The sequence below is a fragment of the Coenobita brevimanus genome, chromosome 67 (genome assembly GCF_032717465.1).
Source record: "Coenobita brevimanus isolate Jiangsu-jjx chromosome 67, ASM3271746v2, whole genome shotgun sequence".
In the NCBI taxonomy this organism is placed as follows: Eukaryota; Metazoa; Arthropoda; class Malacostraca; order Decapoda; family Coenobitidae; genus Coenobita; species Coenobita brevimanus.
The window spans coordinates 9895261-9967349 of NC_137020.1; the positions used below are offsets into that span (position 1 = coordinate 9895261).

Here is a 72089-nt window from a genome sequence, read left to right on the forward strand (position 1 = left end):
CATTGATAATACAGGTGGTACATCGACTTAGTCTCCCCTCCGTGGTTAATAGAAAAAAAAAAATTCACTTCAATAAAACAAATGGGGGAAGGGGGTGGTGTTTTGACTTGGTATGGTAGATGATAATTGTTTAAGAAAATTTTGGTAGCGTTTGTAGTTTTTGGCCGAGTCTAGATTCAGTACCACGTGGTGGTCGTCGTTCCCTCAGCGAAGGAATCTTGAATTGGAAGGGGAGTGAATTAGGCATGAGGACTTAATTCCCTTGATTAGGTACACCAAGAAAGAAAAATGATATATACTTTACTCTACTGTACTTTAATAGCTTTATGCTGGTTTTCACAAAACATTTTTATTTACATGACCTTTTGTCATATGAAAGAAGGTTGTACATTGAAACCATGGTTTGGGTGATCATTCTTACAACATTGTCATCAGGCGAAAACAATTTGGTACATACAAGCGATTTCTGAGGTCATTGTACCTTATTTTCTCTTGTCAGCTATTCTTGGGCTCGACAATAGCCTCAAGACAGTGACCTATTTACGAGCTTGGGTTGTCTTTTCGTGCTGGCATAGCCTCGAACCAATAAAAATAATTACTCGTGTTCTATTTCGTCCGTATAATATACTCTCATCATGTAATTCTCTAAAATCCACAAACACTATCAATTCAGAATTATTAATAGTTCATAATCGTCATTACTACATAATCACCAAAAATGCATAATCACTCGGGCTTGTTTAGCCTCGAGGTACAATTCAAAAATTACATTATTGCTCACAACCACTAAGTTCCCTTCCACGCTCCTAATTTTCTAACATTAATTTAAGAGAAAGAAAACGGTTAATGGATTTGAATTACGCCTTTCCGTTACCTGATCACTTTTAAATTTCTAATCCTTATCTGCAAACAAAATTCACTTGATAGATCAATGATACTAGTTCAGTTACATTTGGTTTATAAAATAATTCATGGGTAGTGTACGTGTGTATGTTCAAGTCTATGGACAATACCACGGGAAGGCCTCGTGCTCACACTGACATCGCCTGTGTCTGGGGACTGAACCAACGTCCATTATACACGACGTCTGGGCCTCAAGTCTACGTTAAGCTTTCAACAATATTACTTCATATGGTCCATGCCAAGTAAGGATTAAACAAAGAAAAAAGGGGGGGGGGAAGGAGAAATGTGGACAGCTCACCTGAACCAACGTCCGTTAAACACGACATCTGGGCCTCAAGTGCTGCTTCCTGGGTACGCCAGAGATGCCACTGCTAGGTCAAATGAGGTGGTGTTTTTGAAATATGGTGGGTTTCAATTCTCTTCACAATTTATTTAGCAGTGTACACATGACACCAGGACTTTGGATTGGATTGGGGAAAATTTGGGATTCAATCCTTACTTAATTTAGATACTGAATTTACCACTATCCCGATTTGAATTTGGGGACGGCTTATGCCATCTAGTGACGGTTAAGGTAAACGGGACTATTAAATCCTCACAAATGACATTATTTAGGCCTTTTTGACTGTTAATCTTACATATTTGGGTTCTAGCAGCTTCATTAGTAAGCATTTCACAACTAGAATACGGAAAGAATTGTATACTCATCATTACTCTGTTTAAGGTTTAAACTTGGCGCCCAACAACGACAAGGAGAAAAGCTGTGCGCATCTGTTATTCATTACTCGACCACACGGAGGAATTCCCATAGCTCAACATCCACAACTACATCACCCAATGCATAGATATAGAGATGCATACATATAAAAATAAAGTTAACCCTACATTAATCATTAGCATATGAATTACTACTTAGGATAGGAATTTATAGACTAGTATTCAGGTTACACCCTATCTAACTTAAAAATTACAGTACCTCTAAACACATACATGAATATTAAATTTGTGGCACTACACTGCATCATCGGCATACAACATATTTGAGATATTCCATCCATCACCATTCATTACCAGTGCCATACCCCTCTCCATTACTCGTGTTTCTATTTCTCTCATCACTCCCTCCATATACTGAGCAACCACGGGGACATCACACAACCTTGTCGCATGCCCACACCGATCGTGAACCATTCACTTAGATGACCATTAACCCTTACACATGCTTCACTGCCATCATAAAAACCAGGGGCGCACCCAGGAATTTTCTAAGGGGGGGGGGCCCGTAGTGAGGTGAGGTCAGGTAATTCGATAATTACTTTTTTTTTTTTTTTTTATGTGTCCGACTCTGGGCATAGGCTTCACAGCCTGCTCTCAAGGCCCAGCAGTCCTCCTACACACCATACACCTCTACATGTCACCACTTCGGCGCTAACACCCACCGTCCATATTGAATACATGCTAGGGCTGTCTCATACAGGACTGGTGTATTGGTATTAGCGGGGGTATTTTTACGACATGTCGGCGGGTCTTCTGGTAGATCAGTAAAGCCTGATTTAATGAAATTCAAATCCTTAAACTGTTCCCTGCCCCAGCCGGGATTCGAACCTGGGTCCGTTAGGACTGCAGGCCACCTCTCTACCGATTGAGCCACCGCCTTGGAGGTCATATGCAGGTTTAGAGTCAGAGAGCTGCTGGCTCATGTGTTACTCTTTGTTTGTACTTGCCAGTTTTTCATGTTTTGCTGTTATCGAAATAAATATATATAAATTTTTAAAGGACCCAGAGAGCTAAGGGGGGGCCCGGCCCCCCCCCCCGGGTGCGCCCCTGATAAAAACTGTTGATGGCACCTAACAGCTTACCATCTTACACCGTAGATGCGCAAAACTTTCCACAATCCTTCTCTGTCCACTTTGTCGTATACTTTTTCCAGATCTATGAATGCCATAAACACCTTATGGTCCTTCTCACAAGCCTTCTCTGCTATCTGTCTCATTGCAAATATTTGATCCACACAACCTCTGCCACTCCTAAAGCCACTCTGTTCATCACTCACTAGGACTTCTGATATCTCTCTTACTTTCTCTACAATAATTCATCCATATACCTTCCCTGCCACACTCAATAAACTTATGCCACGATAATTCTCGCACTCACTTCGCTCACCTTTACAGTATTTTTGTACAGGGTACAATCACAGCCTTTTTCCACTATGCAGGCACAGTTTCACTCATCCATGCCTTCTTACATATCTCCAGCAAGCACTTCATTCCACTCTCTCTACTACACTTAAGCATCTCTGCATACACCTCATCAACTCCAGCTGCTTTCCCAATTTTCAGCCGCTTCACAGCACTCTTCACCTGTGCGAGTGTCACGTCTCCTGGCACTACATTCCTTCTCTGCACATCCACAGAACCAATCATGTTTACAGCCGCTCTGCTCTCTCAATTCCCATTCATCAGGCTTTCAAAATATTCTTTCCATCTGGCCCTTACTTCATCCCCATGGGTTAATAATCTACCACCTACATCCTTCACACCATCACATTTCTTTCCGCTTTCGCTTCTACATTTCCTCACCGCTTTCCAGAATAACTTCCTATTTTCAGAGTAGTTCGCATTCATTTTTCTTCCTAGATCATCATTTACCTCCTTTTTCCTTTTCACTAGCCTCTTTACGTGCTTCTTGCTCGCAATATATTCAGTTCTTATTTCAACCTACCCCCTGTCCTGTAACCACTTTAGCCACTTCTTCCTCTTTTCCTCCATTGCTCTCTTAACCTTCTCATCCCACCATGCCGTACCTTTCTTCTTAGTGGTTACTCCACTTTAGCATTCCTAAGTAAGCAGTCCCTATATGCATTCCACAGGCTTTCCAGATCCATTTCACTCCAATTCACTGATTCTAACCCCTCCTCTACTTTGGTCCTGTAATCATCTGCCATTTCTTTGATCCTCAGCTTCTCAACTTTCAGTCTTTCTCCCTGACTACTCCTCTCTCTCCTGATCCACCTCACTCCTCTCAGCTTGGTCTTGCATACCACAATCATATGATCTGACAGACCTCCACATCGTCCTCTCACGGCCCTCATATCAGCAACCATTCTCATCATCGACCTCTCTACGAATATATAATAAATCATGCTTCTTTCAACATGATCTCCGTTCCCTCTATACCATGTATTTTTATGTGCATCTTTGTGTTTGAAATACGAGTTACAAATGCACAACCTCCTCTCCAGACACATATCCTTTAGGTGCTTCCCATTATCATTTTCTCGTGCAACTCCATAACAACCCATTATGTCATCCTCAGGACCAGTGCCTACTCTTCCATTCATATCCCTCATTACGATCACTTTATAGCTCCTGGGCATTTCTCCCACTATTTCATCCAGTTCATCCCCAAACCTGTCTTTCCCTCTCCCACTCCTGTCCTCACACGGTGCAAATGCTACAATCACCGCCACTTTCACCTTCTCAAACTTGTACTTGACATACATACACCTTGAGCTGACACATTTGTAGTCTCTCATTCCACTCTGCCACACCTCAGTCATCAACAAAGCAATTCCTTCCTTGCATCTTCCTCGCCCATTCATTCCCGATCTTACACATTTCACACCCTCCCACTCCTCCACTTCACACCTTTCATCTTCGTTTCACACAATGCCATTACGGCACATCTTGCACTCTTGAACACATGGCCCAAGCTCCTCGCCACCCACACCCGTCCTCACCACCACCACTACCAGATCTGGCTGTCTCTCTCGCCCACCAGCAAGGTACACACCCACACCTTCACCCACACCCCCAACACCTCCAACACCACCCAGACCATCCACCTCCAGCTCCCCCACACCAAACACCTCCCCCATAATCCTAAAAATACATCAGGCAAGATGGAAAATTCCTGTGGCCAAGCCCACCAGGGCGATTAATGTGGGTCCCCTGCGACCTCCTAAAACCCAGGTCACCTCATCCATCTCCAGCATTCAGCCCAGAGTCACTGGCCAGTCACTGCACTCCGTGCCTCCAGAAATGAAGGTCAAACGTGCACTCTGGACCCCTGCCTAGGGGAAGAAACACTGCCTCCGAGGGACACCACAATTTCTGCATCTCCTGAGAAGAACTACACAGACCTCCACCCTCGAGATAGTATACCAGCCACACCAGGAGCTAAACGTACCCACGCAGCACTGGACCTCACTCCACCACCTCACACCAATGCACCAGACTGCTACATCCGACATCTACCACCTCCAGCCACAGGGACCTGACTTTTCCTGCCATGATGGTGGTGAAATACCAGCTCCAAGGGAAGACCACAGAGAGGCACGGAAAGGGCCCAAGCAAGCCGTGCATATGTCCCCTGACACCATGCGTCCCTCTTCCCCTCAGTGGAGCCTGCAGGAGGTACGCCACTCTGCTGCACTACTCTCTACCCAGACCAGCACTCGCCAGGATCAGGGCGGGACTCGTGTAACCAGCACTCGCCAGGATCAGGGTGGGACTCGTGTGACCAGCACTCGCCAGGATCAGGGTGGCTCAATCGGTAGAGAGGTGGCCTGTAGTCCTAACGGACCCAGGTTCGAATCCCGGCTGGGGCAGGGAACAGTTTAAGGATTTGAATTTCATTAAATCAGGCTTTACTGATCTACCAGAAGACCCGCCGACATGTCGTAAAAATACCCCCGCTAATACCAATACACCAGTCCTGTATGAGACAGCCCTAGCATGTATTCAATATGGACGGTGGGTGTTAGCGCCGAAGTGGTGACATGTAGAGGTGTATGGTATGTAGGAGGACTGCTGGGCCTTGACAGCAGGCTGTGAAGCCTATGCCCAGAGTCGGACACATAAAAAAAAAAAAAAAACAGCACTCGCCAGGATCAGGGTGGAACTCGTGTAACCAGCACTTGCCAGGATCAGGGTGGAACTCGTGTAACCAGCACTTGCCAGGATCAGGGTGGGACTCGTGTAACCAGCACTCGCCAGGATCAGGGTGGGACTCGTGTAACCAGCACTTGCCAGGATCAGGGTGGAACTCGTGTAACCACAGTCTCAAGTAGAACTGTGAAGATGCCCACCGTGCTCATCAGGGAGGGAACGTCCACCATATTTCCCTCACCTACAGTCCCAAGCAGGACCACGACGACACCCACCATGCTCATCAGGGAGGGAACGTCCACCATACTTCCCTTGCCTGCAGCCCCCGCTGGGAGCAGGACCGCAGCAACGCCCACCGTGCTCGCCGGGGAGAGGATGGCTACAGTATTCCTCTCATCTGTCTTCCCAGGGCAAGGCAGAACCATGGTGGCGCCCACCATTCCCGTTGGGGAGGGAACGTTCACCGTACTTCTCTCCTCTGCAGCCCCACAGGGACCAGCACCACGGCAATGCCCACCGTGCTCACTGGGGAGAGGACGGCCACTGACCCTGGGACTGCAGGTGAGACACCTGCAGTCCCAGGGTCTAGTGGAACCACGGCAGTGCCCACCTTGCCCACCGGGGAGGGAACACCCACCATACTTTCCTCGTCTGCTACCCATGTGACACCCACCAAGGGCAATGCCCCTTCCTCGCCTCACTCCTCCAGAAGCTGAGTGGAACGCCCCTCTTGCTCTCCCCACACCCCAAAGGGCGGAGCTAGCTCCCCAGCAAAGTCGCAGTTGGAGAGGGTCTGGAGCAGCCCCATAGTGAGCCTGGGGATACGCTCATTGCAGCCAGCACCCCTATGTCATCCTTTGCTGCCAGACTCCCAGAGGAAGAGATGCCACAGGCAGTCCCTGACGGCCTCTCGACAAAGACGAGGCCGCAGCCCTCAGTCACCGAGGGACTCCCCTAGAACTCCTGGCTGAGACCTTCCCAGACCAGCCGGTGAGCCACCCTCCACCAAGGGTAGTCGCAAGGCAGCATGCCTACTTGCCCTGTTCGGCCCCAGTCCCAAGGGCCGACATACCGAGGCCCCTCCAGGGAAAGACCTCCCTCTGTGCCAGCCCGCAGCCTACACCGGACGATCCATCCGGCGGATCGTCCGGTGTAGGCTGTCATAGGACGGATTCCGTCCTACGACAATGGTCCCGCACCCCTTCAGGGAGTGCACACCTGACAGGACTCCTCCCACACCTGGCCGACATCTGCAGCTCCACTGTCATCTGTAGTCACAACTCTTGTCCTTTGTGTCCACTATAGTGTGCATAATCTGCCCATCTGTATTGAGTCCAGTACTGTATGTTTGTATGACAATATACTTGTAAAATTGGTTGGCCTGTGTTTTGACCCCTGTTCCTCTGGTTGCATGCTTTAGACCCAGTCTTGAAAAGAACCCCATCAGCTCCTCGTACTCAGGGAGCAAGAGATTGAACCTTGAGTACGCAGCATATATATATATATATATATATATATATATATATATATATATATATATATATATATATATATATATATATCACTGGGTAGTAATAGTTGATATTTTTAGTGCCTGCAGTTGGTAAGCTACTGTCAAGGTCCTCAAGGACGAACTCAGGGTAATCGGTGGGTGAGGGGAGGACATTATATATAGACCTTGGGCTGTGGAAGGCCTATTTTCGACATCATAGGTTGGGCTATTTTTGGCTCTTTACGGGTCGCATTGGGCGGGAGAAGATTGCATCCCCCTCCCCGCCCCAGTACCTGACTGGCAACGCTGTTTGTTGTTGTTGTGGCTCAGCTGATCAGTGGTCGGCCACCCAAACATTTGGTGTCTGCACAAGATAGTCTGTACAGCGTTATCAAGGAAGACTTATTCTCTGTGTGTTAGTGGGTTGCCAAGACATTCCATCCTTGTTTAGGTAAATATAAAGTTTTTCCCTTCGTTATGTATGGCATGGCAACAATTTGTGACCAACGCCTCCGGGATTCAGGCGTCAGGGAATAGATAGGGCCAAGGTATTAGTTATTATTAATTCTTTTTTATACAGGAACCCAGGTCATTCAGAGTACTAACAGCCATTATATGTAGTGTTCTACCACCAGTAAAACATTGGAGACTGTCTGTGAAGGAAAATGTGTTATTTGAAAATAGCCAAATTGATGAATGGCTAATGATTTGTGAATGTTTGCTGTTCCACATGTTTATGTTGTAGGATTTTCCAGCATTTTTCCTTAGAGTGGATCTGATATTATTTTGCTTTTAATGTGTCCTTACAATTCTCATCCAAAAAAGGAATGAAAATGGCAGAAGTAAGCCAGGAAGAATTATTCAGTAAAAAGGCAAAACTGAAGGAGAGCTCTCATTCCTTTAACTTACGGTATTATTTTACAAGTGGACAATATGCAGTTTTGGAATTTTAGCACCATTAATGTATAGTATAGTCCCTAAGGATCACAAAGAACCCCCATTACTCCATTTGGAAATTGATATTTTCAGAGATAATGAATTTAATTTAAAATTCCCAAATAAACCTACTTTGGATCTTCACTCGGCCACTCTGGGTAAAAAATGCGTGTGTTCGTACGTTTGTTTCTCTTCCCCTCGACTGCGCATGCGTCTCGTGGGTTTGTATCATCCACTTATATACCTACTTTAGGTCAGGTGATGGAATTTGGCCAAAGATTTTAAATTGCACTTTTTGATTCAATGTGGATGGAAAATTCAAATCCTTCTCGCTATGGCCTCTGAAGAAGAAAGACGTGCTGTGTGTCTCTGGTGTGATATTGATTATTTACGAGTGATAAAGTGTTTCCACTCTAAATCTGAGGACACGGTGTATTACTTTAGGAAGTTTATTGCCCAGACTGTCAGGAACCTTGTAAATTTTGAAAAGACAGACATCAGTCGTACTGTGGTTGGTACAAAAAGTACGCAAAAACCAAGAAATGGGTACAGTGTAGCTTTTGTTTCTAACTGCAAAGGAACTTTTCTGGACAACACACACCTTCTGGCTTGAAAAATTATATTGTTCATAAACCACTGGATTCAAAGGTTCTGGAACCACGACGTTATTGCCAGACGACCCTCGTCCTGGACAATCGTATCTCAAGGGTAAGGATTCCCCTAGGATAGGTTAGGTATATTGGGGTAGGCTTGGTTAGGTTTACTGTGTTTGGTGAGGTTACATAATGCATTCCCCTAGGATAGGTTAGGTTGGTTGGGGTAGGTTTAGTTAGGTTGGTTGGGGTAGGTTTGGTTAGGTTGTGTTGGGTGAGGTTACGTTATGTTTTCTCCTAGGATAGGTTAGGTATGTTGGGGTAGGTTTGGTTAGGTTTAGTGTGTTGGGTGAGGTTACATAGGATAGGTTAGGTATGCTGGGTTACGTTTTGTTAGGTTTAGTGCATTTGGTGAGGTTACGTTACGTCTGTTTGGTTAGGATTCGTCTGTTCCATTATGTTACCCGGTGGTGCAGTATATTTTTCTGGTGGATTTTGATGCGATTTGAGTTGTTTTTTACTTCATTTTTTTCGGGAAATGCTTGATTTCACCTACGGTACTTGTCCAATCAAAGTTCATGATTGGAAAAGAGGGGTAATGAGGCATTTCCGACAAAAATGAAGGTATAAAACATTCGAATCGCATCAAAAACTACCAGAAAAATATATTGCACTACCTGCGAGGTGTATTGCCCACTTGTAAAAATTTACCTAACTTACTTTCTTTTCAATAAACTATAACTAGAGTATTGAAGAGATATATACTTTTAAAATGTTGTGGCATTGTATAATTTTGAAAATAATTATACTTAAAGAGTTGTACACACAAATCATGCAAAGAACAGCCTGCCGTCTTGGACTTGAAGTTTTGGTCCAAGGTCAGTTCATCTCTACCGGGTACACTTTTTACTCTAACATGGCCTAAACTTGCCATCTCTGTCTTGAATGACGAGCATTAACCCTGGAATATGATGCTAGTCATGAAGAAGTGATGTGAACAGGATGTACAGCTGTAGCAATGTCATTTTCTGCCACCTATCTGTGTGAAATAAGCTGCAGGATGAAACTCTGAGCCAGGTTAAGATAAAAGACCTGTAGTTGTTTCATCGCTACTAACCTAATCTGACCCTACCTAATGTAGTGACCTAACCTGAGTACGGTAACTGGAACAATTTGGAGACGGGTTTTGGCTCCGAATCTACCTATTTCCCGCTGCAGGCTGCCATCACTGGTGGTGACGAATCTGACTTTTGTGCCTTACTGTCATGTGTTATTGTCATAGAGTTTATGTTTATAAATGACTTGAACAATTATGAAATTTAATCCTTGGAAAATTAACATAATTGGTTAGTGGAAGTTCACCTTCAGTTTGTCAAATAAACAAATAGCATTTTTCTCCAGTCGAGACATAATCTCCATACCTAACACCTGTGAACTAAGAAAGGTGGGGGAAGTAAAAATTGCTTACAGTACACACATTATAACTGAAAGAAAATGCTATTGAAAACAACGAAGATATGAAACAAAGACAGTTGGAAAAACTGTAATAAGAACCGATACCATAATTATATGAAAGTGAATTGGAATAGTGTAGAAAATGTTATGCATCAATCTATCTATCTATCTATCTATATACCTAGGCTGCTTCCCCCAAGGAAAGGGAGGTAGCTGAGACAGGATGACACACTCCCCATTAACTCATCCATTCAAACACATTCATTCGCATCTTAGCCCCAAAGGGGAGAACGGACAGATCATCACCGCTCCACACCGCACAAGGGTCAACTGCGCAATGCAATCAGTGACATCTGCAGCAGGGCCCGACAGCAGAACTGGTTTACCCCTGCCACATCATAACAGACCCATCCCCTTACCCGCACCTGACCTGACTAGCTGATCAGGTCAGGTGCGGGTAAGGGGATGGGTCTGTTATGATGTGGCAGGGGTAAACCAGTTCTGCTGTCCGGCCCTGCTGCGGATGTCACTGATTGCATTGCGCAGTTGACCCTTGTGTGGTGTGCATCAATATTTTTTAATAAAACCAACACAACTACTGTAAACTGGGATGAATTCGGACTCGGGGCGAATTCGGATATTAGTACAATAAAAAGTTATTTAAATTAATAATTAATGAATAAACATATTAGAAATCTGTTTCCACCCATTTATTTGTAATTCTTTACTGTACTTGAAAGTTGAAAGTTAGAATACAAATGTGGGCGATTGTGTGTGTGTATGCGCCAACGCAAGATCGTGCTAGAAGAGTGAGAGAAGAGTTCTGGACAAATGTGGAAGTGTGCATGGAAAAGTTTGGAAGGAATGAGAGAGTGTTTTTGATTGGTGATATGAATGGTAAAGTTGGTAATGTGAAGGTGGATGGAATAGTTGGTGAGTGGGGTGTGCCTGCTGAGATAGATGAGAATGGGAGTGCGTTAGTGGACATTTGTGCTGGGAGGGGGTTGGTGATAGCCAATACCCTCTTCAGGCATAAAATGATCCACAGGTATACATGGTGAGTGATGAGAAGGGTGGGTGGTGAACTGAATGAAAGGAAGGCAATGATTGATTATGTGTGTGTGGATGAAAGGATGCGAAGATGTGTAAAGGATGCAAGAGTGTATAGAGGTTGGGGGAGTGGACTTTCTGACCACTACTTGGTGGTGGCCAGAATTTGGATGCAAGTGAGATGGAGGAATAGAAGAAGGGAAAGACGAGAGGAAGGAGTAGTTGCAAGGAGAGTGGAAAGGTTACAAGAGGATGAGAAAAAGGCAGAGTATAAGAGAGAAGTGGAGGAACGATTGGGCAAATATGAATTGGAGCAGATGGGAGACTGGAAGGTGTGTGTAAGATATTTACAGAAGAAATATGTGCAGCATGTGATGTGGTGTGTGGAAGGAAGAGAAGGCGGAGGGGGGTGCAAGGAACAGCGTGGTGGACTGAAGAGGTGAAACAGGCTGTGGCACAAAAGAAGAAAGCTTACAATGAATGGGTGAGAAATAGGGGCGTGGAAGAAGTTGAGAGGCGGAAGAGAGAGTTATATGTGGAAAGGAAGAGAGAGGTGAAAAGATTAGTAAGAGAGAGTAAGAAGAGAGTGGATGAGGAATTTGGAAGGAATATGAGTGTAAAATGGAGGGACTGTAAGAAAATGTTCTGGAGAGAAGTGAAAAGAGTAAGACAGGGTGGAAGTGAAGTTAACAGGGGAGTGAAAGATAAAAATGGTAGATTACTAGTGGAGAAGGGAGAAAAAGTGAGCAGATGGAGAGAACACTTTAAGGAATTGTTGAACGTAGAGGATGGAAGTAATGCGAGTATAAGTGGCTGGGGAATGGCTGGGAGAAGGAGGGAGGTGAGAAGACAGGAAGAAATCAGTAGGATAGAAGTTGTGGAAGCAATGAAGAAAGTTAAATCGGGCAAAGCCCCAGGAATTGATGGAGTGTGTGGTGAAATGCTGAAGCATGGGGGAGAGATAGTAGTAGAATGGATGTGGAAGATGTGCAGATTGGCCTGGGAGGAAGGTAGAGTCCCGGAGGATTGGAAGTCAGGTATAATTATTCCCTTGTACAAAGGAAAAGGGGAAAAAGAAGTGTGTGGTAATCATAGGGGCATTTGCCTTCTTAGTATAATAGGAAAAGTGTATGGTAGGATACTTATAGACAGAGTTAGAGAAAGAACAGAGAAATTAGTTGGAGAAGAACAGGGAGGCTTTAGGAAGGGAAGAGGTTGTGTAGATCAGATATTCATTCTTAGATCTTTAGTGGAAAAGTTTCTAGAGAAGGGAAAGAAGTTGTATGCGGCTTTCATGGATTTGGAGAAAGTATATGACAGGGTGGATAGACAAGGATTGTGGAAAGTGTTAAGAATATATGGAGTAGATGGGAAGTTGTTGAATGCTGTGAAGAGTATGTACGATGGTGCGAAGGCTGCAGTGCGTGTGGATGGTGAACTAAGTAAATTTTTCTCTTTGAAAGTTGGGTTGAAACAGGGATGTGTCATGTCTCCATGGTTGTTCAATCTGTACATGGATGGGGTAATAAAAGAGGTACAAGGTAGGGTAGTGGATGTTGGAGTGGCCCTGGTGAGAGAGGATAGTGTTTGGAAACTCCCTGTACTGTTGTTTGCAGATGATACTGTGTTGTTGAGTGAAGACGAAGGGGAGCTGCAAGGCTTGGTGGATGAGTTTGAGAGAGTGTGTAAGAAACGGAATCTAAAGGTGAATGTAGGGAAGAGTAAAGTGATGGTCTTTGAGAGAGGTGAAGTTAGTGAATGTACAGCGAGGTTAGATGGTGAGGAATTGGAAAATGTGAGTACGTTTAAGTATTTGGGTAGTGTGATGAGTAAGGATGGAGGTTTGGAGGGTGAAGTGCTTGAAAGGGTACAGCAGGGAAGAAGGGTTGCTGGTTCCTTGAAAGCAGTGATAAGAAACAGGGAAGTGAGCATGGAAGTGAAAAAGTTACTACATGACAGTATTGTGATACCAACTCTAACGTACGGAAGTGAAGCTTGGACACTGTTGGAAGGACACAAGTCAAGAGTGAGAGCAGTGGAAATGAGTTATTTAAGAGGAGCCTGTGGAGTCACGTGGAGAGACAGGCTGACGAATGAGGATATAAAGGAGCGTTGTGGTGTGGATGTGGATGTGATAGGAAGCGTTATGAGGAACACACTGAGGTGGTTTGGCCATGTGGAGAGGATGGAGGGTGAAAGACTGACGAAGAGAGTGTATGTGAGTGAGGTGGAGGGGGGAAGAGGGAGGGGGAGGCCGAGGATGAGATGGAGGGATGGGGTGGAGAGGTATATGAGAGAGGGGGGTGTGAGTTGGGAGCAGGGCAGTGAAATGGCGGGGGACAGGGCGACTTGGAGGCGATTTGTTTGTGGCCACCCCAAACGGGATTGAGGCGTCTGGCAATAGATAGATAGACTTTACTGTACTTTTGTGTATAAGATCTTTACTGTCCTTTTGTTTATAAATATCTTTAATATATCACACGACACATACCAAATATACCGGTATATAAAAAGAATATAATTCGTAACATTGGCAAACTTTCTTTGGCAGTAATGTTGATGAATAGATGCGGGAAAATCTTTGGTGCCCAGATGTACTTTCATGCATGGTGTGAAAGTGCAAAGTAAGTAATTGGCATTATCTTTTAAATTCTCTTAATTGGGCATTTAATTAATTTTTTAAAAAATTTTATGCAAATTGGAGTCAATTTGGACATTGGGGTGAATTCGGACAGGGGGAATATGAAAAAAACAAAACATTTTTTTACAACGTACTATTGCCTGTACAGTAATTTGCCGGACGTGGATATTGTGTGTAAATGGGTTCGTATGTGTCATTTACAGGTATAGTCTTGAGCTTGTATGGTACTGCATGTTTAAGCAAAGTCACCCAATGACTCGAACATATAAGAAAAGAACTGGTGAAGATCAAGGTCCTTGTTGTAGTGAAAAAAAAAAAAAATAAACTAGCAAAAGATTGGTAAAGCTGAATAATCATGTTAAATATTGCCTTTAACGAATTTTCCATTAGTCATCCAAAAAAGCCTATTAGTCAGAAATGATTGTTAAGTATATACAGTACAGTACTAAGGTTTGTAGCTAGATTTATACTATTTACATGTGGTCTGATATGTTATATTTAAACCAAGGAAAAAATTAAAATTGCTGTCATGTTCATATATCATTAAAGTAATTAGCTTATTTTGTCAGGGAGTGACATTATTCTTGTACTGAAGAACATTTTTTTTTTTTTTTTTAAGCCCCAAAATGTCCAAAGTGGCCCCACATACGGCCGAGACTAAACTGGGAACGCAGGGTAGTCATCTGCATTCATTTTCTATTTATGTATGAATTTATACAGTGTGTCCGAATTCACCAAAGTCTGAGTACAAATTCGGACACTCATTACTCTGTTTGCTATAATTGTATATGAAACATTTTTAATTTTTTACTGCTGTGATTTGATATCCTAGTGGACCAGACCCACATACAATACTTAAGATCTTGGATTGAGTTAAAAACTAGATTAAATGTACAAAAAAATGAAAAAATCATCCGAATTCACCCCAGTTTACGGTATGCACAGAATTAAGTGCCTAATTGAAACTGAACATGCTCACATTTAGTTACAGCAGTTCCTCATTTTTCGATGCATTTTACTTCGACGCCTCATTTTTCGCGCAAGAAAAAAGTTTCTAAGTTGTCCCTACATTTCGCTGCTCCCAGCCAGCAGACGATGCTTACCAATGCTCAGTCTAGGGCCTGTACCTACGAAATTACTAAGGCTGGTAGTATTAAACAACCTCTTCCCCTTCTCGCGAAGCATCTTTGTGAAGAGGCTCTTCCCAGTTTGGTACCTTTAAACGCCAGCTGAACAGCCTCTTCCCAGAAGGAGACTACGGCAGGGTTGGTATGCTGCGGGGGTGCTCTCTGGGAGAGAAATTGTTAGATTGGTACGCCGGAGGAACGCATGTTTGCCGTCATCTGTTTTATGTTTACTCCCTCGTGTGATATATTGCGAAAATAATATGCTAAATCTGATAAACAATGTCTCCGAATCAGTCCAATGGTAGGAAATAGTTTTAATACTTGATACTTTAATACTTGAAAGGAGGTCCAATGGTGGCTATGATTATGGCAACTAGAATTTAGCAGTTTTGTTTGGTGGTTCAGTTAGGTTAGAAATAGGTTAGTTCAGATCAGGTCAGGTTATCTAACAGACTTGTACACCAATCCACTTTTCATTACTGTCTTCAGAAAGGTAAGCACGTGGTATAATTTAAGGCAGTGATTAGGATTACGGCAGTTAGAATTTAGTGCCGACTTCCGTAATCCTAACCACGGTTAGGATTGCGGCAGCTAGAATTAAGTTGTTTGGTTTGGTGGTTCAGTTAAGTTAGAAATAGGTTAGGTTAGGTCTGGTCAGGTCAGTTTTAGGTAGGTTAGGCTAATACTGCTACAGTTCAGCTTCAAACGCTAGAATTTAGCGGTCATGTTTGTTTTTTTCTGCTGTGTTAAAAATATGTTAGGTTAGGTTATTTAGGTTAAATTATGGCTACCGTAAAAAGGAAGTGATTAGGATTACGGCAGCTAGAATTTAGCGGCGATGGCAGTAACCTAACCACGGCCTTAAATATACCACGTGCTTGTCTTTCTGAAGACAGTAGTGCAAAGTGGAATGGTTTACAAGTCTGTTACATAAAGTTTCATTCATTCATTCATTGCCAGACGCCACGTATCCCAAACGGGGTGGCCAAGGGCTTAGAGTTAATTGTTTTACAGGGAGGGGCACCAATCCTCCACCAACCCCACTTGACACGTAGGGATGCCAACAGCATCTGGTGTTCCCAGGCGGTCACCCATCCAAGTACTAACCAGACCCAACGTTGCGATGGCAGTAACCTAACCACGGCCTTAAATATACCACGTGCTTGTCTTTCTGAAGACAGTAGTGCAAAGTGGAATGGTTTACAAGTCTGTTACATAAAGTGCTCTCGGAAATAAGCTGTGAAGTTGCTTGGATCACCACTGTATGAGACACAGGTAACTTGAGAATGATAGAAGTCAACAACTGGGCTGTGCGCATGTAGCAGTCACTGAGCTGATCGTAAATTGGTAGCACCAGTCTCCTAAAAATCTATTAGTAAAGTTAGTATCACACACAAAAAAATGATAACAAACTTTTTAAAAAATTGCAAATGCATTTCGTGAATGTAAAGGTACTAACTTGTTACATGCATATGATATCAGTATAAAAAAAGATACGAAGATATTTGGGAAGAGGCGGGTGATGCTCCTGCTTCATATTCCAGTACTTTTAACCCTGAGATACCTTTTCGCGCGCCGTACGAGGAACCTCTTCGCTTTAAAATTACGGCTGGCGCGACAAAGAGCTTGCTCGTGCGAAGAGGTGGTTTAATACAACCAGCCTAAGTATTTAGTTTTGACTTCTACTTAAGTCACAGGCTGGAGTACTTTACTGAGTGGACTACTTAAGTGCTACCATTGATACTGCTTAGCGTTCCACTCAGCAAAGTAAAGTACAAGACTCCTAAGTGGAGGAAATCTGGATGAAAAGCAGTGCACCGCAAAATTCTTGTGAATAAAACAATGAATTATTTCAGACACAGTGCATGGCCAATCGAGATTTTGTTACTAATATTACAAGTAGGAGGTACTACCATTTTTTTTGTGTCCAGTGCAGAGTGAAATTTGAATTTCTTGGTAGTATTTTCCGTCATCCACGTTACGTCGTTACCCTTTTGATTTATGCCGTCTGTAGTCGTTTCCCAGTAAAAACCTAGACATTTGTGTGTGATGTATGTTTTAAGACGTTTTCCTGGTATTTTGTATGTACTGTATGTACTTTATTGAATGCATATGATAAATAATGGTTACCACGCGAAACAGCAAGTGCCGAATATAGTGACAAAATTCGTAGGAATCCTTCACTTCACATCGACGAGTCTTTCAGTCAGTCATTTCCCCATCAAAACTGGTTAGGTAAGGTAAGATTTTCGTCAGTTCCCCATTCTTCATGCTTGCAAGACATTTCCCTGTAATTTTCTTCATATACTTAGCCTAAATGTCTACATGATTATTGGCAAAGAATTATTACCATGGAACACGGACATAACTGAATTTAGGACAATCGTGAATCGCTTGCATGACTTTGGCTGGTCATTTCCCTGTCATAGACTGGTTTGGTTAGGTTAAGGACGATACTCTTTAGATACACTTTCTTGTTGTTTTCTGTTATTCTACACATGTATGCTAATTTGCTGTATGAATATATTACCAGATTATTACCGTGAGGCACATGTATAGCTTGGTTTTGGAAAAATTCATTGATGATTGCCTGCATAACATACAGTAACCTCAACGTGTCCCGCATTTCCCCATCAAAACATGTGACCTACTATTCTTTGATTGTTATTTCTTCTGCAAAACAGCCACAACATTCGCAGCAATATGACTCAAGCCTTGTTGTATTTCACTGATAAATAAGTTGTAGATGAACAAGGAAAAAAGGTCATAGGGGAAGTAGATACACATAAGTTTGTTGTTGTGATCGTAACGTAGCGTACGTACGATCTTCAGTCGTGTCGTGCTATTATTTCTTAACGAAGAATCGTTACATGTTTCTCATAACTCTATTTATGTTGGTTTTGATGGACAAATACATGAAATGGATGTAAAATAAAGCTTATCGATATTTAAGGAAGGAAAGAATAATAACCATCCCACGACCGAGTTGGTAGACTCAGCCCACCAATTTTTTATTCTATTTGACTATTATTATTTGGCTATGTGGAGAGGATGGAGGGTGAAAGACTGACGAAGAGAGTGTATGTGAGTGAGGTGGAGGGGGGAAGAGAGAGGGGGAGGCCGAGGATGAGATGGAGGGATCAGGTGGAGAGGTATATGAGAGAGGGCTGTGTGAGTTGGGAGCAGGGCAGTGAAATGGCGGGGGACAGGGCGACTTGGAGGCGATTTGTTTGTGGCCACCCCAGACGGGATTGAGGCGTCTGGCAATAGATAGATAGACTATTATTACAGCCTCTCTTCCTTGTAGCAGTGAGTAAAATAATGTTATAATTTCTCCCTTCCTTTTAGTGACAAAGAGGGCACATAAAATTACCGTGGGTTAGTTTACAGACTTTGATGTTGAAAATTAAATAATCTGGTGAAGAGTGGCATTTTTTTCTTCTTTAGTGACATCGGAAGTTGTGGCTCTCACTTCCCACATGATAAAGATATTCGAGAAGATACTAAGGGACAAGATCATTATGTATTTGAAGAGCAATGGTCTGACAGATGCTCAGCATGGGAACCAGCCTATCCACCCACAGCAGTAAACACACCTTCTCTTGCGACTCAAGCCAGTCTTCAATTCATTTCTGGTAAGGATTTTTGGTGTTGCAACTCTTTATAACAGTTTTAATGTCTTTTCAGGTACATGTTTATTGTGTTATGATGTTTTAGCACTAGTAAGCACTCTTCATTTAATTTTGGGTAGGGCTTGTTTCATGTTACAGTTCTTTCTGTTGATGTTATGATGCTTTCTGATAGGGTAGGTACGTGTCCCACCGGAATGCTCCTCAATTTTTCCCATTGATTCTTAATTTCACATTTCGCGCAGTTTGGCGGAACAGCCAAGCAGTGAAAAATGAGGAACCACTGTACTGTGCATTTTTTTGTGGATCCAATACCATCTTTTTTTTTTTTTTTTTTTTTTTTTTTTTTTTTTTTTTACCTACTTATGGGAGGTCTTCTAATTGGCTTTTCAGTTCCAAATAATATGCATCATTTAGTACTTTGTAAATAAAGAAGAAGATGAGGGGATTCTCCAGTTCCTAGCTCTGTGTGCAAGACCTGTCATATGTACAGTACATTAACCCCTCAGTGGCTGAAGGCCTGGAATTTTCTGTGCTCACCAGGCCGATGCCGGGACCATTTTTTGAAGTTTCGAAAATTGCTTTTTTTTTCTTGCCATATTGAAGAGAAAGTTCAGATGCACCTAACAGTGCAAATCCCAGCTTCCTAGATGCATTTTATGGCTTGCAATGGAGCGCGGAAGTTGCAGAAATATTGGTAACCGATATTGCCGCCCAGGGGCGCTGCCGCAACGCAACTGGGCAGGTGTTCTTATTTTTTTTTTTACCTCCGAAAACAATACGAATGGTGCTGAAATGTTGTGCATATATGAGATATGATGATATCGAATGATTTCAATACGTAATCTGTTAGGAATGGCTGGAAAAAAATTGTTATAAATATTTTTTCACCTTTTTGATATAAAATATGTTTATGGTAATTTCGACTTATTTTTTACGTTATCGTTGTGCTCATGCTTGGAAATGGGAGCGAAAGAGTTGAATTTTCGGTCCTAAATGAGAAAACTGCATGTCCTCCAAGGTTAGTCTCTGCCACAGGAGAATGAAGTGAAGGGTTAGTTCCGATTAGCAATGCGGAAGTTGAGTCGCAACTTCGAGCTCCCACATCACGAGCATGGCTAAAAATAGAATCGTAATGCAGTTTCAGAAGTCTAATTATTACGAATACAGATACTAAGCCGAAATAAATAAGTTTTTCAGACGACGGAAAACGTATTTTTTCCGTAATAAATTTTACATTCATCTTTATCATTTTACTGTGTTATTTTTGCAATATATATTGCTGTCTCATAAACAGGGTGGTTGTGTGTGTTTTGCAAGGGAGGAAAAAGATTGTATTTTCTGTCTGGGTTGAGATAATGGGTGTAACTACTCGTTTTTAGGCATGGCCACTAGCGAAAAAATCGTACATCCACTCGTCATGACAGCAGGTGGTGAACTGACATGATATGTGAGAGGGTGAAGTCAAGGTCAGTCTCATGTCCCAGATTTTCGTTCACTTCCCGAAGGTTTTCACAGTTTTCTACAAGTTGCACTCCATCAAATGATCCAAACCATTACAACAAACCTGAGCAAATAGGAAAAGATATCAAGACAAAAATGTATTTTTTCACTTATTATCATGTCTTTTTTGTATGTGCCTGTATTACTTCATAATCGTAAGCAGGTGGTTGTGTGTGTTTTGTAAGAGAAGACAAAGATGATATGTTCTGCCTGGGTCGAGATAATGGGTGAAGTTGTGCTTGTTTAGGCATGGCTAGGAGTGAAAAAATAAAAAATCCACTCATCACTACAGCAGGCTTTGAACTGCTTGATCAGGTGTAGGGGAGTGTAGTGTAGGTCAGTGTGAAGATGTTCAGAACGTTCGTTCACTTCCCAAAAATTTTTGCAGTTTTTTATAGGCCGCGCTCAAATGATGCCTGCAGCCATTGATCGGCTAAACGTCATTTGACGCCGGCGGCCACGGAGGGGTTAAAGTTAGATTAGGTTGAGTTAGGTTACCAAAATTAGGTTAGGTCAGGTATGGTTAGGTTGCTGTAGGTTTAAGTAAGTTAGATTAGGCTAAGGAAAACAAACATTGCTAGTACTGTGCCAGGAATCAAACCTGGGACTCTCGAGAGAAAGCCAGGCAGTTTCCAGCATACCACAACCAGGTAAATGTTGTCTCTCCATGTCACATTCTAGTAACCAAGGTACCCTCACCTCAGATGTGCCATGGGTGTGATTAACAGCTTGTATTTGCCTAAGTGCCAGAGGGTTTCTCTTCCCTTTCAGGCCTGCAGTGGGGGGCAGGGGTACCTTGGTTACAAGTATGTGACAAGGTGAGACAACTTTCACCTGTTTATGATGCAGTGGAAAGTAACTTTATTCTCATCTGAGAGTCGCAGGTTCAATTCCTGGCACATTATGGTATTTTTTATTTATTTATTTTTAGTTTTACGCCATGTCCCCTTTTTTTGAAAAGGGCTAAGGCGTTGCCCCTGGGTAGAGGACTTTTGGTTTTGGAGTGTGTAGCACTTTATGACCAGATGCCCTTCATGATGTCTGGTAATGACCCTTGCGTGGACTCGAACCTCCGACCCTTTGGTCAGAGCTCTCAAACCCTCTGAACCATGACTACTACAACCTGCTAGGTGACAGGAGAATGCAACCTCTCCCGGCAAGGCAGCTTACCCGGGCGTGGCATGTACTCACGACTCTTAGGTCTCAAGTCAGGTGCTTTACTACAGGGCCACCATGCCCCCTGATAATTGATTTTTCCCGTACTAATACTAGTTTATTTCCTCATTAGCTAGGTTAAGAAAGTTAGGTTGGTTTATTATTGGTATATGAGGGAGGGGGGATGAGTTGGGGGGAGGGTAGTCAAATGGTGGGTGACAGAGCGACTTGGAGGCGTTTTGTCTGCGGCCACCCTTTTTGGGATTAGGGCGTCGGGCTATAGATAGATAGATAGATACTGTATGGTAGCTGATGGAGCTGGAGAATCCCCCCTCCCCATTTCTCCTTTTACTAAATTCTGACTCAAACACATCCAACAGGCAGTCATAGAGAAGATCCCTTTTATTTCAGCCAGATAATGTAAAAAAATAGGAGGGAGTTGTTGTTGCTTATTCCCAGTTTGCGTGACCTCCAGTCTTTTATACGCAGTGTGTCCAGGGGAGTGGACTTTCTGACCACTACTTGGTGGTGGCCAGAATTAGGATCCAAGAAAGATGGAGGAATAGAAGAAGGGAAAGACGAGAGGAAGGAGTAGTTGCAAGGAGAGTGGAAAGGTTACAAGAGGATGAGAAAAAGGCAGAGTACAAGAGAGAAGTGGAGGAACGATTGGGGAAATATGAATTGGAGCAGATGGGGGACGTGGAAAGTGTGTGCAGGATATTTACAGAAGAAATATGTGCAGCATGTGATGTGGTGTGTGGAAGGAAGAGAAGACGGAGGGGGGGTGCAAGGAACAGCGTGGTGGACTGAAGAGGTGCAACAGGCTGTGGCACAAAAGGAGAAAGCATACAATGAATGAATGAGAAATAGGGGCTTGGAAGAAGTTTAGAGGTGGAAGAGAGAGTTATATGTAGAAAGAAAGAGAGAGGTGAAAAGATTAGTAAGAGAGAGTAAGAAGAGAGTGGATGAGGAATTTGGAAGGAATTTGAGTGTAAAGTGGAGGGTCTGTAAGAAAATGTTCTGGAAAGAAGTGAAGAGAGTATGACAGGATGGAAGTGAGGTTAGCAGGGGAGTGAAAGATAAAAATGGTAGATTACTAGCGGAGAAGGGAGAAAAAGTGACCAGATGGAGAGAACACTTTAAGGAATTGTTGAACATACAGGATGGAAGTAATGCGAGTATAAGTGGCTGGGGAATGGCTGGGAGAAGGAGGGAGGTGAGAAGACAGGAAGAAATCAGTAGGATAGAAGTTGTGGAAGCAATGAAGAAAGTTAAATTGGGGAAAGCCCCAGGAATTGATGGAGTATGTGGTGAAATGCTGAAGCACGGGGGAGAGATAGTAGTAGAATGGATGTGGAAGATGTGCAGATTGGCCTGGGAGGAAGGTAGAGTCCTGGAGGATTGGAAGTCAGGTATAATTATTCCCTTGTACAAAGGAAAAGAGGAAAAAGAAGTGTGTGGTAATCATAGGGGCATTTGTCTTCTTAGTATAATAGGAAAAGTGTATGGTAGGATACTTACTGACAGAGTTAGAGAAAGAACAGAGGAATTAGTTGGAGAAGAACAAGGAGGCTTTAAGAAGGGAAGAGGTTGTGTAGATCAGATATTCATTCTTAGATCTTTAGTGGAAAAGTTTCTAGAGAAGGAAAAGAAGTTGTCTGCGGCTTTCATGGATTTGGAGAAAGCATATGACAGGGTGGATAGACAAAGATTGTGGAATGTATTAAGAATATACGGAGTAGATGGGAAGTTGTTGAATGCTGTGAAGATTATGTATGATGGTGCTAAGGCTGCAGTGCGTGTGGATGGTGAACTGAGTGAATTTTTCTCTTTGAAGGTTGGGTTGAAACAGGGATGTGTTATGTCTCCATGGTTGTTCAATCTGTACATGGATGGGGTAATAAAAGAGGTATAAGGTAGGGTAGTGGATGTTGGAGTGGCCCTGGTGAGAGAGGATAATGTTTGGAAACTCCCTGTACTGTTGTTTGCAGATGATACAGTGTTGTTGAGTGAAGACGAAGGGGAGCTGCAGGGCTTGGTGGATGAGTTTGGGAGAGTGTGTAAGAAACGGAATCTAAAGGTGAATGTAGGGAAGAGTAAAGTGATGGTCTTTGAGAGAGGTGAAGTCAGTGAATGTACAGCGAGGTTGGATGGTGAGGAATTGGAAAATGTGAGTACATTTAAGTACTTGGGTAGTGTGATGAGTAAGGATGGAGGTTTGGACGGTGAAGTGCTTGAAAGGGTACAGCAGAGAAGAAAGGTTGCGGGTTCTTTGAAAGCAGTGATAAGAAACAGGGAAGTGAGCATGTAAGTGAAAAAGTTACTAGATGACACTATTGTGATACCAACTCTAACATATGGAAGTGAAGCTTGGACGCTATTGGAAGGACACAAGTCAAGAGTGAGAGCAGTGGAAATGAGTTATTTAAGAGGAGCCTATGGAGTCACATGGAGAGACAGGCTGACGAATGAAGATATAAAGGAGCATTGTGGTGTGGATGTGGGTGTGATAGGAAGCGTTATGAGGATCATACTGAGGTGGTTTGGCCATGTGGAGAGGATGGAGGGTGAGAGACTGACGAAGAGAGTGCAGATGAGTGAGGTTGAGGGAGGAAGAGGGAGGGGGAGGCCGAGGATGAGATGGAGGGATGGGGTGGGGAGGTATATGAGAGAGGGGGGTGTGAGTTGGGAGCAGGGCAGTGAAATGGCGGGGGACAGGGCGACTTGGAGGTGATTTGTTTGTGGCCACCCCAAACGGGATTGAGGCGTCTTGCAATAGATAGATAGAGTGTCCAGGCGTCTCAAGATTGATGGATCTTGAACTGAGCTGTTATTTTGTTTTTACCTTTTCTTGGAAGGAACAATGTTGTGGACTTCTGGTGTTTGGTTTCTTCTTCCTTTAAAAAAATATGTAAATAAATAATAAGCAGGCCCATTGCCCACTGATGAACAACTGCCCATATAGAACTTTCTCACAGGTTCCCTAGGCTATTAGCGTTATGTCCGCATCTTAGTGTAGTGTCATGTTCTGTGCAGTGCTCCTTTGAGTGTGTGATGTCATGTGAGCCTAGTCTACAGACTGGACATACACTGTTGGTGACCCCACCAAACCCAAATATAAAGTGACAGCTTAGGATGTCTGGGTGGTGTCCATATCTAAGCCTAGCTAGTTGAACTTAGTCAGCTCAGTTTAAAGACACATATATCTAGTGGGTGGATGTCAGGGGGGGGAGGCTTACAGCCTCAGTTTTCTGACTGAGGTGATGTATTGGCTCACATTTGATGTGGGTGAGTTAGTGTGGGAATGTCTGCAGGTGGCATGTTCAAGAGAGTCTAATAATGTTTGTGGGGATGAGAGTGTTTGAAGCTGCAGAGTTACCTGTAATTTTGTCAGAAGACTTACCCAGTTCCTAGCTTTACCAGATTAGGCTACAATATGGTGGAAAAAAATTCTGATTAAACATGAAAAAATGTCTGCTGCAGTTTTTTAATTTAAAATAAAATTATTTAGAAACTTATGTAGATAATTCCTTCTGCTCACAGAGACAGTTTCATCAGATGGCAGTTATATGTATTGTTCTTAGTGTTTATGAAGACTCCAACATACTTGCACATGTTGGCCTTGGTCACCTAATGGCAGATCACCACACAGCACAACCTGTGGCGGCATCCATATTCAGTCCCTTATCCATGAGGGCACACTGTGTGACCATGCCCTAGGTCTTTATTGGTTTCCCTCTCACAACCCCACCCTTTACATTCAGACTTTTCACTTTTTGAACCCGGTTGTTATTTATTGTCAGTTATTCACCTGTGAAATTTAAGTCTGTGGAAATAGCCGAGTGTTGTATTGCAGACATCAAAATTATTATTTATGTTGATATGTTAAAGTTTTAGGCACAATACCTACTTACAGTCCTTTGTAGACAAAAAACTTTCTCTCCCGTCTTGTGAGTATTTGGCTCAGTTTCATTCCTTCTGATGAGGCATTGTGTCCATTCTGTCAAAGGCAAACACTCATGTTCATTTTGACAAAGGCAGTGGCTCATTGAGGCATAAGTAACATCATCCTTGTCTCTCCTTGGCATTTTCTTGCCCTTGAGCCCATGACATGTCCAATGGTGGGAAGAATATTGCCCCAGCTCCTTCCTTTTCCCTTGAGCATCACACACTATAATTGGCTCTGACTCAGGCTCTGTGTTGGAACTCTATTTCCATTCCAGTGAGGGTAACTACATACTGAATTTGCTCTGCTCTCCATTGCAGTGTCTGGCCATGATCCCTTGTATAATTGTATGTGATGACTTGGTAATAGTGGTCTTTAGAGACATGTCCATCTTTCTTGTGCCTTGTGACTGAACACTGTGTTCTTTTGAAAACAAAGGCTTGCTGAAGACGTCTTACTTTTCTGTGTGGCCCCAATCTTCCATGGTGTCCCAAGCAGCATGATATAGAGTCATCTGACATCTTGGTGTAGTCTCATTGGTTTCTCGGGTGTTTCTGAAGACAAATGTGTGTGTGGTACATGCTTTAGAAACATGTTTGATTTCGTGCTGTACACTTTTCTGCCCTGAACATGGCAGCATCAATATTGGTGTGTTGGGCATGTCTTTCTTGGGTCAGTATGGTGTATTTTGGACTTGGTATAATAATCACTTGAATATCGTGGGGGTTAAGTTACCAAACATCCCCTCAAAAGCTAAAACTGTAATTACATATCATGGGTAAGGAATATGCTCTTACCAGAGTTGATTTTCATTGACTGTTTTCTGGTAACTGTATGGAAACCATTTGGCGTCTTTACAGTAGCTAATCTTATTATATATCTATTTAATTTTTATTTTGTATACTGACATTAATCTGCCAACGGCCATACCACGTTGAGTACACCGCTTCCCGTCCGATCAGCGAAGTTAAGCAACGTTGGGTCTGGTTAGTACTTGGATGGGTGACCGCCTGGGAACACCAGATACTGTTGGCATCCCTACGTGTCAAGTGGGGTTGGTGGAGGATTAGTGCCCCTCCCTGTAAAACAATTAACTCTAAGCCGTTGGCCACCCCGTTTGGGATACATGGCGTCTGGCAATGAATGAAAATGAATGAAACATTAATCTATCTATCTACCTATCTATCTATCTATTGCCAGATTCCTTAATCCCATAAGGGGTGGCTACAAACAAATTGCCCCCATGTTGCCCTGTCCTCTGCCATTTCACTGCCCTGCTCCCAACTCACACCCTCCTCCCTCATATACCTCTCCACTCCATCCTCCATCTCATCCTTGGCCTCCCCCTCCCCCTCCGCTCCTCCATCTCACATACATACTCCTTGTCAGTCACTCGCTCTCCATCCTCTCCAAGTGGCCAAACCACCACAGTGTGTTTCTCCTAACGTTTCCTGTCACATCCACATCCACACCACATTGCTCCTTCACTTCCTCATTTGTCAGTCTCTCTCTCTCTCCCTGTAACTCCACATGCTCCTCTCAAATAACTCATTTCCACTTATGTCCCTCCATCTAGATCCAAGCTTCACTTCCATTCGTCAAGAGTTGGTATCACAGTACTGTCATGCAGTGACTTTTTTACTTCCATGTTCACTTCCTTGTTGCACATTTTCGAGCTCTTCACCCTCTGAACTTCCATCCTCTCTCATCACACCACCCATGTACTTAATTGGATTCACATTTTCTATTTCCTCCTCATCCAACCTCATTGTACATTCATTGACTTCACTTCTCTCAAAGACATTAACACAAAGCTAATTTACGCTGCTCTTGCGCTGTATCATCGCTATTTTTTTTAACATTTAAGTTGTCACTTTATATTTTATCTTGCAATATAGGTACCGTACAGTATATTACAGTACAGTCAAGTTACCTAAGGCGCGGCTAATTGGTTCTGGACCACACCTGTGCCATAGAAAACTGCACCATACAAATAACTAAACCTATGGGAAAAATGAATTTGGTTCTGGACGTTCACCCAGAGTCCCCCTTTTCACCCCACTTTTCTCCATTTTTTTTCCCTACTTTACACACGCACACAATCAAACAATCAGTCAGTGCATGTAATACACTTAGCAATAGCCACAAAAAACCTGAGGGTGATTGGCCCTGTGTCTACTTGGGCAATACCACGTGCTGCAGATCGAGCGCAAAAAAGCTCGGTCAAGTAGACACAGATCAGCACACCGACCAAAACATTAAAGATGGTGGAGGCTGCCTGGTCAAACAGTGATTGAAGAAGTTTATTTGATTAAGTTTGTATGCTCAAGTGTCAACAAAACTCACATTTAACACATTAATTATCATTCGTATATACAGTACACGATGATGATGGTGATGGGAGGCATTATATTTCATCTTAGCTCAAAGGTAGGTGCTTTGTCACCAACCAGTTCATATCAGTTTTATGAACAAACCTATAAACTAGTTGCAATACCCAAGAATCTTTAACCCCTACAGCGTGGTGATGTTTTTGCGCTCCTTGTGCGTCCCGCGAGGATATTCGCGCTCTGACTGACTTTTTAAAAATATTTGCCAAAAATCAGTTATTAGTCCAAGAATATTATAATTACATGTGCTTATGGCACATGCCTTCAGCTTTCACCTGGGATGTTTGTTGAGCCTTCGTTGAATACCGTAGGACTTGAGGAGACTTCTGAATTTGGGTAACGAATTCTCCACTTTACACTTCCTGACACCCCATAATATGATTACCACAGCCTGATATTATCACTGGAAACAATATTCTATGATTTTCAAGTAGTTTGGAATCCATACACCAAAAAAAAAAAACCCACTCTGAAAGCAATGAAAATTACGAACGCATATGAGCTTTCCACTTGCGCTCGTTCCCTGCTGGTATTCTGTCATTTATTATTCACAAACACACTCACACTTTATATTCCTATTATTTTATTACATATATATATATATATATATATATATATATATATATATATATGGCCATACCACGTTGAGTACACCGCGTCCCGTCCGATCAGCGAAGTTAAGCAACGTTGGGTCTGGTTAGTACTTGGATGGGTGACCGCCTGGGAACACCAGATGCTGTTGGCATCCCTACGTGTCAAGTGGGGTTGGTGGAGGATTAGTGCCTCTCCCTGTAAAACAATTAATTCTAAGTCGTTGGCCACCCCGTTTGGGATACATGGCGTCTGGCAATGAATGAAATGAATATATATATACAGTATTTATCCATAAGTTTCCTTCAGTAATAGTAGTTTATTTTCACTCCAGGCATTAACTTTCTTGTTCAGTAAACTAGCGTAGAGAGCAAAGCTTTGACTGTCATTACTCCAAGTATTTGTACTCATATTCTTATATTAGTAATTATTTACATTTCTATTTTATTTACACTATTTTATACACTGTCACTTCCATTAAATAAGGGCTCCATTCCGTTGGAGCCAGGATGACACTGAAGCACTCATAGTTTATCACCATTTCCTCCACTGGCTCATCACACGATTCACCAGAAAGATTGTAGTCAATGTCCATCATTATCTTGGATAAATTAGCCAGTTCATGCTCCACAGCAGAGTCATTTAGTCCTTTACCCCTTCCCACACGAGGTTTAGTAGGGGTGGAGGTCACAGGGCCCTCTAGAAGCGGCAGAAATGGAGGGGTGCGAGTGCTACGTGCTTTCATCTCAAGAAACAACACTGAACTAAATGACGAGGCGGATATGGGCCGCCAAGGGTTGACAACGTCAGCGAGGTGACAGCTGCTAATATATTTGCTGTGAAATGATTGGCTGGAAATTAGGTAGTTCCAGGTGAATGTAAATATCACTTAGGCTTCTCCCTTCCTTTCTTATATATATTTTTATTATGGGAATAGATTATACGGCATATTCTATCTATCAAGGGGAAATTACCAGGGAAAATTAGTGAACAAGTGTACATGGGGTGTTGCCAGGTGATAATTAGCCAACTCCAGGTGTATGGCACTATCAGTAATGTTATTTTTTTTTGGTATACTGTATATTGTTTTGTATAAGAATAGGGCATAGGGCTTATTTCAATGGATGAAATCAGTGGAAAATTCCGGGGAAGATTTGCTTAGCGCAGCGGGGCCAGGCAGGCGAGAGGAGAGGGTAATGGAGGGGAGGTAGGGAGTGGTAAATATTGATTAACAATAATAGTTACTTTATGTTTGTATTTTTATATATTCTGCGATTGTCAGTGCGCTTTTGTTTTGATTCAATGATGTTTAGATAGCAAGGATGGAGGGGAAGGCGTGAGGCTGGCTGTATGGGCGGTCGCTTGAATGAAGAGTTCCTGTAGTCTACATGAGTCTGCTTATCCTCTATGCTTACTAGATCTACTGTTTAACAATTGGTAGCAGAGCGTAGTTGTAAGCATAGAGTCGATTAACCCTTGTAACCTGTCGGCGAGTGATGACTAGGAGACTGGCTAACGAGTGGTGAGACGGCGTCGCTGCAGAGTTAAGTTTTCAGATTTTCAAAGTTCAGCAGAGCTGAGGGTCATGGCTTCCAGTGACAAGGAGACAGAAGTAAGGGGTCCTCCAATTTGGGATTCGAATGTATTATCCTACGATGACTGGAAATTCGAGGTGGAGTTGTGGGATGAGTGGACCAACACCCCAAAGAAGAGGAGGGGGGGCATGGTTATGGTGATGCTTTCCATAAGTGACCCCACTGGAGCCAGAGAAAAAGTAAGACTTGCCATACAGAATAAAGAAGTTAACATAAATAGTGATACAGGTGTTGAAGAAATTCTGAAGGTATTAGATAAAAGCTACCAAAAAGATGACCTAGGTGCTGTATGCGAGGCCTATTTTGATTTTGTAGGATTTTCCAGGAACTCTTGCCAAGATATATCTGCATATGTAACAGAATTTGACAGAAAAGTTAGCCAACTTAAGAGACAGAAAATTTGAATTCCAGAGATTGCTCTTGCAATGCAGCTTTTGTATGGTGCAGGTTTAAATTCTAATGACAGGAAAATTGTCTTGACAGCTGTTGACTTTGAGAAGAAAGATGATTTGTTGTTTCAAATGAAATGTGTCCTGAAGAAATATTTTGGTAAGGAAATGACACCTACATCTAAAATCTGCACAGAGGTGACAAAGATTAGTATTAAGCCTGAACCGGTAGAAATGGTAGTAGATGTAAATGCGGTGAGGAATTCTCATATATCTTGGAAACCTAAGAAAAGTGGAAATGTGTCACAAAGTGCTGGTACTGGTAGTTTTTATAAACCTCAGTCATCAAATTGGAGGCAAGATAATGCTGCAGCTGTAGGGCCTAGGAGAAGTAATCCTCTATATAGAGATGGTAATCCTACAAGGTGTAGAATTTGTGATTCAGTTATCCACTATGCCTCCAGTTGTCCTCACAGAAAGAAACTTGCTCAAGACAGGAAACAATCAAGACATGTAAATGTGACTGAGGGTGAATGCAGAGAGGATGTGGAAGATATTGTGTTCATAGTGGATAATGGTATGAAAGATGATAAAATGAGAGCTTTGGTAATTGAATCTTTCAACTGTGCAGTACGCGACTCTGCTTGTACGTCTACTGTATGTGGTAAAGACTGGATAGATTGTTATTTAAGCTTGCCAAATGTAAACAGCTTAAAGAAAGTCAAAGAATCTAGCAGTAGTACAGTATTTAAATTTGGTGATGGAGAGAAAGTAACTTCACTCAAGAAGATTCAGTTTCCATGCACAATTGCTGGTAAGAGTGTCAATATTTTATCAGATGTTGTTGATAAAGACATTCCTTTACTGTTGGAAAAGCCATCCATGATGAAAGCAAAAATCAAGTTAGATTTTGGTAATAACTCTGCTGAGATTTTTGGAAAAAATGTGATGTTGAATTGTACACCTTGTGGTCATTACTGTGTCCCTTTGATTGACACCACCTCTAAAGTAAATGTTAACCAAATAATGATGACAGAAAAAGTTGACACATCAGAGAACAAAAGAAAGAATGTAAAGAAACTGCACCACCAGTTTGGTCACCCAACTGCTAGGAGGTTAAAACTTCTTTTGAATGATACTGGTATTCAAGATGAGGAGTATTTAAAATTAGTAGACATTATTTCTGAGAAATGTGATATTTGTAAGAAATATAAAAGAACTCCATCTAAGCCAGTAGCAAGTCAACCTCTTGCTCTGGATTTTAATGAATGTGTAGCAATGGATTTGAAGGAGTGGAAGAAAGGCCAGATTTATTTTTTGCACCTTATTGATGTTGCCACAAGGTTTAGTAAAGCAGGTGTTCTGTACTGTAAAGATAAGAAGACCATTATTGATGAGGTTATAAGGTTGTGGATTGGGACTGGTTTAGGTTGTCCTCAGAAATTTTTGACAGACAATGGTGGAGAATTTGCAAATCAAGAGTTCAAAGATATGTGTGAGAACCTTAATATTAAAGTAGTAAATACTGCAGGTTACAGTCCTTTTAGTAATGGGCTGTGTGAAAGGAATCATGCAGTAGTTGATGATATGGTAAGGAAAATCATAGCAGATGAGCCTGATTGTGAATAGTTACAGCCCTCTTCTGGGCTATCCATGCCAAGATTGTTTACAGATGTGTAGTGGTTTCAGTCCTTATCAGTTAGTATATGGTAGAAACCCAAAGTTGCCATGTGTATTAGATGATGATCCACCAGCTCTAGAAGGTATAACAATCAGGGACACTTTTGGAAAACATTGAAATGCTTTGCACTCTGCCAGAAGAGCTTTTGTGATGTCTGAGACTTCTGAAAAAGTAAAATGTGCACTAAGACATCTAGTAAGATCATCAGGAAAGATATTTTCTAATGGTGAATATGTGTACTATAAGAGAGATGAGGACAGTGAGTGGAAGGGCCCTGGGGTTGTCATAGGCCAAAAAGTAAAGTAGTATCCATAATGCATGGCAACTTCTTGCCTAGGGTTCATGCTTCAAAAGTGATTGAAAGTGACTACATGATTCAGGATGACAATATAGTAAATGAAGATGTAGATGCAGATAAACTGAGTAACAAAGTAACTAATGCCAAACCTAATGGGAATGTAGGCATAGATTATATGAATGATGAAAGTGAGGCTGACTTTGATGAAAGAAATTTAGATCTAATAAGTGGTACAGATGAATTCAATACCAATAGTGAAGGAATGATAGAGAGAAACTGAATATCCTTACCCAAACCTGGTGAAAGAGTGACTTACCTACCCACTAGTTCTTCAGAGTGGAAGTCAGGGACTGTCATAAATTATGCAGGAAAATGGTCAACTGATAAGAAGTACTGGTTTAACTTTCAACCTGATGATGGTGATCCTTATTCTCTAGATTGGGCTAGGTCAGTAGATGACTGGACCTCTATACCATGTGATGCTAATATTGTCCAAAAGGAGGCTTTGAGTGAAAGAGAATGTATGATAACTTCTAATGATTGTAATGAGAGAAGAATCGCAGAGGCCAAGGAGAGAGAATTAGAAAACTGGAAAAATTTTGATGTTTATGAAGAAGTTCCTAATACAGGACAAAGTAGTGTGTCTGTAAGGTGGGTGTGTACTGAAAAACAAGACTGTCATGGTAAACCTGTAACTAAAGCCAGGTTAGTTGCAAGAGAATTTGAAGGTTTTGGGTGCATTAGAACCGATTCTCCCACAGTTAGTAAAGAGGTTCTAAGGATATTCTTAGCAATTATGGCATCTAATCACAGTGGCAATGTAATTCCATTGATGTGAAGGCAGCTTTTTTGCAGAGTAAAGATTTGCATCGTAAGGTGTATTTAAAACTGCCTAAAGAAGTAGACTCATCAGGCCAGATTTTATGGAAATTAAAGAAATGTGTTTATGGTCTGAATGATGCCTCGAGAGAGTGGTATCTTACTGTAAAAAAGTTGCTTCACACTCTGGGTTGTGTTCAAGTCAAGGCTGACCCTGCAGGTTTTTACTGGTATGATAACAATAAACTATCTGGTCTCCTACTTATCCATGTGGATGATTTTATCTGGGGAGGAACACAATTATTTGAGAATGTTGTGATCAACAGAATCAAGGAAAGGTTCAAGATAGGACAGCAGTCAGTGAAGGCTTTCAGGTACATTGGACTAGACTTAAACAAAGTGAACAGGGCATTTCTCTTGACCAGAAGGTTTATATGAATGAAGTAAAGCCAATTACAGCTAAAGGTGGCAACAGGAATGACAGTTTAAATGAAACTGAAACAGAGGAACTAAGAAGTCTGATAGATAAACTTGGTTGGATGAGTAATTAGACCAGACCTGATATTAGCTATGAAGTCTTAGAGCTTAGCTGTAATATGAAGCATCCTAAAGTTGAAGATGTAGTGAAAGCTAATAAGTGTGTTAAAAAACTGAATAATGAAGACTGTAACTTACTTTTTCCAGCTTTAGGCAACTTGAAGAATTGTAAACTTGTAACATACATTGATGCCTCTCATGCAAACCTACCTGATAGGTCATCTAGTGCAGGGGGCTATGTAGTATTTTTTGTGGGAGAAAATGGGAGAACCTGTGTCTTATCATGGGAGTCCAAAAAGATCAAAAGAGTGGTGAAAAGCTCATTAGCAGCAGAGACTCTTGCTGCTAATGAAGCTGTTGATGCAAGCTACTATCTTGGTCAAATACTTTCTGATATTTTGTATAATGGGAGCCTTGTGAATAAGTTTCCAATAATTTGTAATGTTGACAACAAATCACTGTATGACAATGTACACTCCACAAAAAATGTGGCAGAGAAGAGGTTGAGAATAGATTTGGCCATAATCAAACAAATGATTCACCAAGAAGAAATGTGTATGAATTGGTTAGAATCTAGCTCTCAAATTTCAGATAGTTTGACCAAGAGAGGAGCCAATGTTAAGCCTTTGATACAAGCTGTGTCGAGAGGTTTGTTGTAGGCTAATATGTACCAGTGTATGTACATACTGTGTACATATTTTACCTTATTTTTTTTTTTAATGACAGGGAATGTGTTAAATATTGATTAACAATAATAGTTACTTTATGTTTGTATTTTTATACATTCCGTGATTGTCAGTGCGCTTTTGTTTTGATTCAATGATGTTTAGATAGCAAGGATGGAGGGGAAGGCGTGAGGCTGGCCGTATGGGCGGACGCTTGAATGAAGAGTTCCTGTAGTCTACATGAGTCTGCTTATCCTCTTTGCCTACTAGATCTACTGTTTAACAGGGAGGGGAGTCAAGAACAGGGATAAATGGTTAAATTGTCAACAATAGATGGGAGTACAGATGACATTAACAGTGCTGACTATTGTTGGACACTGGCAGTACTGATAGATGATCCAAGCCACCACTTGCAAGCCCAGGAGAATTCAAAATAACACAGAATCGCAAAAGTGACGTCCCGCGGTATGATCCATTGCGCCCGAGCGTCACGAAAGTGACGCCCTGCTGTTAAGGGGTTAATGTTTCATTACTTAACACAGTGAATTTAGTGAAGTTTAACCTCCTCATAAGAGAGAAGAAAGTCCACAGTTGGAGCACTTCTAGTATGGAGGTGAAGTGGTCGCCATCTTCTTTGTTTACAAACAGGTTGCCCGGGCATTTCAAACCTTGCCGTGCCGCCGTGCCATAGATATTTTATAAGTGTGGTTCGTTTTTTTTGGTTCTGGCATCTTGCCATGTCATAGAAAACTGCGGCATGGAAGTCTGTGTCATAGGCGACTTGCCTGTACCAAACTGACAAATACAGAGGCTTGATTGTATTAACGGCTTTTGGGGAGATTTAATGCAATAAGAGATTTTACTAGGTGATTGCAATGTTCACCACCACCTTTACTTCTCCTCCTCTTTCACTGATCCACCTGGTGAACAAGCCTACATCTTTTCAATTCTTAATGACCTAGAACAGCATGTACGGCACCCTACCAGTATCACTGGCCGCTCTGGAGAGAGCTCCAACATACTTGACCTCATCCATACAACTAAAACTTCTGCTTACGCTGTTAATCGTCTCTCCATTGGGCTCCTCCGATCACAACCTTATGACCTTAACCTGTCCTATTACTTCAGTAAAGCTTGCGGACCCTCCCAGGAAGTGTCAGTTGTGACACTTTGGAGCTGCTTATTGGGAGGCCTTCAGGCATTACTTCTTTGATTTTCCTTAGAATGATTATTGCTTCCTTGACCGGGAACCATCTGAGTGTGCTTTTCACTTTGCAGAGGTTATTCTCTCGGTCATGGAAACATACATTCCTTTCTCATATCCTGTGACTAATGCAAAAAGACCTTGGTTTAATCACGCTTGTTCTAATGCAATCTACAGCAAGGAGAAGGCCTATAAAGATACCAGAGCCAGCCCACTGCTGAATCTCATGTCTTTTATGTTTCTACCCTTAGTCGTGCTAAGTCTGTTCTTCGCTCTGCTAAAAAAAAATTTCATCCGTAATAAATGCTCTCAACTCTCCAACTCAAATTCTTCCCACTCCTTCTGGCACCTTGCCAAAAACCTTTTTAACAACTTTACCTCATCATCCTTCCCTCCTCTTTTCTACTCTGATGCTCTGTAGCTATTTCTTCCACTGATAAAGCAGATATCTTTGCACAGACTTTCTCTTCCAATTCCACTTTAGATGATTCCGGTGCTGTTACTCCATCATTTCCTCCCTCTGACTTCCTCATGGCTGACATTAAAATTTCATCAGCTGATGTATTTTCTGACGTCACTGGCCTCAATACTAACAAGGGATATGGGCCTGATGGGGTCCCTCCTGTTGTCCTCAAGAACTGTGCTTCTGTGCTTACACCCTGCCTAGGTAAACTCTTTCACCTATGTCTATCAACTTGTACCTTTCCTTCTTGCTGGAAGTTTGCTCTCATTCAGCCAATCCCAAAGAAGGGTGACCATTCCCAACCCTCTAACTATCACCCAATTGCTTTAACATCCTGTGTCTCAAAAGTTTTTGAGTCTTCTTAACAGAAAAATTTTAAAGCATCTTTCCTGTCAGAACCTTCTTTCAGATCATCAGTATGGGTTCTGCCAGGGACGCTTCACTGGCGATCTTCTCACCTACCTTTCAGACTCCTGGTCATCCTCCTTTCGGGACTTTGGCAAAAGCTTTGCCATTGCACTTGACATCTCAAAGGCTTTCGGTCGAGTTTGGCATAAATCTTCAGATTCCTATTTGCCCTCTTATACAGGGTTTTTGTTCTTCTATCTATACTTTCATCCCTAGCTTCTTTTTGGGTCGTTCTGTAGCTGCAGTTGTAGTCGGCCACCGTTCTTCACCTAGAGCAATCAGTGTGTTCCTCAGGGCTCTGTCCTGTCATCAACTTTCTTCCTTTTATTCATCAATGACCTTTTAAGCTGTACACATAACCCCATCCATTCATACGCTAATGACTCCACCCTTCACCTTCCCATTCCCGCAATGTCCATCTCAGCAGTCACTTCAGTAAATAAGGGATGAGGCTGTGGCACACCTAATATCTGACTTGGCTCATATCTCTGATTGGGGTAAACGTAATCTTGTTTATAATGCATCTAAAACTCAGTTTTTACATCTTTCAACCCAACAGTATGTTCTGCAGGAGTATCCTCTAATTTTTAACAATATCCAACTCAGCCATGCACCATCTTTAACCCTTGGATTGCACAGTTACCTGTTTTTATCCCTCCTGTGGTGTGCAAAAAATGAAAAAAAAAAAACTTTATTTTTTTTAGTTTTTGTTTAATATAAACTTGAAAATAAACATCCAGGGCATCACATTGAAAAAAAAAAAAAAACTCTCTCTCTCTCTCTCTCTGTCTCTTCGTCTTTGCATAGGGCCATGCGTAAATTTGCGCTGGGGTGTAGTGAAAAAATGATTTTTTTTTTTTTTTTTAAATTTATTATAAACTTGAAGATAAACATCCAGGGCATCAGCTGGTGAAAAAAAAAATCTCTCTCTCTATCCGTCTTGGCTTAGCACCATGCGTAAGTTTGCATAAGGGTGGAGTAGTTAACAATGATGCACGGCCAGCACAGCCTGAGCTGTGGCTTGCAATGCAACGCTTCCCAGTCTGATCTGTGGCCTGCAATCCACAGGTTAAACGTACTTGGGGTTTTGTTCTTGCAGGATTTATCTTGGAAAGATCATATAACATGTAAATTGTGCATCCAAGAGATCAGGTGTGCTAAGCACATTCCATACCTTCTTTATGCCTGCACAGTTGGTGACTTGATACACAGGTTTTATTCGCCCCTTGTTGAGTACAGGTCTAATGTGTGGGTAGGCTCTGCATATACAGCTTTTCTCAGCAAGGTGGAGTCATAGGCATATTGTCTTAGCTCTCCTTTTCTTACTGGCTCCCTTCAACCTCTGTCTCCTCACCACACTGTTGCATCTTTATCTCTTCTGTCGCTACTTCAATGGTCACTGCTCCTCTGAACTGTCTGCTTGCATCCACCACCACTACAGCTGGCACGTGGCACCCATCTAGCAGCAGGCTTTCATCCCTTTTCTGTCCAGCTCTATAATGCAAGAGTTAGCTGTTACTCCCAGTCCTTCATGTATGCAACAGGTCAACTCTGGAACTGTCTCCCTCTGTCTGTATTTTGTACTGTCTGTGATGTCCAATCTTTCAAACACAGTGTATCCAGGCATATTGAAATATACAGATCTTGAATTTGGCTCTCTGTTGTCTTTTTTTTGTTTCTTGGAGGGAACAATCTGTGGCTTCCTGGCCTTTGGTTCCTCCTTTCCTACATATTAAAAAAAAGGCAAAAAAAAAAAAAAAAAAAAAGAGTGCATTTAAGTACTTAGGTAGTGTGTTGAGTAAGGATGGAAGTTTAGAGGGTGAAGTGCTTGAAAGGGTACAGCAAGGAAGAAAGGTTGCTGGTTCTTTGAAAGCAGTGATAAGAAATAGGGAAGTGAGCAGGGGAAAAAAAAAAGTCATTGCATGATAGTATTGTGATACCAACTCTAATGTGTGGAAGTGAACCTTGGACCTTGCTGGAAGAACGCAGGTCAGGAGTGAGAGCAGTGGAAATGAGTAATTTGTGAGGAGCATGTGGAGTTACATGGAGAGACAGACTGGCAAATGAGGAAGCGAAGGAGTGTTGTGGTGTGGATCTGGATGTAAAAGGAAGCGTTAGGAGATATACATTGATGTGGTTTGGCCATGTGGAGAGGATAGATAACGAGAGACTAACACAGAGAATATCGGCTATGTGAGTGAGGTGGAGAGGGGGGAGAGGGAGAGAGAGGCTGAGACTGAGGTAGGTTGAGGGATGGAGTGGAGAGGTATATAAGAGAGGGAGGGTGAGCTAGGGGGAGGGCAGGAAAATGGCAGGGGACAGGGCAACATAGAGGTGATTTGTCTGTGGACACCTCTTACAAGATTAAAGTGTTTGGTAATACAGTAAACCCTTCTTAAGTCGAACTACTGGTACAGTCTGTCTTTGTCGAACATGGATAATTGCTTCCACACCCCTACCGTGTTAGAGAAATTTTGTGTTTCAGGGACTCTTGAAACCCCCTATCTCCTTCTGCACCCCTGCATCTACTTTTTGCCCTCTTGTGGTGCAATATTTTTTTTATACCCCCCAATTTTAACCTTCTTGGAAGCATTAATATGGTTTAAAAAATTGTAAAAGAGTATTATTACAGTTAAAAGCCACTTTTTATTTACCTCATGGGAGAATAAGAGGAGACACACTATGCTAGAGAGGAGGTAGAGGGAAGAACACTGGTTAAGATCCTTCAGAATCAATAGCACTTAACACTTCTCAGCAGGCAGACTTGGGGAGCTAGGTGGAAGCAAGGAGTGTACTGATTGGCTGGGTAGGTCAAAAGTGAGAATGCTTAAGTGTGATTGGTTGGGAGGTAGATGACGCCCATTGGCAAGGCAATGTTCCTATGATTCATCTCGTCACTGCCCGCCTGGTTAAAAAATCCTTGTTAACTTCATCAACGGCCGTGTTAGAAGTGATAGTGCGTCCGGAAAATTGTACCGTGTTAAACCATTTTCACGTAAAGGAAAGCCGTGTTAGACGAGGATAGGCTGTACCTTTACATTGTTTGTTATTTATTTTTTAGTACAGTAGTCCCTCATTTATCCAGCCCTCAGTATCCAGACGTGTTCATTATCCGGACACTGGACCTTGGCTCTATTAAACCATTATCTGAATTTACTTGCTATTACGCGGACGTACAAGTCCCCGAGAACTTCGGCCAGCCAGCCGATATGTTAAAAAGCATTCGGTATTGTGGCCGCTGGGCTCGAGACGTGAGCGGGAAGTAGTGCGTAATCCATAACCAGAGCTAAAATGTCCGTCTGCCCCTGTACTGAGTGGTCAATACTGAGTGGTCAAAGTCAGCACTTGTCTGATCACTCCCAACGAACCTCCAGCACCTGAATAATACAACTGTAACCCGCAAGTGGTGTCAAAACGTCTGTATGCATCCCCACCGAATGTCCAGTGTCGTTTGGCCACCGGGCTAAGTCTTTCCCAACCGCCACCTCCATCGAACACAGAACACAAGCCACGAGTACATGTTTGGTGACAGCAACCATCCGCCTCTCTACTGAACATCCAATGTCGCCTGGTCACTGGGAGACACACACACACACACACACACACACACACACACACACACACACACACACACACACACACACGCAATGCAAGCAGAAATAATGAACAAACGTTTCCAGTCAGTTTTCACTAAAGAAAAGGAGCTTGTGGAAGGGGAGGGAGTGATTAGAAATGTTCCGGTGATAAAAGATATAAAAGTGGAGGTACAGGAAGTGTATAAATTACTGGAAACTCAAGATGTAAGGAAAGCCCCAGGACCTGATGGAATTTCTAATTGGGTACTGAAGGAATGCAGAGAACAACTGGCAGATAAAATTCACAGTTTAACCTTATGCTCACTGGAAGAGGGGAAAGTGCCACAAGAATGGAAGAGGGCAAATGTGATACCAATTTACAAGGGAGGAAACAGGGAAGAACCCCTGAATTATAGACCAGTGTCTCTAACCAGCATGGTCGCAGAATTGTGTGAGAGAATCCTGAAAGACAGATGGATAAAATATCTGGAGGAGATGAATATTTTGGCTGAATGTCAGTTTGGATTCAGAAGTGGAAGGTCATGTGTTTCTAACTTGTTGAGCTTTTACTCAAGAGCGATTGACGTACAGGAGAGAGATGATTGGGTGGATTGTGTGTACTTAGACTTAGAGAAGGCCTTTGACAAGGTACCTCATAAGAGACTAATGTGGAAACTAGAATATATAGGAGGACTGAAGGGGAAACTTCTGGAATGGATGAGAGACTTTGAGAGACAGACAAATGAGGACAGTAATAAAGGATAGGATGTCTGGATGGAGGGAAGTAACAAGTGAAGTCCCTCAAGGCTTGGTGTTGGCGCTAGTAATGTTCCTGATTTACGTAAATGATATGGTAGATGGAGTGAACAGTTATGCAAGTCTGTTTGCTGATGATGTAAAGATCTTGAAGAAGGTAGAGGTTGAGGAGGATTGTAAAATACTGCAGGAGGATTTGGATAGGATACACAATTGGAGCCGGACGTGGGAAATGAAATTTAATGTAAAGAAATGTAAAATATTGGAAATGGGTAAAAGTACCAGGAGGCCATCACTGAATTATTTGTTGGGTAATGAATTAATCACAAAAAGGAGAGAAGAGAAAGATTTGGGAGTGCTGGTCCAAGATAGTTTGTCACCAGAAAAGCACATTAACAAGATAGTTGGCGAGACTTACAAACTCTTGACTAACATAAGAGTAGCATTTCATTATATGGATGAGGAGATGATGAAAAAATTGATAGTGGCCATGATCCGCCCCAGGTTAGAATATGCAGTGGTAGTGTGGTCCCCACACAAAAAGAAAGATATAAACAAGATTGAGAGAATACAAAGAACAGCAACCAAGATGGTCCCCAGTCTGATAGGCCTGTCATACAGAGAGAGGCTGGAAAAACTGGATTTGCCTTCCTTAGAGGAAAGGAGAAAGAGGGGAGACATGATTGCAGTGTTGAGGACAATGGTGGGAGTAGATAGAATTGACAAAGAAGATCTGTTTGTATGGGATAAGAGAGCAACAAGAGGACACGGAATGAAATTGAAAAAGTCAAGCTGGTTGAAGGATATCAAGAAATATAGCTTTCCTTACAAAAGTATAGACGTATGGAATAGCCTGGACAAAGAGATCATCCAGTCTATAAACTTAAACGAGTTTAAAGCTAAATTTGACTTATTGAGAAACAGCGACGGAAACCCACGAGCATAGTACATTCCGTGTATATCACAATTAGGTATACTAGGTAAATACTTAAATATTTGGAACGACTTAGAGAAAGAGGTGGTGCATAAGAAAAACATTCATGTGTGTAAAGGTAGACTTGATAAATGTGGATATGGAGACAGGACAACACGAGCATTGCTCAATTCCTGTATACTACAAATAGGTAAATACAAATAGGTAAATACACACACACACACACAGAAAGAGAGAGAGAGAGATTCATCCTGAAATGATTACAATATCAGCATAGTAATCTCAGTATAAATGCATATGATAGTACACAGTATGTGTGTATGTATTGTCCGTCGGTATGGGTATTCGTTTCAATACCACAGCCAGCCACCTTAGTCAAGCAGCCCTAATGGGATAGGTTAGGTTTGGTTAGGTTAGGGTATGGTAACATATGTAGTTTTGCCTGGGAAACACATTGAGCTTATTTTTTAAAAAATCCTATGGTTAGTTTTGAAACGATGGGGCGAATGTTGTTCCTGGCTGAGGGGTACCGGTGGCTGCCACACATGTAACACAGACCACAAGCCACGAGTAATTGTACGGTAAAAGTGTCCATCCTTCTCTACACCAAATGGTGGGAATCCCCCGGCCTCTGGGATTAGTGCGAAACCCCCCACCATATGCGCCTGTCCGCTTCCCTACCGAATGGTCAGAGTCGCCTGGCAGACCACATTAGTCACACACTGCCTAAGGCGGTGATTTACTGGTCATCTGCTGTTGCCGTCACGCACTGAACCTTGCCTGGGTAAATGAACGTTATATGCAGATGTCAGTTTGCCACGTTTTGCCTCCTCTGTACTTGGAGGCAACGATGGGGTGTGATATGGCAGCACTACACTGCTTGCCGGCCAGCAAGCCCGCACCTCAGTTCCTACCTTTGTTTCACCTCAGTGGCTGGCTTACAAGAATGTCTGTGAATGTGGTTGCTTTTGTGGTGTGGTTCCCTACCTTCTTCAGGTTGTGGCCCTCCTCTGCTGTATTCTCATGTGTGTGATGTCCCCACCACCACCCGAGAAGCAGAAGAGGAAGGTTCTGACACTGGAGAAGAAACATGAGATATTGGGTAAGGTTGATGCGGGCTGGACCAGAGGGTGCATACTTCACGAATATGATCTAGTCCGTTCAGCATTGTTTGATATCAAGAAGTCACACGACAAGGTTACGCAGAACAGATAGGACTTTGGCGAAAGCACATGTAGGGATGACAGGAAGTTAATGGCCCAGGCCTGGCACACCATTATCGACCAGTCGACATTGATGTGGTTTTGCCAGCAACATGGTGCTTGTATGCTAGTGCATGGGACCGAGGTGAAGGCTGCTGCCAAGAATTTGCACGCATGCACAATGTGCAGGACTTCAAGGGATTCGAGGGATGGCTCTTTTGCTTCAAGCTTCCCCTTGGACCTACCAGCCATAAGGCATATGGTGGGGCCTAGGATGAGGCAGTGGGGGAAGTAGACCCGTTTTATGAGAAAGTGCAGTGCCTAATCAAGGACGAAGGCCTTGCCCTTGATCAAGTCTATAGCGCGGACGAAACTGGTCTGTTCTACCGCGCCTTGCCCACCAACACCCTGGCTGAGGGAAAGGAGGAGACTGTGTCTGGTTGGAAGTTTTCCTAAGTCTGTTTTGTGCTGTGCCAATGCTAACGGGACGCACCGCCTCAAACCTGTTGTTGTTGGGTGTGCAAAACAACCACGATGTCTCCGTGGGCTGATGAATAGCCTGCCTGCTGTGTGGTACCATTCTGTGAAGGTCTGGTTTACCACTAAGGTCTTTAGAGATTGGTTCTACAGACATTTCGTCAAGGAGGTTGTCTGTTATGAAACGAAGGTCCTTGGTATCACCTGCGACCAGGTGAAGGCACTCCTCCTCCTGGATAATGCCCTCACGTATCTGTCTGAGAAGATTTGGTTGCTTATGACGGTCGGATTAGGTGCATGTTTCTGCCACCTAATATGACTGCCCTGATTCAACCAATGAACTTGGGTGTTACTGTGTCTGCCAAGAGACTGTACTGCCTGAGGTTCCTGATCAAGGTGATGGTGGTGCTGGAGGACAAGGACGTGGCCAAGGACACACGTGGGGAACAGACTTTGCAGAATCTTCGGCGTTATGACCTGATGTCTGCAGTGTTCAGCTGGGTGAACGCGTGGAAGGAAGTCTCTGTCAAAACCCTCGATCGAAAGTGGTCGGTCTTTTACTCCTGCAGGGAACTGAAGCCGAGCACGACTTTGAGGGGTGTGACATGGATGATTTCCACTGTCGCCTTAGAACAGCACGAGAGCAGGTGGACATTGGCGATGTGAGGGATTGGCTGGATGACGATGGTGGCGATCCTGGTCATCAGACAATGTCTGATGAGGAGATCACCACTGATGCCTCTGTGGGCATGGAAGAGGACAATGAGACCAACAAGGATGAGGACCCTGACTCACAACCCTCTGCAACTCCTTCAATCCCTCATTTCAGTGTCCTCCGTGGTTACCAGGAGGGGGTGTTGGAGTATGCCGAGCATCCACACTGTGACAGAGTTGGTGCCGCTCCCCCTGGCGATGGAACTGCAAGGAGTCCAGGACTCTGTTATCCTCCGGCAGAATCGTTGGTCCTATCATCAGACCAGGATTGACTCTTTCTTCAAGCCTGCAACACCCACGAGTGCCTTTCCATACTCACCACCACCACCAGCTTGTTTCCCGCCTTCAACATTGGACCCACAACCAAGCTTGTCGACAGTTGTTGAGTCTCCGTCAGACATAAGTTTGCAGCTGTCTTCAGAGTCTCCTGAGGTGGGTAGGCCACCATTACCTCACCGTATGTCACCACTCATCGCCCAGCTCCAGCAGGTTCAGGAGGAGGAGGAGTTATGGGACATTTGCTAGGCTTAAATGTTTGTCACTAGACCACATGGGACAACACTACACCTGCTGGAGGTGTGCAGGTTAACTCTTAGATGCAGACATGTCCCACCCTCACACTATTCCATTGTTTGGGTCCGGCAGACCTGCACATTTATTATTTTAATTACGGGCAGTGAATCATGGTTAATAATTAATGTGAGGTGTTTACTTTAATTGAAAATGTTACATGCAGCCTGTTGGGCATCGTAAGAGTATATTTTTAATTATATAAACTAAAAAAAAATCTAAATGAAAAACATAATCTGAGCTTCAGAACTACTTGTCACAAATTGCTGAAGTGTGATTTAAACTCATTCATTATTTTTTCTTAGGTTTATATGCATTCAGAATAAATTGCTCCAGGCTAATGGGAAAAGTGGGATTTTTTTTTTTTTTTTTTAACAAAAACTTAGAAATTTTATATCCTTACAGTAATTGGGTCTGTGAGACACATATGAAACCATGACTACCATATTATACCATGAATACCATTTCATACCATAGTGAAAGAAAATAATATTTATTGTTCCATTATAAACTCATAGCAGAGCAATTGTATTTTAGCCCATGCACGTAAACCACCGGGTCCGAGGCGCTTTATTTGCTTTTTTAGTTAGTTCTTTTTACGGGGTGGGGCACTAACCCACCACCAACCCTTTTAGTCGCCTCGTACGACAAGCAGGGATACTGGGGGAGTATTCTTGAAAACCCCCCTACCCCCAGGGGTAGGTCAGTGGGGTGTGCCAGCTGAAGTAGATGGGAATGGTAGTGCTTTGGTGGACATCTGTGCTGGTAAGGGGTTGGCAATAGCCAACACCTACTTTCGTCATAAGATGATCCACCGGTATACATGGAGAGTAATGAGGAGGATGGATGGTGAACTTGTTGAACGAAAGGCAATGATAGACTACGTGTGTGTGGATGAGCGAATGAGAAGACAAGTGTTGGATGCAAGGGTGTGGAGAGGGTGGGGGAATGGAGTCTCGGACCATCACTTAGTGATGGCCAAGGTAGAGCTGCAAAGAAAGTGGTTGAGGAGGCGAAGGGGAAGACAGGAGGAAACAGCTCCTCTGACAAGAGTGGAGAATTTGCAAGATAGTGAGAAAAGGACAGAGTATAAGAGCATAGTGGAAGAAAGATTGGGAAGGTATGAGCTAGAGCAGATGGAAGGGGTGGAAGACGTATGTAAGATATTCACGGAAGAGATAAGCGCAGCGTGTGAGGCGGTTTGTGGAGTGAGGAGGAGATGCAAGGGTGTGCAAGGGACAGCATGGTGGAATGATGAGGTGAAACGAGCTGTGGAACAAAAGAAGAAGGCATATGGTGAATGGTTGGCGAGTAGAGGTAGGGGAGAAGATGAGAGAGAGAAGAGAGAGGTATATGTGAGCTGGAGAAGGGAGGTTAAGAGACTGGTGAAGGAGAGTAAGAAGAAAGTGGATGCAGAGTTTGGGAGGAATCTGAGTGTGAAATGGAGGGAGAGTAAGAAATTGTTTTGGAAGGAGGTAAAGAAAGTAAGGCAGTGTGAAAGGGAAAATAGTAGGGGAGTGAAAGATAGGAATAATAGATTGTTGGTGGAGAAGAGAGAGAAATTGAGATGGAAGGAGCACTTTGAGGATTTGTTGAATGTAGAGAGTGAGAGCAGTGTGAGTATAAGTGGTTGGGGAATGGCTGGGAGAAGGAGAGATGAGAGGAGGGAGGAAGAGATCAGTAGGTCGGAAGTAGTGGAAGCGATGAAGAAGATTAAGCTGGGAAAGGCCCCAGGAATTGATGGAGTGTGTGGTGAAATGCTTAGGTATGGGGGTGAGATTGTTGTGGAGTGGATATGGAAGTTGTGTAGATTGGCTTGGGAAGAGGAGAGGGTTCCAGAGGACTGGAAATCAGGTATAATTGTTCCTCTGTACAAAGGAAAAGGGGAGAGAGAAGTATGTGGTAACCATAGGGGTATTTGCCTTCTTAGTGTGACTGGTAAAATATATGGTAGAATACTCATTGATAGGGTTAGGCATATGACAGAGGAGCTAGTCGGAGAAGAACAAGGGGGCTTTAGGAAGGGAAAAGGGTGTGTAGATCAGATATTTGTTCTAAGATGTTTAGTGGAGAAGTATCTAGAGAAGGGAAGGAAAGTGTATGCTGCCTTCATGGACTTGGAGAAAGCTTATGACAGAATAGATAGGCAAGGTATGTGGAAGGTATTAAGAATATATGGAGTGGAGGGGAAATTGTTGAGTGCTGTGAAGAGTATGTACGAGGGAGCTAGGGCTACGGTGCGAGTGGATGGTGAGCTGAGTGAGTTCTTTGATCTCAATGTGGGACTGAAACAGGGGTGTGTAATGTCTCCATGGCTATTTAATATATATATGGATGGGGTTGTAAAGGAAGTACAAGGTAGGGCAGTGGATGTGGGGGTGGCCCTAATGAATGAGGGTGAGATTTGGAAGCTTCCGGTGTTGCTGTTTGCTGATGATACAGTATTGTTGAGTGAAGATGAATGGGAGTTGCAAGGTTTGGTGAATGAATTTGGGACAGTGTGTAGGAAGAGGAAGCTGAAAGTTAATGTAAACAAAAGTAAAGTTATGGTGTTTGAGAGGAATGAAGTCACAGAGTGTGCAGTGAGGTTGGATGGTGAGGATATGGAGAATGTGAGTGCATTCAAGTACTTGGGTAGTGTGATGAGTAAGGATGGAACTTTGGGGGATGAAGTACGTGAAAGGGTACAGCAGGGAAGAAAGGTTGTCGGTACACTGAAAGCAGTGATGAGAAATAGGGAGGTGAGTATGGAAGTTAAGAAGTCACTGCATGATGGTATTGTGATCCCTACCCTGACGTATGGAAGCGAGGCGTGGACATTGCAAGAGGGGAACAAGTCAAGAGTGAGAGCAGTGGAAATGAGTTACTTGAGAGGAGCATGTGGAGTGACGTGGAGGGACAGGTTGACGAATGAAGAAGTGAAGGAACGTTGTGGGGTAGATGTGGATGTGGTTGAAAAGATTAGGAGAAATACACTGAGGTGGTTTGGACATGTGGAGAGAATGGAGAATGAAAGACTGACTAAGAGGGTGTATGTAGGTGAGGTGGAGGGAGGGAGAGGGAGGGGTAGACCGAGGATGAGGTGGAGGGATGGAGTTGAGAGGTATATGAGGGAGGGGGGGGTGAGTTGGGGGGAGGGTAGTCGAATGGTGGGTGACAGAGTGACTTGGAGGCGTTTTGTCTGCGGCCACCCTTTGCGGGATTAGGGCGTCGGGCTATAGATAGATAGATAGATAGACGTAAACCACACTGATGTGTTCCTTACACGCATGGCAGTGACATTTCTGACATGTCATTGAGCTTTCCCTATCCCGTTTTGCAGAGCCAAAAAGACACCTTTTCTTCTTGGCCAGGCCAGGTTCAGAACATGGAGCAGGTCCTGCCAGTAGTACACATCTCTCCATTGAGGTAATAACAGTACAAGTGAGATTGGAAGTATTTTCCAACTGGGTTTTCATTTGTGGAGTAACTAGCTGCTTTACAAGTTCTTTCAAGAACAGTCGGCGTTTGTGTGTCTGGTTTTGCCCAAAATCTAGATGTTGTTGTTGGAACAAATTGAACGCAAAAGACTTGCCACATCAAGAACACTGTAACACATGACCATAAGCCACAGCCTTGATTGTCTCTTATATGAATAAGCTCTCATCATTTGTAGTACTTGCTTATAATTGGTTTCTTTTTCTGACTTTGTTCATCAATGGCTCTATCGTGGTGCATGGTACTCAGCAGTATTACAGCCTTTCCTTTCTTTAGCACATAACTCACCATGGTATCGTTTTCTTTTAATCCAAATTTAGTGTTGCGTACTTCTCGGTGTTTTGAAGCTTTCATAACAGGAGGAATGTCAGGCTTGTTTTGCCGAAGTGTACCAACTAGTGTTAAATCTTTCTGGAGAAGTGCTTCAGCAAGTGGAACGCTTGTGAAGAAGTTCTTCGTTGTTATATTGTGACCACTGTCGTTGAGTTTACTACACAACTGCTGCACAATAATTGATCCTAGATTTCTCATAACCTCTTCACCAGGTTGTCTCCAGTGTAGACAGTCCCATCAAAGGCATAGTATTTTCTTGAGTCACAAAGCCAGAATATCTTTATACCATATTTTGCGGGCTTACTTGGCATATGTTGAAGGAACATGCATTGCCCCCTAAAAGGCATCAACTGCTCATCTACAGTCACACAGTCACTTGAGCTATGTGATTTACGGCAGTTTGAAACAAACTGCACCTAAACGTAACTGTTTCGACATTCTGTATGCAAGGAGACACTCCATTGTCATCCAGTACTACTCATAAGTGCATTTATTAATTTACTAGTAATCATCAGTGCTTACTGTCAAGAGAATGAACCCATTCACAACATATGACACTGACAACAATCACTCTTGTCAAGGAAATGCACATAAATTATAAGCACAGCCAAGCAAGCTAACATTCACACATATCACAAGCATATTGGTGCCAAGTAAGCTAACATTCACACAAGTTGCATGCATAGCCTGATCATTGTTGAAGGAGAAAACACACAATAGGGAACTGGGGTCTTCTGGACCCAGGTTCTGGAAATTAGGGGTAGAGGTCAGTATGCCTCTGTTTCCTCTCTGCTAACAGATATTTTTCAACATTTATTTTGCTCAGTTAAACGTAAATAAATTCTAGGAGAATAGCTAGGAAATGATAGCCAGATGTAAAACAATAAGAGAAAAAGAACACATTTAAAAACTGGCTGGGTCTCCCAGACCCATTCCTGCATCTAAGGGTTAAGAAGCCAGTCTGCAGTGCACTGAGAGATAAGTACCCCAACCGAATGTTTTTTGGCAGGTAAGTTAAGGTTTCTTTCATAGTTTCCTCGGTGTAATTTATTTAGGATATTTCCATGTGTGTTTTGATGTCAAAATATGACAGAATAACCTGAAAACAGTGCCAAAAATAGGAGGGGTACTGTACATAGTGTATAGGTAGGGTGTTTTTTGTTTTCAGTGTGTTTTTTTTTTTGCATGGTTTTCTTGGTGCTGCAAATTATTTAAGATAATCCTCTGTATGTTTTGATGTCTTATGGCTTAATGACCAGAAAACATTGCCAAAAGAAGGAGGTGTACTGTACATACAGTAGTGTTTAGGTAGGATGTTTTTTGGTTTTCAATGTTTTTTCTGCATGGTTTTCTTAGTGTTTAGCATTACTTATCATATTCCTACGTGTGCTTTGATGTCTAAATATGCCTGAATGACCGGAAAACACTGCCAAATTAAGCATAGGTACCGTACAAATAGGTTAGGTATAGGTTGGAGGTGGTTATAAGTAGGGTCTGGGTATTGTAGGTGATTTGTGTTTATTATCTGGACATGCCTTTGGCTCTATTATGTCTGGATAAATGAGAGATTACTGTATTTGTATGACTGGGTGGCGCTGCATTCATTCTGGAAGTGAGAAACGGTTACGACAGTTTTGTTATGAGACACCTGTTCATGATATATTGCATAATTTGCTATCGTTTTTGTTTTTTTTTTTGTTTTTGAAGGCTCCAACATGCTTGCATGTATCGGCCTTGGTCACCTAATGACAGCTGTCCATGCTGCTTGATCTCAGGCAGCTTCCCTGTTTAGTCCCTTAACCCTAATGTCACACTAAATGACCTCATCCCAGGTGTTTTTTGGTCTACCTCTCATTACTCCACATGCAACATTATCACTTCTCACCAGGGTTGTTGTGATTTTAATAAATTTAAATCAGAAAGAAAAAATCATGATTTAAATCAAAATGAATTTTTTTAAAATATAAATACAGTAAAAATGACGAGGACAGAGAATGTGATGGATGTGTATTGTACAGATGCCTCAAGTCTGCTTGGCCTGTACTCTTCCTGTACTGGTCTTGATCAAGTGAGGCACCAGTGATTGCCTTTTGTTACAAAACAAACATTAAAAAACAGAGGAAAGAAGGCTCTTTGATGATAACAGTAAATGTTCCGGTTAGGAAAGCCTTTAATGCATCAGGTTTTTTCAAGTTGTATAGCAACTTTGGAGTAATAAATGTATGATACCAAAGTATGATTTCATTTAACATTGATAATGGTTTAGTACAAAAAAATAAATCTTCATTAAAGTGAAAAAATTAGATTTAATTTTAAAAAATCCAGTTAGTAAAACAATTAATTTAAATTTAAAAATCTGATTAAATAAAATACTACGGATTTATATACTGTATATATACAGTATATATATATATATACCGGTATATATATATATATATTTACAGTAGAACCTCTCTCATTCGGACTATATGAGGGGAAGGGTTGTCCGAATTAGCAGATGGTCCGGACCATCAGGGTAATCTCCAGTTCATGCCAAACTCTATCTACATATGGTATGTTTGTTGATTATTAACACATGTGGCATATGTCAACCCTACGTAACTGCAAAAGACGAAAGGATACCGGTACTAATATAACAAAACTAATCATGTACGATAGTTTTGTATTGCATAATTTACAGGTAAGGCCATGACAAGAAACTAGCCTACATTTTAAATTGTAGTAAGTGACTAAGGCCCGTGTAGGCAAAAAAAAAAATTAATTAACTGTAATATTTGGAATAAAAATAAAACTTTTGTAGGCAAAAAATACATTGTCATCTTTGGCATATTGATAACACCCATATGGGCAAGAAGCTAATGTTTGATGTACAAGTTAAGTACATTTAAATACAAAAAATAACCTACAGTAATCATTAAACACTGCAGAATATTCTGACCCATTTTTGTGTAAGCAAACTCCTCCTTTTAACACCTTTATTCATTGCAGAAGCTACACTTGCATTAAGGGGCTTGGTAAGGAGGATTAACTTTTGAAATACAGCGTAAAAATATAAATGGTTGGTGAACTAGTTGATGGAACGAATGCTAGCGTGTGTTTAAAAAGGCGCCCATGTTGTGACCTAGCGTGATCCGAGACTAAACGAATGACGATTGCTTTCTGCGCCGATACTGAAAATGGCTTTAGAATTACTTTCAACATATTTTTGGAGCTTATTATTTTTAAATTTTGTCCGGATTAACAGAAATCCGGATTAAAGGGGTCCGGATTAAAGAGGTTCTACTGTATGTATATATATATATATATATATATATATATATATATTTATATATATTTATATATATATATATATATATATATATATATATATATTATATATATATATATATATATATATATATATATATATATATATATATATATATATATATATATATATATATATATGTATATGTATATATATATATATATATATATATATATATATATATCGTATATATTTTATATATGTATATATATATATATATATATATATATATATATATATATATTCTATATGTATATATAAAATATATATTATATATATATATATAAAATATATATTATATATATATATATATATATATATATATATATATATATATATACATACACTAATCACTCTAATATCCGGACGCCCAATAACCGAACATCCCCACTAACCGAACCTTATCGTCCTGGGATTTAAAAAAAAAAAAAAAAAAAAAAAAAAGATTTTTTTTTTTTTTTTTTTTTTTTGCCGTCCGTAATTTGAACTTGCCGCGCGCGCCGCGTGATAGCATTATTTTGGTTCGTCATTCCTCCGACGTCCGATAGAGCGCGGCTGCATCCTCCCCACTTCCCGCCTGTCTCTCACCGCGACTGGACCTACGCTGTTCGCAATGGCTGCCCACGTGCTCGCTTTTGTGGTGGTGCCGTACTTGCTGCAAGGCCTCCTGCTGCTCTCTGCCCTCCTCTTAGTGTGTGTGATGATGGCCCCGCCTCCTGAGAAAAGGAAGAGAGTGGTGTTGACTCTGGAGAAGAAACGGGAGATATTGGAGAAAGTTGATGCGGGTTGGTCTTCTTCACGCATTCTCCGCGAGTTTAACCTGGCCCGGTCGACTTTGTTCGATATCAAACGTTCCCGAGACAAACTCATGCAGTACACGGCTGACTTCTCGTCGAGAAGCAAACGCAACGTGGAAAGGAAGGTTATGTTTACCCCCAAGTTTGCAGAAATCGACCGATCCATGTTGATTTGGTACCGACAGCAACGTGCAGCTGGTGTGATGGTACGTGGAACGGAGCTGAAGGCTGCTGCTGAGAAGTTTGCAAGGCTTCACGACGCCCTAGACTTCAAGGCATCCGAGGGTTGGCTCTTCGCGTTCAAGTTGCAACATGGCCTTATTAACCGTAAAGCACATGGCGAAGCATTGGACGATAACGAGGATGGAGTTGACGAGTTTCGGCACAAGGTGAAAGGCTTGATCGACAGGGAGGGCCTCACTCTCGGTCAAGTCTATAACGCAGACGAAACTGGCCTATTCTATCGCTCGGTGCCAACGAACACTCTAGCCGATGAGACGGAGAAGCGTGTACCTGGCCGCAAGCTTTCTAAGGAACGGATATCTGCTTTGTGTTGTGCCAGTGCTAACGGCATGCACCGGCTTAAGCCCGTTATTGTTGGCCGTGCAAAGCAGCCTCGGTGCCTTCGTGGGGTGATGGATGTCCTTCCTGTCGTATGGTACCATTCTTTGAAAGCATGGTTCACAGCCGTGATTTTCAAAGACTGGTTTCACCGTCACTTCGTCAAGGAGGTCATCCAGTACCAGACGAAGACACTGGGAATCCCTCGCGACCAGGTAAAGGCTCTCCTTCTCCTCGACAATGCACCTGCCCATCCGTGCGACAAGGACTTGGTTGCTGAGAATGGCCGTATTAGGTGCATGTTTCTGCCACCTAATACGACTGCTGTCATTCAACCCATGGACCAAGGAGTGATCGTGGCAACAAAGCGCCTGCACCGTCGGAAGTTCCTGGACGAGGTGATGGTTGCTCTCGAGGACGAGGACGAGCGCAGGGAAGGACGTGACACTCGAGGCAAGCGGACTTTGGAAAACCTTCGCCGCTACAACATCAAGTCTGCGCTGTACAACTGGGCTAGTGCATGGAAGGAAGTCCCTGTGAAAACTCTTGAAAATGGTTGGTCTCGTCTGCTTCTCGGAACAGATGTGGAGTACGATTTTCTAGGGTTTGACGTGGATGACTTCCATGTACGGCTACGTACGCACGGCGACGATGTTGATGTGGACAATGTTCGTGAGTGGTTGGACGACGACGAGGGCGATCCTGGGTAACAGACGTTGTCTGATATCGAGATCGCGTCTTCGGTTGCTGGTGTCAGTCCCGAACTTGAAGATTCCGACGACGAAGGCGATGATGATGCGGACTCCTCTCAGCAGGACACTACTCCAGCCATCCCCAAGCTGAGCGCATTCCGGGAACATCTAGAGTTCGTCCTAGACTACCTGGAACGCCCGGACTGCGACAGGGAGATGGGGCCCTTGGGACTCATGGAGGAAGTGCGTGCTTTCCGGCAGCGCATCATCAATCGCCAGAATCGTCGGTCCTTGCGTCAGTCAACGATTGACAGTTTTTTCAGGCCCGTGACCCCCGCTATGCCAAGCCCTGGTTCCACTCCGTTGCCTCCCCAAGACAGGCCCTCATGCTCCGAGCCACAGTCCAGCACATCAGCTACAGTGGAGTCACCGCTCGATGTGAGTTTGCGGCTTTCCTCAGAGTCTTCTGTAGTCGGTACGCCATCACCACGACCCACCGATGCACCCCTTGGTCGCCTGCCAGTGATACTCTCGGACTCTGACAGTGAATAAACAGCAAGAACTTCTCCACTAGACCACACGGGAATTTTGAGTGTTGTGCAGTGAAAAAATCGGTGTGTTGTGTTAAGGTTTTCGAAATGAGAGAAAAGACTCAGTGGAAACAAAATTTAACGTAACTAACCTTCTTTGTTTTGGCTTTAGAAATTTTGAAAAGATTGGGAAAAGTTAATGTGCAACACTAAAGTTAACTGGAACATTATTTGGACTAAAGTGAACACTGTAAAGAGAACGGACTTCTGTGTGTTATTGACTAAGTTCAGTGCAAGACTTCAGGAAGAGTGTACTGCAAGTGCTTCAGGAAATCGTTCTTACTCTCAGAGTCCAAGAGGAGACGGTTATTCATCGAGGTGGCCAGGGACTTGCTGTAAGTAGCCAGAATGTTTCATATTGTACTTTTTTCCATACTATACTTACCAGAATGTTTCATACTGTACTTTTTTCCATACTATACTTACCTCATGCATGTGCAGTAGGAATGTGTTTTTCAGAGTTAGGCTAGGTTAGGGTCCATAAGTACCAGAATGTTTATTAATGTATGAACATACAGTAATCCCGCATTTTTTGCGGATTTTTTGTCTATGGTTTTGCCCTCTCGCGGATTTTCTTAGCATTAATAAGTTCAACAAAAATATCCTTGAATATACAGAAAAAAAAAAAAAAAAAAAGAAATTCCCGCAGCTTTCAATTGTAGCGCGGTAAACTCACGCCACCCTCTGTCCCTTTCCCGTGGCCCCTCTGCCAGTGTTACCATATCTAGCATAATTTTGATCAAATTTTCGAGTCTGGAATATTTTTTAGCATATTAGAAGTTTTAGAATCATTCTAGCATAATTTAGAATGGAATGGAATATTTTTAGAATAATTTTATAAAAGCTACAAATCAGAGAGAGAGAGAGAGAGAGAGAGAGAGAGAGAGAGAGAGAGGAATAAGGTAAGAAGATGTTTGAATAATTGGTTACTTTCAGTTTGGGCTTGGTTGGGTTGGATTAGGTTAGGTTAGGTTAGGTTGGATTAGGTTAGGTTAGGTTAGGTTGGATTAGGTTAGGTTAGGTTAGGTTGGATTAGGTTAGGTTAGGTTAGGTTGGATTAGGTTAGGTTAGGTTAGGTTGGATTAGGTTAGGTTAGGTTAGGTTGGATTAGGTTAGGTTAAGTTTTAGGTTAGGTTCGGTTTGGTTCGGTTAGGTTAGGATAAGTTTGAGCTTTGTACTTTACCCATGAAACCTAGGTTTTTCCGATGGATTTTGGTATGATTCATTCGATTTTCAGCTTCATTTCAGTCGGAAATGACCATTTTCTGTGTTTTCCCCCCTCCCTATAACCCCCGATTCCCCAAAGATCCCTCATTATTTCAGGGAGATGGGGGGGGGGTCATATCTCAAAATCTGGTTATTTCCGACGGAAATGATGCTCAAAATCGAACGAATCACATCAAAATCCATCAGAAAAACGTAAGTTTCGTGGGAAAAAGCAGTATGGGTAGATACCGATATTTATCCTCTTACTGTATGTAGGTTCATTTTAATATTTTCATAGTAAACAATACATAATTAATATGTTGCACGAATATGTATAGAATTTTATCATTTAGCTTCAAGTTAGCATAATTCATTTTTTACTTGGAACAAATATGCTCAATCTAGCATAATTTTTTCATTGCCCTAGCATAATTTCGTTGTTTGGATATGGCAACACTGCTCTCTGTCCTGCATTCTTCAGTCCACGCCTGACTGCCTTAAGTGGCTGTTGTGGTTGTAACCACACTATGATATGAGCCTCTTGCCTCCCACTTGCTTTCCACATGGCCCCAGGACGTAAGCCAGCCTCACCAAAGGCTAATAATACAATTAGTAAGAACTCCAAAGTGACAAAACGATCAAGTTATGACCTTAGCAGAGAAAATTGTGTTACTGGACAAGCTAAGAAAGCGACCGTGCGAGTGTTTGCTATCACCAGTTAATGCATCTTTTTATTTTGTACTGTTTTGTTAATAAATGTGTAGATAATTGTGTATTACAGTACGGTGTTTACGTTTTTCCTTCATAATGGAGTATGTGCTTTCAATCTTGTAAGAAGGTATTTCGGGATGAGTATGGAGGTTTCGGGACAATTCGCAGTCACAACAAACACAAAACCATTCGCCTTCATTAATGAAGATAGCTATGGGTGACGCTAGAATATAATTCAAAGGCGACTACAGCGAGGAAGAAACAAGTTAATTATTGACTAAAGGTGCAACTAATAAATAATATCCAGAACCTACGCTACTGAACATAGACTGCTGGATCCCCCTGAAATATAGTTATTAAAGTATTGATTAATTAATAATAAGTATATTGATGAAAGTATTGATTAGTATATTTATAGAATGGCGGGGAATCGTCCAGGGTGCGAATTGTTCTGAAGGGGAATCGTCCATGTTTTGACGGGGAATTGTCTGACGGCGAATTGTCTCGCGATCAGTATGGACATGGACTGTGTGATGGGCAGCATGGTGGACACAAGTGCAAGTTTTCAATTGTTAATAGAGTATTCGCGGAATTGACTTTTCGCGGGGGTTACAAGAACGTAACTACCGCGAAATATGCGGGATTACTGTACTTCTAAACCCTCATTTTATGTTTCTTTTGCATTTATTTCAGTCATTTATGTGCCTTATTGGTGTGATTTGGGTGTTAAATAGGTGCTATGCATGTCCAGAGGGAGTTGTATAGGTGTTTCTCTGAGTTAGGGTCCATAAGTACAAGTCCATAAGCTGGGGCCCAATATCCGGACGAAACCAATAACCGAACCTACCGATGGCTCTATTGATCCGGATATTGGAGGGGTTACTTATATATATATATATATATATATATATATATATATATATATATATATTATAATATATTATATATATATATATATATATATACTATAATATATTATATATATGTATATATATAATATATATATATATATATATATATATATATATATATATATATATATAAATATATATATATACACAGTAGAACCTCTTTGGTCCGAACCCCTTTGATTCGGACTTCTGTTAATTCGGACAAAATTTAAAAATAATAAGCTCCAAAAATATTTTGAAAGTAATTCTAAAGTCATTTTCAGTATTGGCGTGGAAAGCGATAGTTTAGTCTCGGATCACGCTAGGTCGCAACATGGGCACCTGTTTAAACACACGGTAGCATTCGTTCCATCAACTAGTTCACCAACCATTTATATTTTTACGCTGTATTCCAAAAGTTAATCCTCCTTACCATGCCCCTTAATGCAAGTGTAGCTTCTGCAATGAATAAAGGTGTTAAAAGGAGGAGTTTGCTTACACAAAAATGGGTCAGAATATTCTGCAGTGTTTAATGATTACTGTAGGTTATTTTTTGTACTTAAATGTGCTTTACATGTACAACAAACATTAGCTTCTTGCCCATATGGGCGTTATCAATATGCCAAAGATGACAATGTATTTTTTTGCCTACATAAGTTTTATTTTTTTCCAAATATTTCAGTTAATTAATTAATTTATTTTTTTGCCTGCACGGGCCTTAGTCACTTACTACAATTTAAAATGTAGGCTAGTTTCTTGTCATGGCCATACCTGTAAATTATGCAATACAAAACTATCGTACATGATTAGTTTGGTTATTTTAGTATCCTTTCATCTTTTGCAGTTACGTAGGGTTGACGTATGCCACATATGTTAATAATTAACAAACATACCATATGTAGACAGTTTTTGGTATGAACTGGAGATTACCCTGATGATCCGGACAATCTGCTAATTCGGACAACCCTTTCCCCCATATAGTCCGAATGAGAGAGGTTCTACTGTATATATAAATTTCGTTTTATGCCAGGTATCCCTGAAGGGCTAAGGCGTTGCCCCTGGGTTGAGGACTTTGGATTGGAGCTTGTAGCATTTTATGACCAAATGCCCTTCTGATGTCTACCAATGACCCTTGGGTGGATTCGATCCTCCGACCCTTCGGTCAGAGCGGAGCGCTCTAACCCACTGAGCCACGGCTGCTACAATATATATACAGTACAAGTCCCATTATTCGGCATCTATGGGACCGGGATGATGCCGAGAAATTAGATTTGCCGAATAATCAAAAACCTACCCATTCAGTACCTTAAATATATTGGTGAACACTGTCATCACCACTTATGGTATTACAGCTGTGTTTGGAGAGAGTACTGTATACTGTACAATACTGCAATTAATACAGTACTATACCTGAATCTGAAATATATATGTAAATTAGTGAACATATATAAGTGTAATGACACAGTAGGCCTACAAGTCAGATAACACTTCCTGGATGGCTGAAATGATACGGAATATTACCTACCAGCTCAGTACATCACTTGTATTGGTGAACTCATCACTACTTATATTATTACAAATATGTTTGGAGTGAGTACTGTATACAGTACTTTTTCCAAACACAAAATAAAATAGTCGGAAAATTGCATAAAATAAAGTAAAGGGATCTGAATTGGTAAGGTCTTTCAGATGAAAGTTAAACGTACATTTAGTGCTCATTCTTTTGTTCGTTTTTGTGTTTAATGTGAAAGAGAGAGCATTGATGCAGACAGTAATATATCCCATTAACCCCTTAATAACCTCCGGCACTGAACAACCTTTTACAGTACCGATGTCAGTGATGTTAAGTTAGTGTGAGCTATAAAGAAAACTGAACAATTATGGGGAGGGAACGAAGGTCAGTGGTATGTTTACACGACTCTAGCTACGATTCCAAGCAGTCAGGGGGTCAGTTAATCTCAGATGTTTTCGCCCATTTGGTAAATGCACCGTAACTTTATCAATTCTCCAGTCAATCATAGCGAATCATAGCATGGGTTTAGGAAGCTAAATAACACATTGCTAGGTGCGCCAGACGATTATCTTCACATCATATAAGAAAATGGAAGAAATTAAATCACTCTCTGAGTACGTAAAGTTCTTCCATTCTTCTGAAATCAATTTATTTTTCTTAAAGATATGAAGATAATCGTCTGCCTCACCTAGCAATGTGTTATTTAGCTTCCTAAACCCATGCTATGATTCGCTATGAGTCACGGAGAGATTGGTAAAGTTACGGTGTATTTACCAAATGGGCGAAAACATCTGAGATTAACCGACCGCCTGACTGCTTGGAATCGTAGCTAGAGTCGTGTAAACATACCACTGACCTTTGTTCCCTCCCCATAATTGTTCAGTTTTCTTTATAGCTCACACTAACTTAACATCACTGACATCGGTACTGTAAAAGGTTGTTCAGTGCCGGAGGTTATTAAGGGGTTAATGGGATATATTACTGTTTGCATCAATGCTCTCTCTTTCACATTAAACACAAAAACGAACAAAAGAATGAGCACTAAATGTACGTTTAACTTTCATCAGAGAGACCTTACCAATTCATATTCCTCCAGTTTATTTTTAAGTATTTTTCTGACTTTAGGTTAGGTTAGGTTTGGTTAAATTATTAGGTACAGTTAAACTCGGTTAGGTTAGGTTCAGTTAAACAGGACAGGCCCTTCCACCATTATGCTGAGGAATAAAAATACTAAAGCTTTCACAGCCTTACAGCTAAAAACAACGGGGAAACTGATTTAACAAGCAACATTTATTTATGGGTAATGCATTACAGTGTCAGTGGTTCATGGGCTACTCAATTACCGGTAAGTGTTATTTTCAGGAAGGCGTCAAGAATGAAAGAATTTCAAGAATTAGCGCTGGGGCTTGGAACGTAACCCTCGCTAATTTGGTGGGGGTGGTTACTGTACTGTATGATACTGTGCAATAGTGTAATCAATACAGTACTATACATGAATCTGAATAAAAATATAGAAATTAGTGAACATACAGAAGTGTAATGATACATTAGGCCTACAAGCCACAGATAACACTTCCTAGACTGCCGAGATGATTCCGGACATCTGCCGAACAATCAATGATTTTCGTAAATAGGACTATTTCTCAAAACTGCCGAAATGTCGGATCTACCGAACAATCAGCCGCCGAATAATAGGACTTTTACTGTATATGTATATATATATATACAGTAATCACTCTAATATCCAGACGCCCAATATCCGAACATCCCCACTACCCGGACATAATTGTCCGGGGATCCAGTATTCCCAAAATGGTCTGGAAACCCCCCCCCCCACCCCCCACCCCCCCCAAAAAAAAAAAAAAAAAAATTCCCGCCTGTAATTTGAACTTGCCGTGCGCGGCGCAGGAGAGCATTGTTGTGGCGCGTCATTCCTCCGATGTCCGATAGAACGCCGCTGCATCCTCCCCACTTTCCGCCTGTCTCTCGCCGTGAGTGCACGCTCGTCATTATGGCTGCCCACGTGATCTCTTTGTGGTGGTGCCTTACCTGCTGCAGGGCCTCCTGCTGCGCTAGGGCCTCCTTTTAGTGTGTGTGATGATGGCCCCGCCGCCTGAGAAGAGGAAGAGAGTGGTGTTGACTCTGGAGAAGAAGCGGGAGATATTGGAGAAAGTAGATGCGGGATGGTCTTCTTCCCGCATTCTCCTCGAGTTTAACCTGGCCTGGTCTACTTTGTTCGATATCAAGAGATCCCGGGACAAACTCATGCAGTACACGGCTGACTTCTCGTCGAGAAGCAAACGCAACGTGGAAAGGAAGGTTATGTTTACCCCCAAGTTTGCAGAAAACGACTGATCCACGTTGATTTGGTATCGACAACAACGTGCTGCTGGTGTGATGGTACGTGGTACGGAGCTGAAGGCTGCTGCTGAGAAGTTCGCCAGGCTTCACGACGCCCTAGACTTCAAGGCATCCGAGGGTTGGCTCTTTGCATTCAAGTTACGGCATGGCCTTACCAACCGTAAAGCACATGGCAAAGCATTGGACGCTAACGAGGATGGAGTTGATGAGTTTCGGCACAAGGTGAAGGGCTTGATCGACAGAGAGGGCCTCACTCTCGGTCAGGTCTACAACGCAGACGAAACTGGCCTATTCTATCGCTCGCTGCCAACGAACACTCTAGCCGAGGAGACAGAGAAGCGTGTACCTCACCGCAAGCTCTCCAAGGAACGGATATCTGCTTTGTGTTATGCCAATGCTAATGGCATGCACCGGCTTAAGCCCGTTGTTGTTGGCCGCGCAAAGCAGCCTCAGTGCCTTCATGGGGTGATGGATGTCCTTCCTGTCGTCTGGTACCATTCTTTGAAGGCATGGTTCACAGCTGTGATCTTCAAAGACTGGGTCCACCGCCACTTCGTCAAGGAGGTCATCCATTACCAGACGAAGACACTGGGAATCCCGCACGACCAGGTAAAGGCCCTCCTTCTCCTCGACAATGCACCTGCCCACCCGTGCGACAAGGACTTGGTTGCTGAAAATGGCCATATTAGGTGCATGTTTCTGCCACCTAATATGACTGCTCTCATCCAACCAATGGACCAAGGAGTGATCATGGCAACAAAGCGCCTATACCGTCGGAAGTTCCTGGACGAGGTGATGGTTGTTCTCGAGGATGAGGACGAGTGCAGGGAGGGACGGGACACACAAGGGAAGTGGACTTTGGAAAACTTTCGCCGCTACAACATCAAGTCTGCGCTGTGCAACTGGGCTAGTGCATGGAAGGAAGTCCCTGTGAAGACTCTGGAAAATGGTTGGTCTCGTCTGCTTCTCTGAACGGATGTGGAGTACTATTTTCTAGGATTTGATGTGGATGACTTCCATGCACGGCTACGTACGCACGGCGGCGATGTAGATGTGGACGATGTTTGTGAGTGGTTGGATGACGACGAGGGCGATCCTGGGTATCAGACGTTGTCTGATATCGAGATCGCGTCTTCGGTTGCAGGTGTCAGTACCGAACTTGAAGATTCTGACAATGAAGGCGACGATGATGCGGACTCCTCTCAGCAGGACACTACTCCAGCCATCCCCAAGCTGAGCGCACTCCGGGAACATCTAGAGTTCGTCCTAGACTACCTGGAACATCCGGACTGCGACAGGAAGATGGGGCCCTTGAGACTTGTGGAGGAAGTGCGTGCTTTCAGGCAACGCATAGAATCGTCGGTCATTGCGTCAATCAACCATTGACAGTTTTTTCAGGCCCGTGACCCCCGCTGTGCCCAGCCCTGGCTCCACTCCGTTGCCTCCCCAAGACAGGCCCTCATGCTACGAGCCACAGCCCAGCACATCAGCCACAGTGGAGTCACCGCTCGATGTGAGTTTGCGGCTGTCTTCAGAGTCGTCTGCCACGACCCAGCGATGCACCCCTAGGTCACCTGTCAGTGATACTCTCGGACTCTGACAGTGAATAAACAGCAAGAACTTCTCCACTAGACCACATGGGAATTTAGAGTGTTTTGCAGTGAAAAAAACAGTGTGTTGTGGTAAGGATTTACAGTTGTGAGAGAAAAGACTTAATAGAAAAAAAATTTAACGTAAATAGACTTGTTTGTTTTGGCTTTGGAAAATTATAAGAATGGGAAAAGTTAAAGTGCAACACTTAGTAAGTTACAGTGGAGCATTATGTAGACAAGAGTGCACACTGTGAAGAGAACGGACTTCTGTGTGTGATTGACTAAGTTCAGTGCAAGACTTCAGGAACAGTGTATCGCAAGTGCTTCAGGAAATCCTTCTTACTGTCAGAGTCTGAGAGGAGGCTGTTATTCATCGAGGTGGCCATGGACTTGCTGTAAGTAGGCAGAATGTTTCATACTGTACTTTTTTCCATACTATACTTACCTCATTTCACTCTTTAATGTCCTTTATTGGTGTGAATAGGGTGTTAGGAGCTATGCATGTGCAGTAGGAAGGTGTTTTTCTGAGTTAGGCTAGGTTAGGGTCCATAAGTACCAGAATGTTTATTAATGTATGAACATACTTCTAAACCCTCATTTTATGTTTCTTTTGCATTTATTTCAGTCATTTATGTGCCTTATTGGTGTGATTTGGGTCTTAAATAGGTGCTATGCATGTCCAGAGGGAGTTGTATAGGTGTTTCTCTGAGTTAGGGTCCATAAATAAGGGACATAAAAGACTGAAATAAATGCAAAAGAAGCATAAAATGAGGTTTTTGAGGTAGGTTTATACAATATTAAACATTCTGGGTACTTACAAGTCCCTGGCTCCTGGACTGGTAGTTATGGACCCTAACCTAGCCTAACTCAGAAACACACCTCCCTACTGCACATGCATAGCACTTAAGACACTACGTATTCACACTAATAAGGGACATAAAAGAGTGAAATGAGGTGTTTGAGGTAAGTATAGTATGGAAAATACAGTACAGTACAGTATGAAACATTCTGCTTACTTACAGCAAGTCCATGGCCATCTCGATGAAAAACCGCCTCCTTTCAGACTCTGACAGTAAGAAGGATTTCCTGAAGCACTTGCAGTACACTGTTCATGAAGTCTTGCACTGAACTTAGTTATTTGCACTCAGAAATCCATTCTCTTCACACTGCACACTCTTTTCTTACTTATGCTCCATTGTTACTTAATAAGTGTTGCCCTCTGCACTTTAAGGCTTTCCTCTCATAAAACCAATTTCAAAACAAATCACAAGTTTATTTACGTTACATTTAGTCCAAAAATTGTTTGTCTTTTCACTCTAATCTCTAATTTCTTAACAATACTGTATGCAGTTTTTCTTTCACTGCACAACACTAAATTCCTGTGTGATCTAGTGGAGAAGTTCTTGCCGTTTAATCACCGTCAGAGTCTGAGAGTATCGCTGGGAGGTGACCTAGGGGTGCGTCGCTGGGTCGTGATGATGGCATACCCACTGCAGACGACTCTGAAGATAGACTACTCACGTCGAGCGGTGACTCCACTGTGGCTGATGTGCTGGGCTGTGGCTCGGAACATGAGGGCCTGTCTTGGGGAGGCAACGGAGTGGAGCCAGGGCTGGGCACAGCGGGGGTCATGGGCCTGAAAAAGCTGTCAATCGTTAATTGATGCAAGGAACGACGATTTTGACGATTATTGATGCGCTGCCTGAAAGCACGCACTTCCTCCACAAGTCCCAAGGGCCCCATCTCCCTGTCGCATCCGGGTATTCCAGATAGTCCAGAACGAACTCTAGGTGTTCCCGGAGTGCGCTCAGCTTGGGAATGGCTGGAGTTGTGTCATGCTGAGAGGAGTCCACATCATCGTCGGAATCTTCAAGCTGGGTACTGACATCTGCAACTGAAGATGTGATCTCGATATCAGACAGGGTCTGATACCCGGGATCGCCCTCGTCGTCATCCAACCACTCACACACTTCGTCCACATCAACGTCGTCATCTTGCACATGTTGACGTGCATGGAAGTCATCCACGTCGAAACCTAGGATATCGTGCTCCACATCTGTTCCGAGAAGCAGACGAAACCAACCATTTTCTAGAGTCTTGACATGGATTTCCTTCCATGCACTGGCCCAGGTGTAAATGGCAGACGATGTTGTAGCGGCGATGGTTTTCGAAAGTCCGCTGGCCTCGTGTGTCCCATCCCTCCCTGCGCTCATCCTCGTCCTTGAGAACAACCATCACCTCGTCCAGGAACTTCAGTCGGTATAGGCGCTTCGTTGCCACGATCACTCCTTGGTCCATTGGTTGGATGAGAGCAGTAGTATTAGGTGGCAGAAACATGCACCTAATGCAGCCATTCTCAGCCACCAAGTCCTTGTCGCACGGGTGGGCAAGTGCATTGTCGAGGAGAAGGAGGGCCTTTACCTGGTTGAGTGGGATTCCCAGTTTCTCCGTCTGGAAATGGATGACCTCCTTGACGAAATGGCGGTGGAACCAGTCTTTGAAGATGTGGGCTGTGAACCATGCCTTCAAGGAATGGTACCAGACGACAGGGAGGACATCCATCACCCCTCAAAGACACCGAGGATGCTTTGCATGGCCAGCAATATTGGGCTTAAGCCGGTGCATGCCGTTAGCATTGGCACAACACAAAGCAGATATCCATTGCTTGGAGAGCTTGCTGCCAGGCACACGCTTCTCCGTCTCCTCGGCCAGAGTGTTCGTAGGCAAAGAGCGATAGAATAAACCAGTTTCGTCAGCATTGTAGACTTGACCGAGAGTGAGGCCCTCCCTGTCAATCAAGCGCTTCACCTTGTGCCGAAACTCCTCTACTCCATCTTCGTTGGGGTCCAAAGCTTCGCCATGGGACTTACGGTTTGTAAGGCCATGTCGTAACTTCAACGCGAAGAGCCAACCCTCGGATGCCTTGAAGTCTAGAGCGTCGTGAAGCCTTGCGAACTTCTCAGCAGCAGCCTTCAGCTCCGTAACACGTACCATCACACCAGCAGCACGTTGCTGTCGATACCAAATCAACGTGGTGCGGTTGACTTCAGCAAACTTGGGAGTAAACATCATCTTCCTCTCCACGTTGCATTTGCTTTTCGACGAGAAGTCAGCCGTGTACTGCATGAGTTTGTCTCGGGATCTCTTAATATGAAACAAAGTAAATCGGGCCAGGTTGAACTCACGGAGGATGCGTGACGAAGACCATCCCGCATCTACTTTCTCCAATATCTCCTGCATCTTCTCCAGAGTCAGAACCACTCTCTTCCTCTTCTCAGGCAGTGGGGCCATCAGCACACACACGAAGGAGAGGCACGAGAGCAGCAGGAGGCCCTGCAGCAGGTAAGGCACCACCACAAAAGTGAGCACGTGGGCAGCCATGATGACGAGCATTCACTCGCGACAAGAGACAGGAGGAAAGTGGGGAGGATGCAGAGGTGCTCTAGCTGACGTTGGAGGAATGACGCGCCACAACAAAGCTGTCCCGCGCCGCGTGCGCCAAGTTCAAATCACAGGCGGGAAAAAATCTTTTTTTTTTTTTTTTTGGAGGGGGTGAATTGGATCCTGGGACGATTATGTCCGGTAAGTGGGGATGTCCATAAAGTGGACATTCGGAAAGTATAGGGATTACTGTATATATATATATATATATATATATATATATATATATATATATAAATAAATATATATATCTATATATCTATATGTCTATATATATATATATATATATATATATATATATATATATATATATATATATATATATATATATATTTATATATATATATATATATATATATATATATATATATATATATACAGGTAACTCGCACGGAACACGAGGGTTTCGTTCCTACCGTGCCGTGTTAGGTGCGAAATCGCGTATATTTAAACTACTCCGTATTTTGCTCCCCTAGACCCCCAAATGTGTTGTTTTGCTGTTATCTGTCACTAGAAAGCACTTTAAGTGGTTAGAAGGTTTATTTAATGTTATAACTCACAAATACAGTACTCCTGAGCAAAACTTCAACACACAAATACTGTACGTAAACACAAGGAAACATTCCGACGCCGATCATAGGTAATAAATTAGGTTAACTGGTACCAGTGCTTTAACTTACAAGTACATACCAGAACAGTACATATTTAACTTAGAAATGCAGTACTGTGATATCGAATGATTTCAGTACATAATCTGTTAGGAATGGCTGGGAAAAAAAAAATGTTATGAATACATTTTTCCTTTTTGATATATGTTTATGGTAGTTTTGAGTTATTTTTACGTTATCGTTGTGCCCATGCTTGGAAAAGGGAGCGAAAGAGTTGAATTTTCAGTCCTAAATGAGAAAACTGCACGTCCTCCAAGGCTAGACTCTGCCACGGGAGAATAAAGTGGAGGGTCAGTCCGATTAGCAATAAGGAAGTTGTGTCACAACTTCCAGCTCCCACACCACGAGAATGGCTAAAAATAGAATCGTAATGCAGTTTCAGAACTAACAATAAGTCTAATTATTACGAATACAGATACAAAGCAGAAATAAATACGTTTACAGACAGGGAAAACGTATTTCTTCCGTCATAACATGTTCATCTTTCTCAATCATTTTACGTTCATCTTTATCATTTTACCTTGTTATTTTCGCAATATATATTGCTGTCTCGTAAACAGGGTGGTTGTTTGTGTTTTGCAAGGGAGGAAAAAGGTTGTATTTTCTGTCTGGGTCGAGATAATGGGTGTAACTATGTGTGGTTAGGCATGGCCACGAGCGAAAAAATCGTACATCCACTCATCACGATAGCCGGTGGTGAACTGACAGATGATACATGAGACGATGAAGCCAAGGTCATGTCCCAGATTTTCGTTCACTTCCCGAAAGTTTTCACAGTTTTCTACAAGTTGCAAACCATTACAGCAAACCTGAGCAAATAGGTAAAGATACCAAGACAAAAATGTATTTTTCTCTTATTATAAGTCTTTAACGAACAAACAAAAAAAAAGGCAATATTCCGACGCCGATCATGGGTAATCATATAAATCAGGTTAACTGGTTACAAGGCTTTATTTAATGCTTTAATTGCTTACAAGTACATACCAGAACAGTAAATATTTAACTTACAAATACAGTACTGTAGAAAAGCAGTACAGTAAGAGTTTAACGAACAAACAAAAAAGGTAATATTCCGACGCCGATCATGGGTAATCATATAATTCGGGTTATCTGGTTACAAGGCTTTATTTAATGCTTTAACTTTATTTAAGTGCTTACAAGTACAGTACATACGAGAACAGTAAATATTTAACTTACAAATACTGAACAGCACTGTGGAAAAAACGAACAAATAAAAAAGGCAATATTCTGACGCCCATCAGGTAAACTGGTTATAAGACTTTATTTCTTGCTTTAACGTTATTTAATAGTACTTTAAGTTGCACATAAACTTACCAGAACAGTACAGTACTGTAAATAATTAACTTACAAATACTGTGCTACTGTACTCGGGAATGTCTCACTCGCTGAATAATTTCCCGCCTAGATCGTCACGTAATCAAAACAAACCGCGCGCTGCGGTGACGTTCGAGGATTTGATCTTTCAAAGGCCTCTCCTGCGTTAATTTGTAGTTTTCATAATGTTTTTTTAATCTTACGTTGTCTTATATGTATCCCAGCCCTTACCGTGTATAATTGCGAGCGCGTTCCGTGAGATCGTGTTCCGTGCGAGTTACCTGTATATACAGAGATAGCCCGATTATCCGGGCTATATGGTGTTAAGGGGTGCCTGATTAATCCAAAAGCACGATTAATCCGGCGGAAACACAAGTACTGTACTTTTAGACTGATTTATTTACCAGTAAAGGTACACTTAAGTACCAGAAAGACCTTTCCAATTCAATGTATATTCCTCCAGCTTGTTTCAGTATTTTTCAGACTATATCCAGTTCGGTAAATCACGTTTTCTTACGGAAAGATTTCCTCCCTGTTAGTATTGTCACGTTCTAAAGCTGTACCTACGATTGTTTCCAGCACAATGGACGAAACTCATCGTACTCAAATGTGGACTTCGTTTCCCAACTTCCCAATTGAAGATTAGGTTAGGTTACATTATTAGGTGCAGTTAAGCTAGGTTAGGCCAGGTTTAAACACTTAGATTAGAACAGTGTCTTCTGCCATTACGTTAACGAATCAAAGAGTCGTCACACCAGAACAGATAAAAACAGCGGGGAAAGATTTAACAAGAAATGTTTATTTACCAACCCTGAAATAATCAGAAAAATATAACAGACTATCAGGATGAACTGATTTGGTAAGGTGCTTTTACTGGTTACAGCAAAACGTATGTTTACCCCCCTCAAATACTCAATGTTCGTGAGTTCAGAATTTGTGTGCTCCCGTGGCAGACCTTGAAACCATTTTTTCAAAGTTATAAAGTCAGTTTCTTTTTCTTACAGGTGTGAAAAGACTCGTCTGGTACACCTGGCTTTTTCCCCTCCTCCCTAAACCCATCTTGTGATTTGTTATGATTCATGAAAGAAAATTAGGGGGCATGTTACATTAGAATTTAAACATAAAGTTAGGGTGCATGTTACTTTAGCATTTAAACATATCGGCGAAAACATCTGGGATGAAAGGACCGCTGAGCTGTTTGGGATGGTAGAGTAGGGTCGTGTAAACATACCAGTGACCTTGGTTCCCTTCCCATAATTGTTCGCAGTTTTTATGGCTCTCCTTAACTTAACGTTACTGACACCGGTACAGTAAAGCATTGTTCAAGGCTAGCAGCCATAAGGGGTTAATGGAATACATTATTGTTTGTATCAATACTCTCTCTTTCACACATACACGAACGAACAAAAGAAAGTGCAATAAATGTACACTTAACTGTAAGGAGCAGAAATAACTGTATGCTCTGTCGGTCCGAAATGTGTTGGGAAGCGACATCGAACAAAGAATGTGGAACTGAATGCCACCTTATGAGAACACTTGAGATGAAAGTATTTTTTCTTATTAGTAAACATAATTGTTCCATTTCGTCCCCTATAATTGTGAAACTCGTAAATTTTCGTCCAAGCATACAGCCTAATAACCTTACCAATTCAATTCATTTTCTCTAGTTTGTATTTTTCTTGTTTGTTTTCTTATTATCATAACGTTCCTTAAGCCTTACCTACGTTTGTTTCCGACATAATGGAAGAAACTTACTCATAATTAGGGTGCATGTTACATTAGCATTTAAACATATTGGCGAAAACATCTGAGATGAAGTGGCAGGCCGCCTGACTGTTTGAGATGGTAGAGGAGGGTCGTGAAAACATACCAGTGACCTTCGTTCCCTTCCCATAATTGTTCGCAGTTTTTTATAGCTCTCCCTAACCCAACATCCCTGACACCGGTACAGTAAAGCATTGTTCGAGGCTGACAGCTATGATGGGGTTAATGGAATGCATTATTGTTTGTATTAATACTCTCTTTCACACATACAGTACACTTAAGAACGAACAAAAGAGTGAACAGTAAATGTAAGAGGAAGAAATAACAATGTTCTGTTGGTCCGAAATGTGTTGGGAGGTGCGATACCTAACGAAGAATGCAGAACTGAATGCTAACTTACGAGAACACATGAGATGAGTATTTTTTTTTTTTTTCTGATTAGCAGACATTCTTGTTTCATTTCGTTCCCTAAAACTAGGAAACCCATTACTTTTCGTCTAAGCATACAGCCTAAAGACCTCACCAATTCACTTCATATTCCTCCAGTTTGTTTTCTGTGTTTTTCTATTTTGAGGGTGGTAAATTACCTTCTCTTGCTGAAAGATTTTCTCCTCTATCACGTTCTTTAAGCCGTACCTACGACTGCTTTGGGCATAATGGAAGAAACTCATCGTACACAAAAGTGGATTTAGTTTCCCAATTTCCCAACTGGAGCCCAGGTTAGGATAAATTAGGTTAAATTATTAAGTAGTTAAGCAAGGTTAGGCTACATCAGGAGTATCAGTTGCCTCACCAAACTCCATCCTACCACCCTTGTGAGCAAGTGGTGAGCAGGAGGTGTGGGTGGGGGCAGGGTGAGCAGGCTCTCTCTCGTTTACCCATGCCTCGCTCCCTAGCAACTGGATGCTTCCTGTTTAAACCGGAGCTATCGTATGGATAATTCTATGAATTGTATTACTGTACCACTGAACCATTCAGTCATGGCCCGGATATACCGAAAGCTGGATAATCCGAGCCTGGATAATCGAGCTTCCACTGTATATATATATATATATATACCCCTCCTGGGGGTAGGAGGGTTTTTCAAGAATACTCCCCCAGTATCCCTGCTTGTCGTAAAAGGCGACTAAAAGGGTTGGCGGAGGGTTAGTGCCCCTCCCCGGAAAACAACTAACTAAAAAAACAAACAAGAAGCCTCGGACGAGGACTGACCAAATGATGACGACCCAGGACCGGACAAAGGACTTGGTAATGGGTACATGGAATGTAAGAGGAGCGAATGATGAGGTGAAAGAGAGAGATTGAGGTGCTTGAGGGTGCAAAAGTGGATGTATGTGGAATAACTGAAACAAAATGGAGAGGAGAAAGTGTGAGAGAATGGGAGTATGGATGGGGTATATGTGCAGGAGTAGATGAGAATGAGAGGGCAAAGGAAGGAGTATGCATATTTGTGAGTAAAAGATGGAAGAAGAGCATAAGACAGCATGGGTCAGTTGGGTCAACGATTGTGTGGGTAAAGTTGAAAGTTGGAATACAAATGTGGGCGATTGTGTGTGTGTATGCGCCAATGCAAGATCGTGCTAGAAGAGTGAGAGGAGAGTTCTGGACGAATGTAGAAGTGTGCATGGAAAAGTTTGGAAGGAATGAGAGAATGTTTTTGATCGGTGATATGAATGGTAAAGTTGGGAATGTGAAGGTGGATGGAATAGTTGGTGAGTGGGGTGTGCCTGCTGAGATAGATGAAAATGGGAGTGCGTTAGTGGACATTTGTGCTGGGAGGGGGTTGATGATAGCCAATACCCTCTTCAGGCATAAAATGATCCATAGGTATACATGGCGAGTGATGAGAAGGGTGGGTGGTGAACTGAATAAAAGGAAGGCAATGATTGATTATGTGTGTGTGGATGACAGGATACGAAGATGTGAAATTGGATGCAAGAGCTTATAGAGGTTGGGGGAGTGGACTTTCTGACCACTACATGGTGGTGGCCAGAATTAGGATTCAAGTAAGATGGAGGAATATAAGAAGGGAAAGGCGAGAGGAAGGAGTAGTTGCAAGGAGAGTGGAAAGGTTACAAGAGGATGAGAAAAAGGCAGAGTATAAGAGAGAAGCGGAGGAACGATTGGGCAAGTATGAATTGGAGCAGATGGGAGACATGGAAGGTGTGTGTAGGATATTTACAGAAAAAATGTGTGCAGCATGTGATATGGTGTGTGGAAGGAAGTGAAGACGGAGGGGGGTGCAAGGAACAGCGTGGTGGACT

The 72089-nt window shown here is 42.4% G+C and overlaps 2 non-coding genes across 2 annotated transcripts; both read left to right on the forward strand.

Annotated features, from left to right (window-relative positions):
* The first annotated feature begins 26235 nt into the window (after positions 1-26235).
* LOC145405643 (5S ribosomal RNA) lies at positions 26236-26354 on the forward strand. The gene has a single exon (XR_013898387.1). It is a non-coding gene; the product is annotated as a 5S ribosomal RNA (ribosomal RNA).
* A 1981-nt stretch (positions 26355-28335) lies between these two features.
* On the forward strand, positions 28336-28454 carry LOC145405703 (5S ribosomal RNA). Its single transcript, XR_013898443.1, has one exon. It is a non-coding gene; the product is annotated as a 5S ribosomal RNA (ribosomal RNA).
* The last annotated feature ends 43635 nt before the right edge of the window (positions 28455-72089 follow it).